Genomic DNA, 60,948 nt, shown 5'->3' on the forward strand with positions numbered 1-60,948 from the left:
TTGGAATAGTTTGCTAGAATCTTTATTTGTTTTCTGGCAATAAGGAGAAAAGAAAGAGTGAACTTTCTTTGGCAATGATAAGTAACCCTATGATGAACTTGTGTTTTCTGAGTCACAAGTGCAAGTGATATTAAATGCAGACTGTTAACAGGAAAACAAATGTAGTGACAAACTGTCTTTGAGAACTGGGCACCACTGACAAGCACTGGAATGTCTTGTGGTAAATACATCCCTTCTGAATGTATCATCATCAGTGGGGTTATTCCAGGTCTAGATCATGTTACCACAACTTTGCAATGGCTTTCAAGTGCTTAGAAAAGACATGAGCAAATGAATTGAAGGCAGTAAATAATAATAAAATACTTTACATTTCCAAAGCACTTTGATCCTAAAGCTCACAGGGAATGCAATTATAATCATATTTAGTTCATATTTAGACATGAAACAATGTCAATTAGCATCTAGCAAAACTTCCCAAAATTCTTATATAGATACCAGCCTCCTTCTGAAAATACCATTAGGTACATATACATCTGGATCTTAAGATTTTTAAAAAGCAATACAAGTACATTTAAGTTGACTTATTTGTTTCAGTTTAAAGGAAACCCTAAAACTCCATTTTGCAAAGACCCTATTGAAGTAGCAAACCAAAATCAAACCTAAGCTTTAAGTATTCTGTTTGTCTGTTTCCTGAAGCTGCTTGTCAGAAATAAAATACATTTAAAATCCTCCCCCCCCATGATATTTTAACTGAATTATCATACTTTCTAACTTTTCTCTATAAATGCAGAAAGAGATACAAAGAAACATCCTTGCAGAGCACTTTGTCTTACTTCCACAAGTACCAAAAAGTCTGTGCTGTCTAGCTCCAATATGGGAGTTCTTGCCAGTTTTGAATACCTCAGTGACCTAACATGTTCTCTGCAAAACTGTCATCCTTGGGAGTAGTGTCCATCCCAACAATATTCAGTGATGTATAGATCTCGTGTGCTGCAGCTAGAGTGAATTCTGAATTGCTGCTAAACTTCCCTTGAACTGCAGCCTGGATCCACCTCCATATTCTTGTAACTGAAGATGCCAGCAGCACTGTTTAAAACTAATAAACCGTTCTCCATTCTGTCAAACTTTCAGTGTCGGCAACTAGTCATAGTTGCTTTCTTTATGGTATTCTTTACTTCTTCTATACTGAAAACTCTCACTTTCTTCTTTAATCCAGTATTCCTTAGTTTCCATGACAGTGTCATAGATGTTTTCTAATGACCTGTCTTCAAATCTGCAGTCTTCACACAAACTACCATCTTTTTTCCTGAAGAAGTCAACGTATAGGTGTGAATTCCTGACCAGCCACTGTGCTGAGATCTTTGAAGCTGAATAAAAAACACCTCGAATCAAGATTATTTTTAAATAGAAAGAGACTGAGATTATTAAAGTGGATAAGGAAGATGTGAAAAGTACTGTCATAAGCTGGCCCTTGTTATTTAGTATTTCCTAGGGACCCACGATACACATCACAAGGACTTGCTTCTGGGTGTAGAAATGAGCTGTGGCAAGTTTTTAATGTGCTTTGTTATGCTTTAATAGTCAAGTCCATTAAACTATAAAAACGTAACGGTGCTCATAAAAACCTGACACTCCTCACTAAAGACAAGGCCACTGGAAGCTGCCTCTGCTTCAGCACAACCCTGCTGAGCCACTTTACTAGCTCTCTGACCCCCAGATCTGGGACATGGCGGCACCGCGGCTGCTTTCAGCTCCCATGGAAGGAGCCTAACCCACCAAAAACACAAAGTAGAGGCTTAGAGCTTTGTTTGACTATGAACTTTAACTGCCTGCTGCAGATCTTTCCAATTTCAGAATACATTGCTTCATTGCTTCCCAGCTGTCTCATGGAGCAGAACCACAGAGGTTAGACCTTGGTGGAGCCAGAAATCTACTATGCAATCTTTGTCCATCTCACTTGGACTACTTTAATAGAACATGCCTGTTTGTCTAGTGGGTTTCTGGGAGATACTAAGACATTGGCAACAAACGTCTAGAATATCTGTTCTAGCCTACACAGGCTGTACTACATCACGTTAGCATCAGAATGCCATCCAATGGTATCCTAAGCAACAGAGTTCAGATGTGTCTTCAGTTTCTTTTTACAAGATTCCTCAAATGAAGAAGCATGAATGAATAAATTAAATCATTTCTCTGGGCATATACATTTCTTATTTGTTTGGAGTTTATATATAAAAAAATCAACAAGTCAATAAATGTGCTCTTTTATGTAAAACAAAGTGCACTATGTCTTGGAAATGCATCTTGTATTTATAGCAGAAACTGGTGAGTGTTTCAGTAGCCCTTAGTTACTCAGAGAATTCTTTCTACTGTTTCAAATAGCCCTTCTGAAGAAACCTCCATCTTCTAAAATCCTCAGAAGGAGGTGAGCTGCCAAAAACGACACCTGGATGCTTTATTGAACTGATTTTGAACTAAGCAGTCTAGTCAGATATCCATCCGATGGGAAGGTATGAGAAAAGTCTCTGAAAGACCATCACTAATAATCAGCAGTTATCTAATATTTAAATAAAGGTACTTGATTTACTTAGAAACTGCCAATTAATTTAGCGGTTTCGAGATCCCTTTTTTCATGCAAGCCATGGGCAACTTGTTCTGCACTTCAGAATCTTTCTAAAGAAGCTCATGATGACAGATGAAGCCAGATGAACAACTGAAATCAGATTTACATTTTATTTGACCCGCAGAGCTGCTGAGATCTTTCTTAAAGTAAGATATTGATAACTCTGTCACAGAAGATACAGGTCTTACTGAAGATCTCAAGTTTACAAAGCACGCAATGTGGCACTGTTGGGCACAATCACACCACACATTTAGTGTCTACACTTGCTACTGCTACCACCTTGCTATATTCATAAAAGCTGAAATAGGAATTTACTTTGCAAATTCACTTATTTGTGCACAGCTTTGTCAAGTTTACTACCCAGCCTGGTACATATCACCCCATCACTTTATAAATACAAGCCTGGATAAGACTCATTCTTCCCATTTGCAAATGATACATAGGAAATAGGGCTGGGAAAAACACCAGAAAGTAATCCATTCCATTTTTCTGTCCCACAGCAGGTTCAATTCCACCTAACCATTCATCACAGATGAATGCCCATAAAAAGATCCAGCCTCTAAGAGTATATGTCTCTTCTAAGGCTTCAGGGTCTTTCAGTAAAAAAGTTCAGTAAGCATTCTCAATGACAGGAAATCTAGCAGATTTTATGCAGTTATTCTGCACTGCTTCTGCAAATGTTGTATTCGTGAAATTGCACAGGCATTCTTTTGAATGTAATAAAACTTGGAATATGGGACCAAAAATATAAAAACAATGCTGATCATTATTAATGCATACAAGTAGTTCCAACCTAGCTTTCCCTTCTAAAAAGTAGTGATTTCAAACAAAATAACTTGCTCCATGTGTTTCTTATTTTTTGACATTAGGGATAAAAAATAGACAGTTTTTGGTTTTATACCCATATGCGTTAGGAATGTTGAGTTTATGCCTATCTGAGAGTCAGTATGATAATTTACTGTATTCTAATCACAAGTTGGTTACCCTTCTTTCTGAAATTTCCTGTCCTACCCACCCCCGTGCAGTACAGATGGGCCAGGAAATTCATGGTAACTTGCAGAAACTCACCAGCACTGGTGCATATAGTGGAAATAGCTATTTGATGTGGAAATCAACAGCATACAATGCCATTGTGGGTGTGGAAAGGGATTGCCATGACATTAAATCAGTGGCCCTTTTAATCCAATACTGACTAACCCATCCACTACTGATGGCATATTTTTTAGTATCTGTTCCTTTTGTTCCACTGATGTGTTGATAATATAAAAAGTTGTATTAAAAGATGAGTTTTTCAGAGTAGAAATTTATTGAAATCATACACAATTACACCTCTAAGTACTGAAAAAAACCACCCTAGTGTTAGCTTCATTATTCTTCTGCTTCAATATTTGTCTACAAGCTTTTTTCATAAATATGTTATAAAGCAATTCCAAGTGAGGTTTACAGAATTTCTGGTATTTCTTCTCTCCATGGAAAAAATCCCTCTGCATAGAGCTTGGGAGAAAGAGCTGGGAAAGTGTTCATATTGAGTCATTCCTACAGATGAGGGGTGGTTTTGAATTCATAAAACAAATATGCCAGGAATAGACCGTAACTTATTTAAGTCTATGTACATCTATGATAAATGAAGGTGGAGGGCAATGAAGTTCACTACTGAAAAGATCAAAGATGACACAAGACGCCAAGAACTAGTACAATACCTCATCTAGAATCATGTTCCTATTTTTCTCCACTCAAATGCTTCAATCCATTCTGTTTTAATTGGCATCTTCCTAATAGCTTAAGAGTTATATAATGTGAATTAAAAGCTAGTGTGAGATTGAAGAACAAAGCATTTTATTTCAAAGCTTAATTTTTCAATTTACAGGGAATGCGAATTTTGGTGGAGTTTCAACTGATGATTTCTGTGGTTGCTAGTCTGGCATGATCCCTTTCTGAGCAAGCTGATATCAATCACAGCAAGAATTTAACAACTGACAGGGCCAAATTCATCTTGAGTGCAACTCCGAAGTTAATGTAGTGACATTACATTTTGGCCCACAACTTAGTATAACAGAAAACCAGAAAACATTCCCTTAGTATTCTTTTACAAGAAGCAAAATACCCATGTGGACCCAAACTACACAGCAGTAATCTGTGGAGTCAATTTACATACAATGAGTGAATTCTGCTTACTACCAGGGACTCTGCCTATAGACATCAGAATAAAAACTCCACTTCATGCTCTGGTCACTTTCTGTGTTGGTTGGTTTTTTTTAAGAATATTAAACATAATATGGGATTATAACCTGAATGACTCTTTCAAATTAGATACCTGAATAGTGAAATCCTCAGGAAAGCTAGTGTTCTGCACTCACCCACTCACACGCATTTCTGCTTAAGGCTGAAAGGTAGAATAGGATTTTCTCAGAAAGAGGTGAGAGATGTTGATATCACCCATCAAAAACATTGAGTCTGAGAAAATGAGAAAGAGACATATGAATTGAAGAAATATGGAAAAAGGGATGTATCTGGAGAAATAAATACTGCTGAATTGTTGAAACAACTGAAGTGGAAGGTAAGTGCTTACACAGAATAAGAAACAGAGGCTTCATGGATTCAGAAGCAAGGCAGACAGAGGCAATAACTGTCATTAGACCAACAAGTATGGCTGGAAAATTCAGAAAAACTTTCAGCCTCCCTATGCTACTTATCTAATAAAAAATATTTCCTCTACCCTCAAATCTTGTCTTGGCTCTGATCATCATGGCCACTATATGATTATCACTGATTCAGAGTGAAGCCACAGAAGGATTCTGTACTCCTAATAGCATTCGGATCTACCACAAAACCAATCCAAGCTGGGTATGGAATCACGGTCAAAATGCCATGTACATGTATCCACTCTTTGGCCTATGTGCTGTCCACAGAAGATAAGCTTGGAAACCTGCCAAAACCTCTCTAATCTCTTTACTTTCATCTATCCTGAAGAAGTGACCTTCACATTCAGAACACCTGCTCAGGGAAAGAATGCATCTAAAAAGTATGTATTTTTCAGTATTTACAGGGTTGAGGGAAGGATGTTAGCATGGATCCAGACAATTAAAACGGTAAGACCCTACACTCTCATATCTCTGATGGTGTAACAAAGAGCACATGCTCCAAAAAGATGACAAATAGACCTAGGCAAAAAAGTGCTTCTTGCATCTCATGCAAACTAAGAGAAGCTTAAGACGCAATATAGTTTCAGTGGATAAGAGTCAACCACAAATGCTGGATAAGTTTTACAGGGAAGAAATGCCCTAGCATATCTGCCATATTTAGTATTAAAATTATTTTTACTACTATAAATTATCACCCTTTCCATTAATAGAACTACAGAATTTTTAGGAACTAAAGGTCTCCAGGAGATCATTTCGTTCTTCACCCTACCTCAGGGCAGGATCACCTCTGCTTAAATATCTGCAGCATCTTCCGTCCCATGGTACTTAAAACACTCTGAATCTAAACTAACGTCCAGCTATGGAAGAGACACCCCTGATCTGAGTCAGGCTTCATAGTTGCCTTTATTCATGACTGCAATGCTGCCCTTTCTGGCAAGAGCATGAGAACCACTTATTCTTGCATAGAAACCTTACTGAAGTTCAAAGGAAAAAAAAGGAGCAGAATCTGCATGGGAACCAAAACCCAACAAATGTAAAATAAAAATTACACGTAAATCTTATATATTAATGAAAACACAGTTTTGTTGTGAGTTCTCCACTTGCAATTAAGCATGTATCCTTAATACAGATGCTAAAGCTCAGGGAGGAGCTGTGAGCACCAAGTGTACTCCACCAGGCCAGGTTCTCCCACAAGCACAATGCAGGAAACCAGCCAAACCTATCATAAGACTTAGAAGGCTATGAATATGCAAGCTGAAAATACTGAGGCTACCTGACGGAGCTGCTCGCTGGGCAAATGCTACAGGATCATAAACGATCCTAGCTGCCATCCTAAGGACACGACAGTGTCCCATAGACAACAGGAGAGCCCTGGGTTAGCCCTGGCTTAGTGGCACGCTTGCCACCTACTGGTCAGCAGCTCATCACGCTGCTAAAACATTTCCCTGACATTTGTCTAGTCTCGTCCACCATGTGTAGAAACTTTTCTGTACTATCAGCACCATATATCCTCCTCTCATCTGCAGCATTGCTCAAACCAAGAAAATCCTGGAGAGATCCCAGTGCAATTTGCAAGATCTTTGCAAAGCCAGCTGTGGCCATGGATGGTTCCCAGCTGCTGCTGCCTTTCCCCCACCCTCTTTCCACAGCCTTCAAATTCCACTTGTAAACAGAAATCTTAAGATGCGTATTACAGCTGGCCATCATAGTGCTGATGCAGGGTACTGGTACGCTGCAGTCTCACTAAGCCTATCTAACCCATCTTCCATTTGCACTTGCTCTCTGGAAAAGCACTAGTGTTTACTACTGGCAAGTGCTGCTCAGCAGATATCGATCTTGCCTGTTAAGTGCATCAGGCTGAGCTCGAACTTGTACTGAACACTGGCCTAGGTAAGAGTCTTTGCTGACTAGGAAACAAACTGAGTAAAAGAACAGGGAATTCAAAGCTCTATAGGTTGCTGGCTGGAACTTGAAGACTAGTGCCTAGGGCTGCTTGAAATATTTCCTTAAAATTGCTTTTGAGCAGGAAATTGGATTTAACCCCCCTCTTTCCTCCCTAAAGCTGTCTACTTTTTCTTCAGCCACAATTGGAGTGGTTTGATTGCCTTGTGCTCTCATTCTCCCACATGGTCTGTAGCTTGCCTCTCCCACAGAAGAAAAACACAGGAAGAGCAACAGCTAGGCACTCGTGATGCATCCTCTCACAATAAGGAGACATCTCTCAAACCATGACAGGAGCTATCGCAGTTCAAGTGAGTTCCAAGGCAGCATTACTAACCTGCATAAACCAGGTTTTCAATGTTATAAGTTGCCACTGGAATTTCCACTGGAAAAGTTTGCTTACCTTTCTTAATGGGAAAAAATATCAAATCTTTCTCTTCCTAAACAACTCTATCTGGTGGGGAATGGGTCACTGGAAAAAATTTGAAGTGCTTGCTGTAAAAAAAAATAAATCTATATATATATGTATAGATATATAGGTATGTATCTATATATATATGTAAAATAAAACGTGGTCTTCCGTACATGGTCTTCCTTTTCTTCCTTTTAGACCAGTGCCTAGTAACATCACAGAATTACTGCTTCTGCTAATGCCAGGTGACAACTTTGCACTTAGTAACCTAGTCATGGAGAAAATCCTCCAGTAGAGGCTGGCAGCTCCTCCGTGGCAACAAAATAGGAGATGGTTGTCTGATAATTGTCTGTGCCATCCTCATAAGAAGCATAAATGGTGAACCTCAAGGTAGAAACACAGGTCTCTGGCTCCAAATAGTCAGATCTGTCATAAACATGTTCTGAAAGTCTTCAAATATGGAAGAATAAGTCCTGAACTCTCAGTGACATAAAATTGGAAAAGCGATAGAAACTCATGACATTTTCAGCACTGATGAGGATAAGGGATTAATATGCCAATACCTGTTGCATGCAAATTGTGTCAAGAGAAACTAAAGTTAAACACAGTCTTGCAAAACACTAATCCTGAGGCTGAATAGTGCATGTGCCACCATATGTCAGTGAAACTAACAGAAGAGGAAGGTGCTCTCTACCTGACACTGCCACCACTTTAGAGTGAAATTCATCTTGTGTACATCTCAGTTAGCTGACATAGACTTCTTTTATAGCTGATGAAAAACAACAGGCACCCCTAGAGTACAGACCATATGAACAGTTTTAGGCATTTACAGTAGGTTGGGACACATTATGCTAAACTGAATGGAGTCTGTGTATCTTGGTTCCTAGTTCCTTATTTTCTGTAATTATGCGCCAGTGGTAGTATGGTAGGATGTGCACAGAGGCAATTCTTGCTTCCTAGCAAGACAGACGAAACAATATTTTGTCACTAAAGATGAAGGACAGGGAGTCTGTCAGGGAGAAGGGCTATTCTTGCCATAGACTGCAATATGAGAGAGTGTGGATCCAGAATGGAAATCCATGGCGAGAGCTAGTTCTTGAACTGATGGGATGGACTGGGACAGCAAGCACTGCTTCTGAAGTGGCAAAGCTTTCCTTGGCAACAATAGGTGCTGCCTGATATGCCCAAACTCTCCTCTCGACATTAAGAGGGCTCCAGGGCTCTGAACCAGCTCTGATCATTCTGCTTGCTGTAACACCTAAACACCACTGCGCCTCTTTGTTCTTTTTTGGGTGTTAAGATAATTTCACTATTGTTCAGAAAAACTGAACAAAACATAAAAGCCTTTTTTACTGGCCATATATCATTCTTGTCACACCATGTGATTTTGGATGGAATGTGAAAGGGGTTTTTAGAGTTCTGGCATCAGTTTCTATGAGAACCTGCAGCCCACTACATTTCATTCAATTAGTTTCTAATTAATAAGTTATATACTTAAAGAATGGTCTTGTAGGGTCCTAGCTAATTGTGTAGCGCTGTACATAGCAAAGATATTTTTGTGAATGAAAAATGAATGAGATGTCCTACAATAAGGAGTAACCAGAAATTTGGACTGAAGCCCAACCTCAGTAATAACTTATGTTTCATTAACTTCCCTGGAGTTTTAACCTTCACTATCCCTGCTACTGACTTTACTACGAAAAACAAAGAGTTGGGCAAAATTATTTTAATATAGCTAGAAATGACCCTAAAGGGAGTTAATAAGTTATTTTACCATAGAACAAAAAGAAGACGTACTCCTCCTGATGCCCCATATCCCCTCTTACATATTTCCTATATTATATTCTGCAACAAAACACAAGCACAGGTCACAAGAGTTCCTTTGTATAGATATCTCTAATTCCATAAGTAAAGATTCTTTTGTATTGGGTCTGGTGTTTGATTTGGTTTGCTTTTTGCTGGAGTTGGTTTGTTTGTTTGTGTGTGGTGGGGGCTTTTTCATTATGATCTGTTATTAAGGGTGTATAACAGTATAACACCATGATTTTAGTAGGAAGCTTAGATCTGCAGTGTAAAATCTTGAATGCATTGCTCTAACTATAGGGAGACTTTCTGCAAGTCCTGACTTGCAAAGCTTTGACTTGAGCTATTTAAGAGGAAGAAAAAAAAAAAAAAAAAAAAGACTCCACTTGGCAAGAGCTTTAATTAGCAGAAATTTCCACGCTAGGAATATTATTCTGCATGAGCAGAAATTGCATAGCTCTTGCTTCTAGATGCCTTAGAGATGCCATTGATTTGCCATATTCAGAACAGGGGAATTATGTGACCCAGTGCTAATTTGAATTCCTTCACCAAACACATTTTTATTTCATCATCTCAGCTACATAAAAGAGTCAACGTACCAGAGCTTTAAAGACTCTGAATTCCTGCTGTTCTGCAATAAAATAAGGCAAGAAATATTAGCCATCCCTGGTTGATTCTTTAATTCTTTCCCAACAGTGTCAAAGTATCAGTGTCCTACAGGTTTTAGTGCAGGTTAAAGACTGATACAAAGTGTATGCCTGAATAGGAGTTTGAAGTGAGTTAAGGAGAGAGAGAACATTTTAATGGGACATCGGTCCAAAATAGCCCAGCTTGTTCCTACCTCCTGCTGCCTCTTCCTCCTTTTCACAGGACCTTGATTGTATAGAAACAGTACAGACAAAAACCACAAACAACAAAAGGTTCACTCACACCCCCAGTGGAGGTCATGAGCATGCTACCATGGAGAAGAAACAAAAAAAAAAAAAAACACCACCAAGCATTAAAGGATGGTTTGGCTTTTTTATAAGGAAAGATTAATTAATAGCAGGTTTGATACTTTAGCAATGTACATTTGGGCAAATTCGTATCTGCAAATTATTCATTTCATACATTCATGGGGCACAGAGCAATGTGGCCTGGTGCTAATTTTAAAAATGAATCAAACCTTTCCTTGCCATGATCCAAAACCTACAAACTCGTGGTTCAGAGGTTTTCAATAGTATCTGCTCAGATTTGACACCCCAAGGTTAGAAAATCACAAAAGAGTTGTGTTATACACAGCAACAGTACCTTTTTCCAACAAGTTTTCAATTATTGCATTGTATACTCTCCAAGAAAAGTAACTGTCTTGGCTACTGGAGGACAAGCTTTAAAAAACGAAGCAGAATGAACAAATTTCCTTAAAATATACCACTCTCCTTATAGGTTGTCTTTAAAACTGCTATTCATTATAGCAGCATTTATACCCGCTGGGTGACTATAAACCGTAATTCAGAACTACCTGTATCACATGATGAATAAGTGCAACATGCACCATTCACTTTTAAATCAACCCCCTCAGACCTAAGCCATGTAAATCCTTCAGAAATTCACGCCAGTATTCTCCTCCTTCAGATCACACATAGAAAGAGCCGAATGACGAAAGTTTACCCATGCACAGCCCCTTTAACCCTTACTGCTTGGAATTATCAGTGACCTTTGTTGCACTCTTGGCTAGTTCACACTGGGTCTTCCAGAGTGTGGACCCACAGAGGACTTCTCTTTTCTCCGGGATTCCTGAAACAACCCCTATTTACAGCGTTACCTTTCCAAGGCAGCACTGTCAGCTCTGCCAATCGAAATAGAAAGCACCCTTCCACTTCTTTCTGCACGCATGTGCAGGCTCTTCTCATGCAGTTCATGCCATCCACTCACCCTCCCGTCTTTTCCCACCGCCAGCCTGCCCGCTGGTGATCTATTTGCTTCTATCTTTCAGAAACTATTTTAAAGCTCCCCTTTCACTGGCACAGGCAGCCAAGGTGCCGTCCTGCCGCAGCGCTCGCTGCCACAGCGGCAGCGGTGACATGTGTCTCCAATCAGCGGCTGTGCACCAATTCATTTAGATCTTTTTCCCCGCTGCGCTTTAAAGAGCGGGGAAGCCCCATGTTGAAGGAATGCAGCGTTCCCTCCCGCGAGTTCCCCTCGTACCCGCAGCTCCTCACCCCCGGCCCCGGGATTGGCCCTGCGGAGGCGGCATCAGCGGCGGCGGGGGGGGGCCGCCCCCACCTTCCCTCCTCCCTCCCTGGCCCCACCGCCCCCTCTCCCCGGTGCGGCAGGGCCAACCGGGAGACTCAAACGCAGGCAGCCATCGAGCGGCTCCGCGCCCGGCCGTCCAGCAGCATCCCCCCGATGGCCGGCCGCCTGACCTGCTGCCTCTTGCTCTGGGCCCTGGGCCATGGAGGCTGCCGCTCGCCTACGGGGGAGGGCGCCGGCAGCCAGCCTGCCTGCCCCGTCCAGCCGCCGGCCGCCCGGGACTCGTCCTCCCCGGGTCGGGACCCCCGTGGGGGCTCCCCGCCGCCCCCTACGCTGGGCAGTATCGCTCAAGACATGGTGACTGTCCACATGCTCAAGCTCTACGAGAAGTACAACCGAGAAGGCAGCCGCCCCGGCGACGGCAACACGGTCCGCAGCTTCAAAGCCAAGCCAGGTAAGATGGACCGTGCGCGGCGGTCACCGCCGGAGTCCCCTCACTCCTCTCTTTCTTTAAAGTGACGGGTTTGCGCCGAGGTTGTCAATGACCGCGGAGGCTGTCACGCAGGATGAATCCTGGGAGGACCTTGCTAACTATATGGATACGGTGTCTCCGCTCTGCGGGCGGCTTCCCACTTCCCCCGGCTCCGTACCCTTCCCCGAGAGGATCTGCGACAAAGTACATCCCTTCAGAAAGCCTCTGTTGCTGCGGATGCAAAACACCACATAAGAAGCGCTATTCCCAGTGCACATCGCACTGAGTCTAACGATCTTTCCAGAGATACAGCTTAGTAGCGGGTGCCGCAGGTCCTCTCCGGCTACTCTCGCAGGCTCACACGTTCCTGTTAGGAAGAGTGCCGCCTACGGGCCTGCCCAGAACTGCTCGGGATCTTAAATTTATTGCGCTGCCTACACCTGAGTAGACAGATGTCTGACCTCCCTCTCTTCGCTTTGACTTGGCTTAATTATGAGGACTGAAGAGCACATACACTGTGTTAAAACGACACTTTCATAACCCCGGTCTTACTTCAAAATAAGAAAGAAAAGACTTGTGTAGTTGATACTCTAAATTTGTTACCCTGGGCCAAGGAAGCCCAAAATATCTTTTCTGGAAAACGTCCTTATTCAGTTAACTCTTAGAGACTACAACTAGGATTTTCACTGTTAAAATAAGAATTATATCTGTTTCTATAATTCTTGTTACAGAAATACTACAGAAATACTCATTTTTATAGGCACATCTGATAGACAAATTCAAAATTTGCTTTTGCAAGTTTCAGTCTATTTCTCCTACATTTAAAAGTAACTTGTAGAATACAAGGCAGCACACAGTGTTTTAGGGAATTGTTACCACACAATAACTCATATTCTCTAGTGTACCCCAGCTTCATTTCTATCCTAGGTCAAATGTAATATTTAAAAGTAAGTATATTGAAGGAGGAGGGCCCATAGAAAGCTAAGTTGTTAATGAAAATGTCTAGAAGTCAAGGAGTTAGGATGGGCAGTAATTGTAGGCATTTGGGAGAGAAATAAATCACCATCCTCTAGATATTAGCTAGCACCTGCTCACTAACAAGCATTAGGAAGGAACTTCCACTGTTGATGGTTATTCTGTGACATCCTACTATCACTCGTATTTTCCTGTGAAGTGAGCAGCTGGTACTGGCTGCAAACCAAGGTTCTGGACCACAAGAGTGAGTTGGGAAGAATGCAAGGATTGCACTATATTCTTTTTCTTAATTTTTCAGTTAATCTGCTGAACAAGCTACTTGTACCTAAGTGGTTTTAGATTCCAGTTTAAAACACTTAAATAGCAGCATTTTCTACCCACAGACTGTAATGAACAATTACAAACTGGTATTACTTTGCTCATCTGTCAGATCACGAAATCAAGGCAGAGATACTTACAAGTAACTCATCCTTTCATGCAATGGAAGTTAGGCACAGCTATGTCCAAAACTCCTATCTCCTGTGTCCCATCTGTGTACTTTTTCTACTGGTTCCATGTCTCCCCAGCAACGTGTCATGACACCAGAAGCTCCTCTGCAACATTCCTCTGTTATGACAATAAATTTTATTTCTTAGTAACTCATTAACCTAATGATGAACAGTCTGAAATGAACCCTAGAATGACACTAGATGGGGGACGGGAGAAGAATCTTATCTGGCAGTATGCTTTTCTTTATCTCCTCCAAGAAATTCTAGTATTTTCTTCTGAAAGAAGAAATCAGCATGTTCTTCTAACAAGTCATGGAACATCTATTCTTTATAGAATACAGATTATAATTATGTTCATATTGAAATAAACAGACTACATGTATAATAATTTTATTTTCATTATCCCAAGAAGTGGACCTACTACTTTTTTAAGCAGGTACCTTTCACAAAATCTCAAATCTTCTGTTCCTATGCTGTAGCTTAAAGCTGTTTGTTAGGGGACACTCAAACATCAGTCTTAGTTACAGTTGTCAAGATGAGGGCTCCAGAGGTGCAAAATGCCAGTCCAAACTTGGTTTGCCGCTTTGTCATATGCATTATTGATGTGTTCTTAACTACCCAATTGTATCACCATCCTACATACCCCTTACAGGGTACAGATGGTGTTGACTGTGTTATTGAGTATGCAATATTACTCCATATTCAATGTGAGGCACTTGCTGTATATATGGATGTGTTATTTGCGTGAATTCCAAATATAGCTTTTTCCTGTTTCTCTAGCAGTACTTCTCACCTCAGGAAGAGTGCTTCACAAACATCTGTTCACCTCCTTTCAGCTCACCCCTACATTTGGTCACAAGAGTTCATTATTTCTCTGATAAGGAGCTGAGAGTCTATGAACTAATTTCTCTAAGTTTTGTTTTGGTTTGTTTTGTTTGTTTGTTTGTTTTTATTTAGGTGATTTCCAGTTTTCATGGAATTTTGTAACTTTCGAAAACTGCACCAATTGACTGAACTTAGTTAGACAGACAAGTCATAAGTGGTTTGTGACCAAATGTGAAATATTAAGTTATTATCCAACTTCAGCCAAGTTGCTAAAACTGGTGGGAAATTATTCTTCATGGCAGAAATCTCCTACCTAAGCCATGAAACTTCCCCATAAATTAGCTCTTGCAGCTCAGGCTCATTGTGCAAACATCATCCATCCTCTGTGCTAAATAAAGCGAAGGACGTGGTGAATAGTAGAAAATAGCAGCCATTTAATTAAGACTATATCATAATGCAAATGTGCAAGAAAAGTAAATACGCACAGAACTGTAATTCTGGCCTCTAGAGCCTTTCTTGAACATAATTTCACAGCTTAAAATATTTTTAAATTAAGTTCTCTGCATATTTCTCACAAATGTGTTATCAGAAATACCGTGTAAATCTGTTTGCTAATCTTTACTTACTGCAATACAATCTTCTCCTATGTGGATTACCTGCTAAAGGCTAATATTTTCTTTCCTTGGACACTTACGTTTTTTTCCTGTACTAATTTCTCGTGTGCATCCTCCACACATCTTGCCTGTATTCCTAACTTGAAGCTGCCTACAGTGATCAGAGGTACATATAATCAGTAAAATATTAACAGCTTTAATGTATACAGCTAGTACAGTTCAACTCAGAGTAGATCTGGAAAAATGTAACAATGCTTGGTTGACAGGTTGGTAAAAGCCTGAGCGATCTGACATAATATGATAAATATGACTATGATCAAGTCTCCTCAGTTCCTAAAAAGCCTGTACTTCCAGGTTTCTGGCTTTTCAGTAGATACAGATTCACCAATTCTTATGTCCTACAAAGAATTGTGACAGGTTTGTTTCGCTCTAGAATGCAGATTTAATTTAGATGAATTAAAATTCCCCTTCTCTGAGCTATGATTTCAAGTTACTTTCCCATCTGAAACCCTGGGACTCTTGTGTTTGAAACACGTGTTTCACAGTCGTATCTGTGATTCTGTGAATTCTCTTCTATTATAAGAAGTCCTATTACCTGCAAAGCTTGTAGTATGGTGAATATTTAAACAATAGCTGAAGACATAGCAGAAGGGCCACCACAGGAAATGCCTTCCACAACCCAATGTCTCTATCTTTTTATTATTTCAGTGACACCTATCAGAGATTTCACAGAATGGTTGAAACTAGAGTAATACTACAGTGGGGTGCAAATGCTTTGGTTTTTAACAAAAACCTTCTTTGTTTATGTATAATAATCTCTAGTAACCACATTTCCTTCTCCATTCAGGTGCCATCTCAAGGCTTATCAAGGATAAGAGGGTCATTAAGGGCAGTCAACATAGCTTCACCAAGAGAAGTCATGCTTAACCAACCTCATAGCCTTTTATGAGGGCATAACCAGGTGGACATATGATGGCAAAGCAGTGGATGTGGGCTATCTTGATTTCAGTAAAGCATTTGACACAGTCTCCCACAGCATCCTTGCTGCTAAATTGAAGAAGTGTGGTCTGGACTATCAGGTAGTGAGGTGGACTGTGAACTGGCTGAAGGAAAGAAGCCAGTGGAGTCCTTCAAGGGTCAGTACTGGGACCAGTACTATTCAATATATTCATCAATGACTTGGATGAGGGAATAGAGTGTACTATCAGCAAGTTTGCTGACGACACCAAGCTGGGAGGAGTGGCTGACACTCCAGAAGGCTGTGCTGCCATCCAGTGAGACCTGGACAGGCTGGAGAGTTGGGCGGGGAAAAATCTAATGAAATATAACAAGGGCAAGAGTAGAATCTTGCATCTGGGCAGGAGCAATCCCAGGTTCCAGTATAAGTTGAGGAACAACCTGTTAGAGCAGCGTAGGGGAAAGGGACCTGGGGTCCTGGTGGACAGCAGGATGACCATGAGCCAGCACTGTGCCCTTGTGGCCAGGAAGGCCAATGGCATCCTGGGGTGTATTAGAAGGGGCGTGGTTAGTAGGTCCAGAGAGGTTCTGCTCCCCCTCTACTCTGCCCTGGTGAGAGCACATCTGCAACATTGTGTCCAGTTCTGGGCTCCTCAGTTCAAGAAGGACAGGGAACTGCTGGAGAGAGTCCTGTGCAGAGCCACAAAGATGTTTAAGGGAGTGGAGCAAACATTAATAACAGCTTGGTGCTCTAAAGGATTACAATTATTGTCTTCCTCAGTTTGAAGGATAGGCTGGCAGCCTTGTGAAATGTCTGTGCTTCAAAGACTTGAACAGAATCTAAACTCTGAGGTTTATTCATAGTATGAGCACCTGTGCATAAGACTAGGGTTGATTAAAAGTTTACTGATAGCAATCCTGTCCTGCACTGACAGAAACAAGTAGGTTGTCATCCCAGAATATTGTTTCTGCTAGCCTCTCTGGCACCTATGAAACTGTTATGTGGGCATCAGTACAGGCTGTTCTGCTTCACTGCATCAGGAAAAAAAACCACAGATGGTGTAAGTGGAAATTGCATACTTGAACATTTGTACTTTCAGATTGTCTGTGTGGGCCTAGGATTAATGAACATCCTAACCTGCTGTGTTTTAGTCCAAATGATGGTTCTATACAGCATGAAATGGAAGACAGCATGCACCAATTTAGTGAGATGTAGCACTATTAATTTCCATCTTTCAAATGAAACTGTGCTTAAAAGGAAGAACATTCTGACAGGTGGTAATTAATGGTACTGCCTTTCTGTTGTTGTCAAAATTTCTGTGGCTTATTATCCAAAGTGCATTGCAAAAGAAACATAAACATTCCTGGGAAGACTGGCTGTTGGGTTTGTTGCTTTTTGTTGTTTTGTGCTCGTTTGTTTTTTCTCCCTGCTGCCAGAGAATTTCCAGGTATGGCTGATGGAAGGCTTGTCCACTTGTGTTAACTAAAGATGCAGACTTACCCACTGTAGTCCCATGATATATTCTAAGTACCGGTCTGAGCTCAGCAGAACTTTTTGGTTCTGCCATCACTTCCGTGAATACTCTAGAACTAGCTAGGAAAAAAAAGGCAACTTTTCACAATGATAGACTGTGAAGGTACAGTCTTTGGATTCTAGGATTACATTTTAAGACTCTAAGAGGGGCTTCTACTGTTTAAATAAACATAGTGTAAACAGTTATTAGTGCAAAATTGCTCACCTTCCTTGAGAAGAGCATTAAGATGTAACTGGAACACAAATTGTTCAGCTAGCTAAAAAGGAGCTGTATCAAATGGAGTTTGAATTTTAGAAGTCAGGTCCTATTCAACAGTAGCTGTCACTAACTTCAGGCAGATCAAAACACAACTCTTGGAAACCAAAAGGGTTTCACAGTGCTTTAAACAAAGCTTCTACATGATGTATACTGGAAAGGAGGATTGTTCGTAAGAGTAATGGTTTCAAAATATGTTTCACTATTTACTTCCAACTCCCTTGTGAAATGTCTCTTGTGCACTGTTTATGTATGAACTTCATATGCTGTTGCCCACAGAGTTAGCAACCAGAGATCTTTCAGGAATCTTTGCAGCCAGCTTTAGATTAGACCAGCTTGAATATTAACTCTAAATCTGATTTTCAGCTAGTATAGAGAAAGGTACTGCTCTACCACAGCTTCTTTGAGCTTGGCTTTGTTATAAATGAAATGGAAGCAAGGATTGCTTTTTTTTTGCCTGGAATGAAAAGCAGTCTGAAACTGGAGACCTCTGGGAAGAAATTTTTCTCTCACGTATACAAAAGATGCCCAGTGTGTTGGACCCTCCTGATGTTACTCTAATATTGCTATTAAATATTGTCAATGTTTTTCCCACCCCTTATTCACCATAGTTTTAAGCTGAAGTGATAAGCTCACTGTACTAAGTGATTGAAGTGGGTAAATGAAAAGCAAAATTTGTTAATCCACTTATACAGGAATAAGGATCTGACCACCATTTCTGGTCTCAAATAATTCTACATATTTTCCTTGCTTTCTTGCAGAATTCTTGGCCCAGAAGCCCTTGTACTGCTTCAATCTGACATCCATGCAGGATTCAGAGATGATCCTTACTGCTACTTTTCACTTCTATGCTGACAAACGCCCTCGGTACCGGGAAGTGTTTTGTAAGCGGTCCAAGAACTCCTCTTGCCGCCTCCTCCACCTGCCTTCGATCCTGCGGCTCAACCTCATTTTCCAAAGCATTGAGCAGAATTCTGCCTACAGACTAGTGAAAGGGAACTTCACCATGTTTCTGCAAAGGAGAGGGGCTTGGCATGCAAAGGACATTTCACACATCATAAAAGAATCAAAACAGGCTGGGGAGCCCATTCTCTGTGCTGAGCTTGATTCTGGGGAGAAACACCAGAGCTTCCCTGAGCAGGTTGCCAGTCATTTACCTTATATACTAGTTTATGCCAATGATCTTGCAATCTCTGAACCTAACAGTGTGGCAGTCACCTTACAGCGTTACGACCCATTCCCTTCCAATGATGGGGACCCAAATCTATCCCCTAATGCTTCTACTGATACCCGAGTGAGGAGGGATACGTACCTTTCTAGCTCTATTCAGAATAATGAGTTGCCAGAAATAGATTATAACAACAATAAATACAACAAACATGACATATGGGAGAATGCCTACAAGTCCTTGAAACCTAAAGCCTCACGCAGAGACCGAAGGAGAAAAGGGCAAGAAAATACAGAAACACTTAAAAAGTCTCAGGTGCTAAATTTTGATGAGAAAACAATGAAGAAAGCAAGGCGAAAACAATGGAATGAGCCAAGGATTTGTTCAAAAAGATACATGAAAGTTGACTTTGCTGATATTGGCTGGAATGAATGGATCATATCTCCCAAATCATTTGATGCCTACTACTGTGCAGGGGCATGTGAATTTCCAATGCCCAAGGTAGTATGCCTTTTCATTGTTATTAGCTTGCAAACAGTTGATTTACTGTTATACCTATCTAAATACTGTTAGTTACATTTTCCTTTAGGTTTTTGGTTTTTTCACTGTGTTCTGCTGTCTTGTTGAGCCAAAATAATTTTAGCAATATTGTTTCCATCGACTAATGAATCGAAGTGCAAAAAGATTTCAAGTTACCTTTAAATGTAATTTGAAGAATAAGATAAATGTCTCAGGTTTATCTTAAAATTTCTCATTTTATATCTTGAAACCATAATATGAAGACTTATGCAGCTTATTAAAATATGATAACAAACGAGTCATCAAACTACTCTGTTGTGGTAGAAGAAGTATAAAGTTTTGTATGCTAATCATAAAACAAGGTACTGAAGAGTATTTCTGAACTGCACTGGTAATACCTTAGGAGAAAAACACAGAGTAGTGACAACGAGGTATTTCTAACTTTAAGAAACTGCTTGTCACTTTGAAAATAATAATGCTGCTTAAGCTGATACTTGTGCGTCAAAATCTCTGGTGCTTTTTTAAACTTACTAAATTTTTAAATTTAAGATAATGCTTCTGGAACAAAAATGTTTATTTACCTTATGTGACTGGAAATGCCAAATAGCTGTCTGTAACACCTTAAACACCCTAAAGCTACTGTACTGAATTCCTCCTGTAGACCCAGTGTGAAATTTGCTAATAGAGAGGCAAACATGAACTCCTTCTCCAATGGAATTCTGGTTTGGCCCACTTGCTCTATAGCGAAAAGTAGAAATTTTGGCAATCCTATGTAGCACAAAAATTACCAGCATTTTTTAAGGCTTTTAAGTAAGAGGAGAGGATTTGAAGCACTGCATAACCTGAATGTTTAGAAACTAATGATTTTGCAATTCTACCTACAACTGGCCTTATTTATTCTACTGCCATTTTTGCATGTGGTCACTCAGCACATAAATAATGGATAGTGTTTTACAGCAGAAGATGTCAAAGCTCTGAGACAGGAATATGCCCTATATTACATACAGGGAGACTGATGTGTGCTTGTGGTGAAATTAGTATAATTTCAGGAAGAGTAGATACACAGCCTAGTTTGAGTCTAGGAATGGTGGAAACCCAGACATCAGGGTGGGGTGTACAAATCTGACCATGTGCTTTTGTGTGGCTGGCTGATGCTGATCCATGTATGCATAAATTAATACATAGTTTGATAAAAATTAGAGCTTGCACAGGCTCACATATAACTCCACCTTTTTTTTTTTAATATTTTTCGGTAGTATAAAGAGATTATGCAACACAATTGCCATGTAACTTACCCAAAATAAAACACAGCCTGGCAATATGGGTCTTCTGCCATAGACCCACAGTATAATACAACATTAATTAATATATACTAGAGCAAAAAAAAAAAAAAAAAAGAGGGGGAGGGGGCACCTATCACATCTGGCTTCTTGAGAGCAAAGCAGCATGACACAAAAGCCTACAGAACTAGAGGAGAGTGGATCCATTTCTAGCTGGAATAGTTAAATAAGCTCATATTGCTGACTTATTTAATGTCTTATCTGGAAATATTACTTGCTATATAATAAAGATTCCCTTGTAAACTAAAAACACTTATACTTTAGTTCTCATTTTGATACTTGTTTTCTAGATAAACTAATGTGGTTGCACCAGCACCTTGGTGCCAAAAAAAACCCAGGCAAATTTAAAACTAAGTCACAGATACATAGATTTGGGGATTTTTAGTTTGACACACTCTTTTGTTTGATTTGGGAGACATCTACTTCTTGTTAGCTTTGTATTTTTAAGGTGGGGGGAAAGGTAGATTCACAGTTGTATCTTTTTTACGTGACTGTTTCCAAATGAACAGAAATAACTAAGACATCAGCATGACTAAACGAAACTTCAGGACAGAGCATAAAAGTGGCTAAATATTATGGAGAGAGAAATAGTTTTTGATTTTTCATGTATGCCTTAAATCAGGAAAGCGCACATATGATCTTAGTACTCCAAAGTCAAAAGTCAGATTAAGGCTATTCATGAAAACTTGGTCTACACAGTCAGGCTGTGATGGACAACAGATAACTTATTTTCAAGGTACTCTTTCAGAACTGTGGTGATAGAATTACATACCTGTCATGTTGAGAATCATCACATTATATGATTTTTTTTTTTAAAGTATCAGTACATCACTCTGCATATCTACAATAATAACTGTAATTTTTGATCTAGATACAAATCAGGTCTGGTTCAGATCTTGCCATAACAAGTTCACCTGCCTTACTGTTCAAGTACTTATTTGCTGAACCGTGAGAGAGAAGGCTGCCTTATGTGGTTAATAATGGCTAGCTGCACTGCTGCATTTGCCAAATAAATGCTAGTCCTACATGTGGTGGAAGTAGGTGGGAACATAGGCTTTTCCTGATCTACAGCAATTAGAATTCTCACAATTTCATCCTTGTAAGTGTATGAGTTCATGAGTTTCATTTTGAGAATTTAATTCAAACCTGAAAACAAAACTTTCCTGAAGCTAAGAAGTGTTGCTTGTTAAGACGGGGAGCACTGTTTTTTTGAGGGGCAAATTCATCATAAAACAGACTCTAAAAGGAGTTTAAACCAGGCAGAAGGGGAGGATTTAAAGTATTTCAAACCTGCTGTATAATTGCTTTTTGGCTGCCTCGCCACCCTTCTTTTTTTCTGGGGTTTAAAATGTTTCTGAGCTAGGATTGTCCTAGAGGTTCGGTAAGAGCAGAAGCTGGCTGGCTCTGTGTAACTTAGTAGCCAGCATTTAAAACATTAGCACTTCCTCAGTGCCATCACTACTGGACATTCAACTCGCTATTTCAAGCTTTCCACTTTAGCACATTGGTACAAAGGCTAATGTGAAGCCTAGCCCAAGACCATTAAACACTCACGCCAGGTTTCCAGAGGGGCTGGAAAATTCAGAGCCTGGCTGGATGTGGGATGGGTGTGCTCTTTGGCTCTGCTGTGGATGTAGGGCTTTGGCAGCCAGATTCTCTACAAAGTAATAGTCCATAATAAGTATTTTTCTCTATAAGCATTTTTTGTGCATTACCATTTGCAGGCATTAGAAAACTAATTAGTGCTGTTGTCTTTGTAGACAGCTGCTCGCACTAGACTTTTCTCATGTATATTTGTTCTTCGCAGATATTAGAGACTGCACAGCTGGAGAAAATCCTAGTAGGATCTTCTGCAGGTTCATACCCAGGAATCCTCTAAGTTAGTAGCTGGCACTGAGGGCAATCATGGTTATCCACTCCATGGGGTGAAAAAATTCTGTTTCAGTAGCACAGTAGGATCTGTGACTGTTTCAAATAACAATATGAAATAATAAAGGTGCTAGAAACACTTCAAGAGGTTTTTTATAAAGGTTAGAGTAAGAACTTGATTCTAGAAGCTCTTGTTCTTTGAATTGTTGAACTCTGCACTTGCTTAAACACACAAAAGCTACTTCTGTCTCTCTCCTGCTGTCCACATTTGCTGATATGGCCAATGTGGGTAGAAGATCATTTCTACTTCACATAGTAGCTGTGAGACTAATTCACTACTGCTTGTTTGTCAACAGCTTTGAAATCTAAAGATGAAGGGTGGTGTGAGAAAGCAAGCTGTTGCTATTTATGCCAACATATGCCAATTATAGAAAAACACTTTTCAGGATTGGTCACTTGTTGGGACTTGGCTATTGGGATGCTGTCTTGAAACCCCGCAGGATCAAAAGTGGATTTCACAGATTCTCCTTGTAATGGCTCAAATGAAGTCACTTTAGTCAAGGAACATCCGAAAGCCTTAATAACAATTAAGGTTTGGATCTGATTTGCTAATATGTTACACTTAAAGAAAATTTATTAAAACTGAATTATCCTAAAAAACCTATGGACTACATAGCTTCTCATGTTGAAATGAAAAATCATGTTTTGCCTATACTCTATTATTTGAGAAACAGAGAAGCTATAGGGGATAATAATTTTTCTCACTTGAAGTATCTGCTTCCACATGAAGGTATGCAAAGTCCCTTTTTGTTGACCCACAGATGTAATTTTCCACCCAATATATAGATATGTACCAATAGTGATGAAAGATTTCATGTGCCGTATACCAGATCTGTGCAAGAAAACTTATGAAACTGTAGCAAAAAGTCTGATATGACTAATGCAATTTTACTACTGCTACTGTACTCATTTGCAGGAACAGTATTCAAGCATGACAACTGAATAAGAGTCACTAAAGCTTCAGCCTCAGTGGTGGGTTGCATGCCATACTATTGCCTCAGGTAACTGAAGCACATGCATTCAATGCTATGCTGAGACAATGACAGAGAAATATTGTCATTCTGTCACCAGTAATCATCACCTGTGCTTGACTGTATGTACCTCAAGCAACAGAAGTGGTGAAAACTCTTTAGTACTAGTAAGTTGCTCAGACTACACAGGTCATTATCTGGCTACTAAACAGTAAAACTGTATACTATTTACTGTTTACTTTTTTCTTTTCTTATTCTCTCTGCCGTTATGCCTATTGGTTGCCTCCTCTTCTCCTTGTGTTGTTTACTACATCCAAAAATCAGTAGTAGAAATAAAATTGTGGCTCAGTATTCTGAACAGTATATAGATGTAAGACGGCTGTGAAACCTCACTTTATACTTCTGCCCTCCCAGCCTTTTGTTTTCTTTCCTCACTTCAAGGCTAGCCCGGGGGGAAAGAAAAAGCCTGGTGAGGAAGGCAAAGAGAAGCAGATAAAAACTACAGGTATGAAGTACTTGTTTGTCAGGAGGTTATGATCAGAAAGGCTCTTTCAGGTTGACCATTCTAGACTAGCTACCCCCTGTGGACAGTACTCCTCTGCTTTTTCAAAAGAGAGTAATTATTCCAGGAACAAAGGAACTAATTCCAGGTTAGCGTACATGAGGAGAAATACTACTGAAATAACACAGAGATAGTTATTTTGGAAATACTGACAACAGCCAATATTCCAAGTCAGACAAGAGGTCAAGAAAACAAAAGATGTCATCTTATGACTGAGAAGTGTGCCTGGCCTTAGACCTTTTCTCCTTCATGCCTGCCTCCAGCATCTAGTATGTGTAGTCAGGGACATTCTTTCTTCAGGCTACTGACTGCTGGCTGTGCCACCAGTGCCCCCCTCTGGTATTTATGAGGGCAGCATTAGAAACACAAAATCTCTGTTGGATACACCCTGTGCAGGAGACCTGGAAGTGTGAGGGACTGACTATGCTGCATGGCCCTGTGACTCAACCACATATATTCACTTTTTTGAGAAACAAAACCCATTACTGTTGTAACTTTCCAAGTCCATCTGAGAAAGTGACTGCTTGTAAATGAAGCAATAACTATCTCCTTCTCTGTTCCAGATTGTCCGGCCATCAAATCATGCTACAATCCAGAGCATTGTAAAAGCAGTGGGGATCATTCCTGGCATCCCGGAACCCTGCTGCGTTCCTGACAAAATGAGCTCACTCAGTGTCCTGTTCTTAGATGAGAACAAAAACGTTGTTTTAAAGGTATATCCCAATATGTCAGTTGAAACCTGTGCCTGCCGATAAGTTGATGCAAACACATCTTTAATGAGACCTATGCATCCTGCCTGACTACACTGGGAAAGCTGTGAATGGGAAATGAATCCACTTGCTCTGATGAACGAATGCAAGCCTATAATTCCTCTACAGAAAGCACGCAGAGAGACTAAAAGGATACACATGCTCATCTGGAAGGATACCTCTTACTGTCATAATTTGTCTTTCATATTCTTCTTCCAGGAACTCAATCTTTCTATAAATATCTTCATAATCCACCTAGCTAAGACACCTGGTGTTTAGCAAGAAATTTAAGTGTAAAGTTTTCCGTAACTGAAGGACTAAAATATGTTTTTATATGCCATTTTTCTGACTATTTTATCTCTTCAGTTAAACAGGAAGATGAGAAGTGAACTTGCAAAGGCAGGCTTATTTTAGAGTATAACTTTTGTACACAAATCAAAACTTTTTGTTTAAAACACTCTTAATCTGCATATTTATACTAAAAAAATGCTGTAATAAAGGGCTTAAAATGTATATTTTCTTCAGGATGCAAGTATAGTGCACTGCATAAGCTTTCATATAAACAGTATGTTAATATAGCCATTTTTGGTTACCTTCCCTAATATATAATTTGCTCTACAAAAGACATGTAATATCCCACAGTTTTGGTTTGCTGGATAATTTCAGGTTGTTAAACATATTCTCTGAATAACACATCCTATATAGTAATATGTTGAAATACTAAAAGTAAAATAACCAAGATTTATATTTTTGTAAGTTATACTTTATATCCTCTAGATTGTTACATGCTTTTAACAAAAGTTAATAAATTAAAGGTACAGTAGTATCTAGAAACAGTTGAATTGTCTTTCTATAAATGCAGTCTGTTATGTTCTATTAATTAAATGGAAACATTTAAATATATGTTAAGCTTGTCATAATGCACCTCAGTAGATTAAAGACGGGAGAATACTATGATCATCTAGACTGACCTCCTGCATAGCACAGATCAAAGAACCTTGCCCAGTAGTTTCTACACTATGCATTATGGAACTTCTGTTTTGAGCTTGGGAATATCTTTGAAAAACATGCATAAATTTGGCTTTAAAGATTTCTTGTGGTAGAATATCTCTACTGGACTACAAGTAGTTGTTCCAAAAGTTAGTGCTCTTTGTTCAAATGCAGTGGCTTAATTCCAGTCTGAATTTGTTGAGCTTTAGCCTCAGTTCACTGGATCTTACTGTAATCTATTTTATTAGATCCCTTTTATCTATTATCCAAAACACTTTCACTGTGTATTTTTAGTATATAGAGCAGGATCAAATTACATTTTGGCTAAGATTTAAATAAGTACTTTGATTTATTATTCTAAGCCTCAAAACAATTTCTCACAGCTCTTCTTTGAACTCTTTCCAGAACTTTCATCAACTTTCTTTTCCAACAATGGACACCAAAATGGGACACGATATCTGGCAGTGTATCTGTTAGAAGTCTTTGTAGAAACAAAGTCTCTGCATCCCTCTACCTCCTGCACAATCCTCTCTTGATGCTTTCATGATAGCCCTTGTAACTGCAGTGCTCCTTTAAGAGCTGGCGTTCCACCATTCTGTCTGTCAATCCTCTTTCTCAGTGTCCCTGTGTGCCAGGACACACTTGCCACATATTCCATTTTCAGCCACCTCCAGCACAATTAGCATAGGCAGATCAGCATTGGAACAAACTTCTGAAGTCTATGAGGTAGCACAGAATGCAAGATACAGTGTGTTTCCTCCTCAACAGACACCTAATCTTCTGCACTATCTTATCCTATTAAGAGTTGTATTGTTTAGGGAAAGGATACTGCACACACTACCTTCTGATGAATGACTAACGGAAGGCTCCTATCCAGCTGAGATGCTCGATAACTTCTGCCACCAGTATTCAATATTCATGTGGTGCAGATTCCCAGACAGAGATGTGTAAATGTGGTACTTCCTGCTGACCTTCATAAAAGCAAGATTCAGCGTGTATGGGGGTGTTTACAGGCTTACTCTCACAGCAGTTCTTGCTAGTTCATCATAAACAGCTTCAAATAAAAAGTAGATAGTTCTAAGGCACCTTGGAGCGTCCACCAGTTATGACTGCCAAAAGATCATGGATCCAGCTAGGCATTTCTTCTTCTCCCAAAGTACTGCAGCGGTTTACACTGGAACTACTGGGACAAACCTTTGTATACTGTTGCTGTTGAAAGTTTGCCTTAAAAATGTAGGGTCTTGTGCTTTTATAAATCACGAGAAACTCAACTACAGTTGTCAGAGTAATGCTAATGCATAAAGAAAAATTAAAAAGTGCTCAGAAAATCATCATTTATTCCTGCAGAACAGCCATAAGCATATGCATTTTCAAAATATCTTAAGTCATTGTCATTTCTGTTCTCTATGAAAACTTACCCTTTTCTGTAGGTCTAGTCTTGCTCCCATTTAGCACCAGCTCTGAACAGAATGGCATATTAGCCTAGTGTGCTTATGTTCTCATCTATTGCATTTTGTTTTCCTCAAGGAATCTTTTCCAGATCTTGAATTAACCCTTGGGTACAAGCTGACTTTCCAAGATGTCCTGATGTAAGCAATTAGGAAAGAGATACTATGATCTGTTATAAGGTCTATAGAGCATAAGGGAAAATGCTACCCCTATATTCATTAAGGTACCTATAAAATTTTGAAAGGTTTAGTCTGCATTTAAAGGTTTGTTGGCATACCTGTGTTATTTAGCATGGGCCAAACAAAATTATACTTGTAAGTGGCATAGCTCTCAAGGCATACCCCTACTACACAAGCAATAAAATTCTCTTATTAGTAAAGTTTATGTATTTCATTTAGAGTTTAGCTGTACCAGTAAATTCTCTAGAGCAAACAATGTCTAAAACCCGTATTTGTGTAGAAGTGGCTACTACTTTCTGGGTCTTTGGTATCTGGATGTCTAATCTTCCTATAGAGAAGGAAACTACATTTGAAAATGCACAAATGCAGTCAGCTGCTGTTGGGAGACACTGATACCCTTACATTCTTGGTTCGAACAGATCTTTAGATTTGTAGAGAAAGTGACTATCAGCAAACACTTAAACTGGCAGGTCAAGATAATTCCACTAACTAGTCCTAAAATAAAGTATACATTGATATGGGATGATTTAAGACAGATAAAACAGGAAAACAGGTGATATTCACCAGCAAAGCGTTAAGGACTTTTTTTCCTAAAACAAATCAAATTTCATTTTTTGTGGCCATAGTTTAATTGCCAGAGGTAGCAGCAACAGCCAGAATGTACCTGGGTTTTCATGAAGTATTTCAATTCACTTGCACAAGGCTGCATAGTTAAAAGAATTCACTGGACAATATTAACATATTTGTGTATCGCAGGAATTAACAAATGTCTCACTGCCAAACCTCAAACAGCAGCTTTCAAAGGAATTGCCACTAAATGGAACTGTTCATTGTAAAGTTTCTGCAAAGCTGACACTTGGCCTGACACTATTTGACATCTTTATATATGAACTGGATGTCTGTATATAACAAGCCCACAACATTTGCAGAAGACAGTGAGAGTTATTTATATCGTTCATTTGATCTAGCTGCGCTTAATGTAATCAAAATTCATTTTAAGGTAGACAGATGCAGAACTTAGTACTTGGGCACATGGAATTGAGGCTGCTCCTACTGAGTAGGTGACTACAGCCTTGAAATCCATAACTCTTAAAACAATTCTGGTGGGTATCATGGGTATCACAGCATAGTATTAGCATTCATGGTGGATGCTATGTATAGAGGACTAATGCAGGCTTTGGAAAGATACACCCCTGGGTAGTGAACCACATCAGGAAAGGAGATTTTATATCTGCATGTGGCACTGGTAGACTGCCACTAGAAAACTATATATAGCCCTAGTGTTCACCTTTTTCAAAAAAACATTCAGATTCTGAAAGAGACATGAAAGAGAAACAAAGACAGTTAGAGAAAATGTCTGATAATATGACTAAAACACACAATCTGTTTATTTTATCAGAAAGCAAACTGAGAAGTAACTTGATTACACTGTATGAGTACTTTAACAGAGAGAAAATGCCAGTGCTATGGGGCTCCTTCAGCCAGCCAGAAAGTTACAGGAACTCCTGTCTAGAAATGAAGCCAAGCACAATGAAATAATAAATGAGGCACCATGATTTTTAAGTGTAAGTGATAATCTTCTAGAGAAATGCTACAAAAATTGAAGAAATCTTCAGTTCTTTGATATCTTCAGATAATTTCTGGAGACTCTTAGAAAGTTACTTTTTAAACAAACACAAGTAGTTGGGCTCTGCACACTGGTGGGAAACACAAAAGCCTTGGGTAAAACATAGCAGAATTGCTATGAAGGAGACCAAGATCAATGCCGAATAATCCTTTCTGACTTTACACCACAGGAACATAATTAACCAGGATCTTGGTTCCCAGTTGTCACTTAACAGACATGTGAGTATTTGAGAAGTCTGGGATCACTTTAAACACTGTGTATGAACTGCTAAAAAACTAGAGAAAAATAGCAAAATCTTGTCTGCTTCTTTGCAATTAGAATTTTTAAATGTAAAAGCTCATAATACTATTCAGACTTCATGGATCGTGTACAGTATGGATTGCATTGTTCTTAGAAAAAATGAGACATTAATAGTACAGCTAAAATACTAACGCATCATTAGACTAAATCATAATGCATTCATTAAGAGAGTGAGTGATATTTTTGTCTATAAATAAACTAGGTTTATCTCTTCTGTATCATGAGAAATTCTGTCACCAGTGTTGTATTTTTGCCTTGACCCATTCTTCTCATAAATAACAGTATTTTCATAGATAATCTTCTGTATCTACACAGAGAGCTTTTACTTTCTGTGTGGCCTTAGAAGGCCTAGTTCCACCTTCATTTTGAGGTCACTGAAATAATGACTGGTTATTCTTGGACTGGGTTGACAATCAAAAATCTAAGAAATATATTACATAAGATACTATAAGAACAAGACTGAATTTCTATCCACCAGAGCATTCAAACCAAAAATGGACAAGCCTGCAAACAACATGAAGCAAACTTGACACAAAACAGATATTTCACTGTGTACAAACAATAGTTCTTCACAGATAAATGAAAAGAAGTTTTAAGGTTGTTTGTGTTGTCATGAAATCACGTCTTGCAGAATCACAGGTCTCCCTCAAAAGATCAGGTATTTTCTGATGACATGAGAAGGGACTGTAATAAAGATTTCTGAGATGTTATTTACTAATAGCTAATAGAGTAACTTTGTTCTAGATCTCTGTTTTCTAGTCTTGATGACAACAGTTTAATCTTCTACGTCCCTAAGAGAGCTTCTCTTTGTTGGCAAGGAAATGACAGAGGAGTGTAATTAAGCAATGATGACCCTAAAATGAAATGTGGATTCTCTACAATATACAATGTCCTTCCCACCAGCCACATGTGTTTGTCAGATGTTTATAGAATCTTCATTAACTAAGAGCTTTGCTAGATAACAGAAGCTGAAGCATGGCATCAATGACTCTGATAAGGGCAAGTGTACAACCAATCTGCTTGACAACTGACAAGAGGCTGGGGTTTGAAGCAGACTGCAAAAAGAGCACAAGGAAGTGGTTTGCAAAGGACATTCCAGTTGTTTGCCTTCCATCTCCTTTCCTCTCTCTGTAATGAAACAAGATTTTTAATCAGCTAAAATACCCTTGTCCTCTTGTCTCTCCATCAGAAAGTAAATATAAAAGAAATGCATTATTTTGGAGTATTAGCTGCACTGTCTGTTTTCAACATCATTGCCTGTTTGACAAGAGGCAAGCCTTTGGAGGACTGGGACAAGTTATCAGCTATGGGAAAGTCTGATTCACGCTTTCATGATCCTGGGGAAGTGGAAGATGAGACTCGTTTCGACTTTAAATCTTTGCTGGAGAATATGAAGACAGATTTACTAAGGAGTTTGAATATGTCAAGAGTCCCTTCACAAGTGAAGACCAAAGAAGAACCACCACAGTTCATGATTGATTTATACAATAGATATGCTGCAGACAAGTCCTCCATCCCCTCATCCAATATTGTAAGGAGCTTCAGCACTGAAGGTAGGAGAAGTCTTAAATACGTGGACTAGAAATTTTGGAGTACATGGATGGACAGTAGGTACTCAGATTCTTTTGAAATTCAGGGGGAACCGAGTACCTAACTTCCACAGATTCTTTAGAAATGAAACAGATTAAAATTTTGGATTACAGTCTTGTTCTTTAGTTTCTTTCAGTCTTAAAAATAATACAATTACCTTTAGTTTTCTTCTTTGATATTTTTACTGTACAATATTCTTTTCTCAAAAGCATCAACTGAGGTGATGCACTGAATAATGGCTTATATGAATCATGTTTCTCAAAGCTAGAGATTTGGAACTGAGTTTTAATGTCAGAATGCAAACTTATGATCATCTATAATTGAGACACGCATGCTAGAGAGCTCTGCTTTCAAGTGGTTCTTCTAATACTTAAAAACCACAGCAGTCAACTCAGAAATGTGTTTCTGAATCCAAAGAAGGAACAGCAGTGCTCCCCCAGTATTCTAGTTGAGGTGGAAAGATTTAAATGGAAATTGGTAGCCAAGCTTGTCTCAACCAAAAATATTCAAGATCTCTGTCTGTGTAACACTACACAGACTTTTAAAAGCTCCATCATAAGAAGCAGTAAAAAAGTTAGAAGTAAATGTAATCCTTGTGATAAAAATAAGACAGGGAGAATCGAAGCTTCTATTTATAAGAAAAATAGACATACACAGCTAACATCACAATGAAGAACTCCAGATCTCCAAATTAGTGCCCCTAGTCCTGAAATGGAAAGAAACCTTAACAGTATAAACTAGATTATAGTTTCCATAACTCACTCTCCTCTCTCACTGCTTTTGTGGGTAAACACTGTGAAGAAGTGTCAACATCAGCCAATTAAAAACCTATCATGATTGAGTAATAACCTTACATTGACCAAACAGATATCAGACAGTGAGGACTTTTGAACACAGCCAATCTGATCTTCCAGTCAAATATCTGCCTCTCCTGAGGCAGAGTTGCCTTGGCAAGCTCAGTAAGTTCAGCCTGGGAAAGACTGGGACCTGGGCATGAAATGTTGTTTATCACCAAGTCTTAATTTAGACCCTGAAGCTTCAGAATTTTCAAAAGCTTTTCTATTTCCCCAAACTCTCAGTAATCCAAGCAGTTTTTGAAGTTATTTGAAGACAACAACAAAAGCCTCAGCACAGGTAGTTGTTAGAGACACTTAAATATGTAACATGCTTCTTAGTATTGGGAGGGCCGTTCATCCCATATGACGATGATAAGATAGGAAATTCATAGAGCATTTTAGGAATTATTTGTGTAAAAATCTCTTCAGGAAACTGCGAAATTTCAACACTCCTGAGATGCCTTAGTTACATACTTAATACTGACCAGCATCATTCACAACTTGTTCTAGGCAGACTTCACACACTCACCTAACCATGCAATCTTGATGAAAATGCTTGCAACACCAGGCACCTTGATTTCCACTTTTCACTCCCTGCCCTCGAAACTTGGCCTGAAGACTTTTTTTTTTTTTTTTAAGCTGGGTAACCATGTTCTTATTTTACACCCAAAATACATCTTGAGTCTTTTAAAAGCAAGTTACTTGGACAGCCAGCAGCACTGTAACCATGTGTTTTACTTTCCTGTTGCAGATGTTGTTTCTTTAGCTTCACCAGAAGAAAATCCATTTCAGAAACACATCTTGCTCTTCAACATCTCTATTCCACGATATGAGGAAATCACGAGAGCTGAACTGAGAATTTATATCTCCTGTCACAGAGAAGCCGGGTCTCTCTCTAGGCTGGAAGGCAACATGGTCATTTATGATATTCTAGATAGTGACCACTGGAAAAATCCAGAAAGTACCAAATCTTTCCTTGTCTCCCACAATATCCAGGAGTGTGGTTGGGAGATGTTTGAAGTCTCCAGAGCTGTGAAAAGATGGGTCAGAGCAGACAAACCGAAGACTAAAAACAAACTGGAGGTTGTTATAAAGAGTAAGGCTCTGGGTGGTTTCACTTGTGGGAAGCTAGATGTCAGTGTTACCCCTGACACTAAAAATCTGCCACTATTAATAGTGTTCTCCAACGACCGCAGCAATGGGACAAAAGAGACCAAAGTGGAACTCCGGGACATGATTGTTCACGAACAAGAAAGTGTGCTAAAGAAATTAGGAAAGAACGACACTTCATCTGAAGAGGAAGAACAGGGAGAGGAAAAGGCCATCCCTGGGCCCCACCAGCATTCCACCAGAAGCAAGAGAAGCATCGGTGCCAACCACTGCCGGAGAACTTCCCTCCATGTGAACTTCGAAGAGATTGGCTGGGATTCCTGGATCATTGCACCAAAAGATTATGAGGCTTTTGAATGTAAAGGAGGTTGCTTCTTCCCTCTGACAGATAACGTTACCCCAACAAAACATGCTATTGTCCAAACTCTCGTGCATCTTCAAAACCCAAAGAAAGCTTCCAAGGCCTGTTGTGTTCCAACCAAATTGGATTCAATCTCCATTCTTTACAAGGATGATGCTGGTGTGCCCACTTTGATATATAACTATGAAGGGATGAAAGTGGCAGAATGTGGCTGCAGGTAGTAGACAAGAAGCTCCAAGCATAAGAATACCCCCTTTTTCTGCTCTGTGTAAATCTGTACATTAGTGATACAAATCAAAATCCTTGCAAACAAGGTTTGGAGCAGGGTATGAGGCTGGTTGTTGTTGTTGCTGCTTGCTGTAAGGGAAAACTGTCATTTAAAGAATGGCAATCATTGTAAATAGCCTGCACTATATATCATGGCAAAGTAAATACTGGATTAAAATATTGTGAAATTGAATGAACTATGCAGTATTTGGCAACAGTGATACGATCTGAATACCTTATTTCAACTTTTCTGTTTAATCAATTCTGTTTAGGTCACAAACTAAAGGATGGGGATTTAGGATGTCCTGTAAATGTTTAATAGTATTGAAATCCAATTCTCTCAGCCAACTCTGACATTTTCAACTTCTGTAAAACTCAGTAAACAGAACTTAGTCTGCATGGTAAATTCAGCAGTCTAAATCCTGCAAGCCTTTTCTCAAATAAGTAATCTCAGAGGCTTTACAAGCAAATCATTTACTCCCATAAGTGAAGATTTTCAGTATTCAAAATAGAAGATACTCCCGGCCTTATTTCATTCCCAAGTTTCCTTCTGTGGGTAGCAGGTGCCTTGGTTTCAGCTTTCTTATCCTCAACGTCCCTATTTTTACCCCTTTATGGCACATACTTGAATGATAAGAAGTGCAGCCTTCCGCTTCTAAGACGCTGTTTCCTAGGAGGAACAGCAGCCCTTATCTCCACACAAAGATAAGGAGCCACTTTGACCTACTGCAAATTCTTAGTATTTCTTTGCAAGAACATGCAGTCAAATGATGTTCAGCCTTAGAAGCTGTAACCTGCAAACAATGGGGGTTGGCAGAGCTCAGCACTTGTGAAAAGCCCAGGCTACTTATTTAGAGGCCTAAATATGTTCTTTGGAGTCTGACATTTAGGCTCCAATCTTTTAAAGAATTCTTCTTCGGAGAAACTATTTTACATACAAAATTTTTTCACTCCTTAAAACTTTGGCAGAAATTGGAAACTTCTATCCATGTTCTATGAGACTTATACTGATATATGGGAAATACACTATCATACAATAGTTCTCATGACTTCAGTTGTATTTTCACTAAATGAGGACCCCATCTTTTGTGCGATTAATGTACACTTCCTTTGATTCTAATGAAGGTTTTACCTGTACAAGAACAAAGCATCTTCTGCTGGTTTCAGGTGACAGGTGTAAGTGCTGTACAATTCCTCATAGTCAACACACACACACAAATTCTCACTTTTGATCCAAACCCATAGCAAATTACACATTTGTTCAAAATGAAGAATGTTGATGAGGCAAAAATCCAAACAGTAGCTTAATGTATGGAAACAGCAAGATTTAAATGGGTACATATGTTTTAAATTAGGGCAGCCTCTAGGCAAGACAAATTCATTTGGCATGAACAGGTCAGCTTGAAATCCGATACACTGTTTATTTACTATTGTTAACTTAATACAGAGCAAATAGCAGGTGAGTGTGAGCAGAATGGTTGTAATTCCATCAAGAACTGCTGGTTACATGACAAACTATGAGCACAAAGCACTACTCACCAGAATCCTTGGACTGATTTATAGCCTTTTCCTTTAGAATTGGGCTGCAATTGGATCAGATCTGAGATCTGTGTCCATGCAAACTCCATCCATCCATAGCTGCCTGTCATTAACCTCTTAAGCTTCCTGTGGCAGTCCTCTCATTTTACCATTCCCCACTGCCTTCTGTCATCTTACAGTCATCATTATGCCTTTCTCCTTTCAGAACCCCCTGCTTTCTCTCCCTGTTTTGTTCATGTCTCCTAGGTTCATGACATTCTGTACAACTTCTCTTAATCAAGTAAAAGAAACCACCAAACAAGCATTTGGTGTGATCACATTAGAAAAGTTATTCACCCATGTGTAAAGGTAATTGTAGCCCATGTGCCCTTAAGTCATCTAAACAGAAGATCCTAGTTATATTTTGATTTCTCTGAATACAAGACTTTGTCCATAATTAAATTTAAAAGTAGGGAAGGGGAAAGACCAGTCCCCGCATGCCCACAGAGAGAAACTCTCAATAATCCTGTTTTGTTCTTTTTTCACATTCTGAAGTCAAATGTGGATCTTTGTTTCCCAATCTTTAATTGGGGGTGGGAAGGGGGAAGCCATTTTTGGCAGAAAAATTCGTATCCTAGCTATGCTATCAGAATTCCAGAGGAGCTCTACGGGCTACAGGATCCATACCAAAACTGTACTACAAGTCACTTTTGTATTTCAACCGAAAAAATCCTTTGCTCTTCAACAATCACATTCCCATAGGCTTAACATTTTGATCGGTACAGTAGAAGAACGAAATGTGAATCTTTCCATAGGGTGATGGTCAGGGTCAAGAATAAATGAGAACCCAGTAGTGACTACAGATGCTACCTACAGCACGGCTGAAGAGTGTGTCAAATGGATGTTTGGCTTTACACTGTAAATTTAGCAGCTTGATTTATGTAGTTTTGAACATTTGATTTTAAACAATTGCTCATGTTTCCTCACATTTCAACTGCCTTGGGACATGACAAATCAGCCAGGTGGCCAAGACATGCTAGAGAGTATACAGGTTGCAAAGAGCAGACAAAGCACCTTGCCCCCTGCATCAAGCTGGGCCCCAGCAGACACTAAGAAAAACCCTTCTAATCATTGTATTCGGAACATCAATCAGCATCTTGCTGTTGCTGAGGAGCAGGTTTGGGCTTGTCCACTGTCCAGCAGATGCACAGTTAAAATTAATTTGTTTAACATAAACATGTTGTTTAACATAAACATGTGGGCCCATTAGCTATCTGCGTAACAGCCCATAATATCAGAATCACCAACTGACTCCACAGTGAGTTTTAAGGTTACCCTGCAACACTTCAGTCTTAACAGATAAACATGGTAAGCTGGTGGAAGCTGGTCAGGAGATATAGCTGTTGTTATTTTTACATAGCTTCCTACCTTGTGTGTGTGTACACAGCAGGCACAATGTCCTCTGATCTCATCCACTCATCTGTGCCATGTCCCAACACAGAACAACAAAAAATGCAAATTAACACTTAGCAAATTAACACCACCAGCAATCACTAAAAGTCAAAAGATCTCCATTTCCACTATTTTTTTCCACAAATGGAGAGGCAATGGCCTCATGGGAATCTGAAGGTGTTCAGCTGATATTTACACAGACATCTTTATACTGGAAAGATCCTGACAATCTAGAAATGTTAAGCTAGAATTGCAAATTCCTGATATTCGAAATAACAGGGTTTAGATTGCCTCTCAAGGAGGCTTAATGTTTCAGACACAATTGTGCTCTAACACAATTAACCCTGCTCCCAGACCACAGCTGGTTCTTCTCTCCAGCCTCGTCAGAGCCCAGCCCTTACCATGTAGGTAATGCACACAGGTGCATGGCCACATACCAGGTAGCTCCACGTAGGCATATGCTGTGAGCTTCAGGAGGTATCAGTACCTTGCTGTAGCTCCTCATAGACAACACAGAATCAAAGTTTCTTACTGCAAAGAAAAGCTGAAGTGTACAGATGGGACCACAGAACAAGCTGGCAAAGGCAGCATGTAGTAAATGAACAACGCGAGGCAAGAGTCCATCTTCAAACAGCGTAACAACATCTCCTCATCCCCTCTGGCTGCTCTGAACAGTGAACAGGACACTGCTCCAGACTACTAACCACCTCCCTTCTTCCTGCGTTAACTCCCTAACATACTGTTTGGTGTGTGTTTAGTGGAGACAAAAACAGGGCAGGTCCCTCCATGGTCTCTGTAGACCAAGGGGCTCAAAGAGTTCTGCCCAACCATCTGCAAGGCAGGAGGCTCTAATTGCAGGTACCTGAGGTCCAAATCTCCTCATTGTCATCCCGGGACTGATCGAGGTCTACACACCACCCCAGAGCCGTCTTTGGCATCTCTTCACCCTCTAGTACTTTCTCTGAACCCTGTCTCCATGCTGCCTGGGCGCCGCCCTGGGCTGAGGGGCCTCCGTGCTGCCTCGGCGCCATCTTCAGGCTGCGTGGTGCTTCTGCACCAGTGCTGTTCCTTACTCCTCAGCTGTCTTCACCCATTTTCATGCTCTCTCTCACATGCTACCTTAAAATCTCTCAGCTTAAAGGTGCCTCCTTCCATTTCCCTGCCAGCTGCCCACAGCCTCTTTTGCCCTCTCCATGTCTCTGAGCTGCCCCACTGCCACATCTGTGCTGGCTGCTGTCTCAGGAGCACATCGTAACCTTCAAGCTGCCTCAGAGCTGCTCATTTCATTTTTGTCCTCCCCCTTAAAGCTTCTACTGGACCATCAGTCATAATTCAGGTAAAGCCTCACAGAATAATGGCTTCAGTGTAGCCCTGGGAGATGGGACACCCTGAGTCAGTCCCTGTACCAAGGTGTGTGGTTTGGCTGGAGCCGGGCAGACCCGCTGGTAGCCCTCACAAAAGCCTTGACACTGGCCTTGACACCGAAAGAACCAAGCGAGCAATGTCCCAGCAGCCTGGGCCTTGGGACTGGCCCAGCAACTGAAACTTCTGATCCAGAAATGGCGGGAAACCTAGCTCTTTACTACAAAATATATAGCTCAAGATGCCAACAGCTGGTCTGCCAGGATGTGCTGGGCACTTCCATCCTACATCAGCATGGCAGACAACAGTGCCAAGGCATGTTTGGCCAGTCATCAGAGTTGTCAGGCCCTCAGCAGCACAGTCTCCAGGAGCCGGATCACTTTGGAGGCAGCCATTTGCAGTACCCGGCCACTAAACAAAGGCTCCCTTGGATGCCCAGACCTCTCACTGTTTCAAATAACCTGAGGATAGGCTCTTGATGCAGTATTTAATATTCACTATTTATTATCAGCTAGCTCTGGTGCACCATGCTGAACCAACACGTACATATGTAGAATCTAGAGGATACGTAATCATGCAAATACATGGTATACCAGTTCTCCAAGGACTGCACATCAGTTTCCCCTTGTTGAAAAACTACTTACCAAAATGCAAAATGATGTTCCTGAATTAGTTCAGGTTGGCTAGCTGCAATGCATTCTCCTTAAGCCTTCCTGATCCTTCTGCTTACATAGAGCATGGCAGTTCATCTGCTCGGCAGAGCTGGTCAATGTGAGTTTATCACAGCTGCACTCTACGAGATGTGATGAGTATCCACCTGCCCCTGACAGAAATTAGAGAGGCCTCAAGATCAGAATATACAATTTCTACACCTACCCAAACTTTCAGTAAAAATATAAATTCTGTTCTCATTCTTTTTTTTTTTCTTGGTCACTGTAAAAAAAGGAAGAGAATGGGAATAGTAACAGAAGAAAATAGAAATCCAACACATTTTGCATTGAAGTTATTTTATTACAAATGCAATCATTAAAGAACTCACTTGAATTCCACTTTCAGAAAATTGAAAGCTTTCAATATTAAAACAAAATGTGGAAGAAAACTATTTTATATAGGTTTGTACAGCATAAGAAACGAAAGACCTAGAGACAAACCCCTAACATTACTTCTTCTGGCATGGGGATTGTAACGGAATCTAAGGCTGATATTATTCATTCTTTGTATTAACAAGGGACCTAGAAAGCCTACTCAGGGACAAGGTTCCCTTTGTACCAAACAGTACAAGAACAGAACAGAAAAGACAGTCTTAGACCATACCTATGCAATCCAGTCATGCCTGTCGCAGACAGCCATGGAGTAGCAATGACCCAGACTTGTACATCTATAAAAAGCAATGGAGGTTTGTCTAGAAATACTTACTAAAGTCCTGGAAGCATTAAATACTTAATTAGCGTAGTCCTGTGCTTGAGCTATAAACCCTGCCTCTCATTATTTAGGAGCCAAATATCACCTTTATGTTAATTCTGATTCTTATATAGAATTTAAAATATGTCTGTACTAGAAAGCTTACTAACCCAAAAAGTAGTTTATTTCCAAAGTTAATTTTTATCCTGTTGGTATAGGATCTAGGCTCAAAAAATCATTTATTCCAGTGAAAAACTGCTCTTACTGCCACCTTCAGATGAGCCTCCTGCTACTGCATTTCATCACTGACCAAATAGTTTACACAGACCTGCTGAGAGAATGGTGAGATCAGCTGCGAATGAGAACCAGGGAGTATTGGAGCAAAATATATGTAAAGCAAAAAAATATATCAACCAGACAAACACATAGCAAAACATTTTATCTTGCTCTCATGGAAGCCTTTTAGCATGTGATTGGAGTGATGCAGACCCTGCATGCAGACTAGTCTAGGGCAGATAAAAGAAAATGCCTCTCCTCAGAGTATGTAGGAAGTTCATACCCACAGGAAGTCAGAAAATGAAATACTTGTGGACAGATTTTAGAGGATCGTAAAATTTTATGAGTTATAAAAGCTAGAGTTAAGTCTGAGCTATTGAGTTCAGCTCAAAATTAAAATCAAAATAGGAATTTGGCTTGGGTTATATTGTTAGAATTGGTGATAGATTTACATTTGGATTTAGGTACTCAGCGTTTAATGAGCAGACTTGCATTAAACAACATGTTTGATAAAAATTTAAGCTATATGTATCAAGAAATGAGTAAGTAGTCACTCTCCAAAGCTTGCAGTATCCACACCACTTAAGGAAGAACTCTTATCTTCGAACACCATCTATAAATAATTACCAAGGTAGCAATGAGTGATACATATCACATTGACTTCAGGGCAAAACCAACAGATTAGTGAACAGATCTGGTATGGAAAAGTAATTTTTTCCACTATCCTAGCTCTTAAGTCATGCATGTTGGGAAAAGCATTTGTTTTACATTTACACTGTGAAGCTAGTTTTGATTCTGTGTGCTAGTGATAAAGTGCCTGAGGAAGAATATGCATCTGAACTTGAGGAATAAATTTAGCTGTGGAGTGTTGCCATACCTTGGCTTTTACTGAGTAAAACTGATCACAAACCTGTATATATTTCTCAAAACCCTAGCTTCATAAAAATCTCAGCTACAGTTTCCAGCCATTCTGGTATGAAAATCTTTAAAACTTGATACAATGCACAATAAATATTAGAAAAGCACAGCATTTTATCTTTTGTTTTACAATTTTACAAAAATCACAGGGAGGAAGGGGCCATTTCTTTATTTTTAACCTCTAGATAAGGCCTCGCTGGAGAAAAATCTAATGGATCTGTGCAAATGCTTCTTTAAATGCCAGCAAAAAAAGAAGTCGTAATGAGTTTAGCAGTGGATATATAGAACTCAAGTAGATATGGAAGGTAATTATCTGACATATATCCTGATTAAAAATGCTTGGTTAGTGTCTGTTACACTCTCTTTTCTGTGTTCTTAATGGCAATTCATCTATGTCTGTTACTTTCAGAGTAAGATAAGGTGTCTGTTAACACCTCATAGATAACATCTGTAACAGCTTGTAGCACCCTTTGCACAGCATGTTGGAACTCAGGTAATTTAAGTAATGCTTTGTCATTTCAAGTGATATTGATTTCTATTCTAAAAGCAGAAAGTGGCACAGAAGAATACAGTGAAAAAATAAGGCCCTTCTAAAAAAATTAAGATTTTTTTTTTTTAAGTTTGCTATGATGTAAACATCAGAATTAAAATACTTTCAAGAAATCCAGAAAACATTAATTTCTCTCATTTTTATAGTAAAGAATTTAACCTCGTTTCCACCATTATCCCATACTTGGTAAATAGTTTTATGTAGATACGTGTCCATTATGTACTAGGAACCGATAGATTAAAAAAGAAAGTACTCTGTATACTCCATAAACGTGCCGTGTCATTTTTTTTTCTGGGATAGAAAACTGCATGCTGAAAGCTACTGTACAGACAGACAGAAATAGAGATCCATCCTGACATATTCTTAGGGACATAGATTATTGTACTCTTTTTCCCAATTCCTGTCAAAATGGATCCATTTTGTAAGTCTGCTCTATGGCTCCTGGGCATGCCCTCCTCCAGCACCCAGCAGGAGTATAAGAAAGAAACAAATAAGAAACAAAAAGAGGACCCATGGGACAATGGAACAAACCAACCCCGTAGCCCAGCAGGCAAAATATCTAACCCTTCCATGTTTACACATTTTTACTTCATTGTTTTAGATCAGACATGTATTTTCTTTCTTGTTATGCTTTGTTTCCATCATAACAAAATGAGTTAGTTTATATCTTCCCTTTCAAGCTAATTGAAAGATGTTGGAACACAAAAACATTGCTAACAGTAAAGTAACATTAAAATATTAAGCACTCCAAAGTGGCAAATGTCAGAATTAAGATTATCTATGCAACATCCCCCTCGTGGTCATATGCATTAATTACAGTATTACAGCTCATTTTTTGTTTCAGACATCCCTTGCTTTAATCAGTGCAAAGAGCACATGGTGCTTAAGAATTAAGTTAGACAATTATGAAGTACAATATCTTGTCTATTGAAATAGTTATCTTAACATACATGATAGGGTGTGCAATTATTCCTGTGGTAATGGCATTTAGAGAAACTATCAGAGATTGGGAGTGAAGGTGGGGTATGTGGTAGACATTAATGTAGCAAAAGAGATCCCTTGCCCCAAAAACTTTCCAAGCTAGACAGACAGAAGAGCCATGGGTTAGAAAAGCAATAGAAATCAATTCGCCCAAGGTCCTGTCCACTGTATTGGCCACACAAGGAATTAATGCAGCTCTGGCAATAAATCCTGTAGCTCAAAAGTCAGTTTCTGAGCAAGAGGTGGTTATGCTGGAGAGTTTCTCTTCCAACTACCTTTGCCCTAGAGTGCTGGATTGTTCTCTGCAGGGAGAATGCAAGAAGAGCAATTCAAATTGGTGATAATGCCCTGGAGTTAGGTCTGTAATGAATGCCACAGATTACCACAATACAGAACAGCCCCCCAAAATTAAGAAGGAAAAGCAGATCTGAATCTACCAATGAGGCACACAGATGTTACTGTGGCACATTTGAAGCTTAATTACCTATTTATACATTATCGACAACAATTTCAACTATATCTTAGGCCTCTCTTTTGACAAGGGAATTGGTGACATTTTTAAACCAGGGTTTAATTTTTAAAGATGATAGCACAGCCTGGTTGCCAGGGATAGTCTGACTATAACATAAAGTTTTATAGCTTTTGCCATGGAGCAGTCCTGCCTCTAGTGGACTCGTAGAGCAATTTAATTGTTCCCTTTGATGGATTTACATTTGTACATTTACGTATTCACAGATACAAACCAACCATGAGCTGAAATAACACCTGCATATATAGACAAGGCTATACCTACACAGAAATGTTGAAGGAAGGAACTTCACAAAACTCCTTTATTACTACAACCAAATGAGCACTTATTTGCTCATGTGAATGGCAGGTTTTACTCATGACACACAACACCAGAAGAGCGCACCCAGCCGGGGTAAACCAGCTTTATACTCTTCCTTCCACTTGCATTCATATGTAGCAGCAAGTGGCATTTTGAAAGCAATAAAAAACCATGATTCCCTAGTCTATTCTTGCTGCTATCTCCGGCAAGCAGAATGGCTGGGGTAGCTAGTCATTTCAGACTTAAAGCCAAGAATCTATTCTTGTATGTCTTTGGCATGTCATACTGGAGCTCTGAATGTTGACAACTCACATGGGTACAGCCTGCAGCTGCATCTCACATATTCTGATCCTCTTTCAAACTCTTAATACAATAGGGTTTTGAATACATTGTAAGCAGAGGAAAACAACCCCCCACATTCTATTTTGGTATGTTGAGCCTAAAGTCTATTGGCTGGGAGCTGTCATCAGACATGGCCATATGTTACTCAATAGTATTACAAGTAAATCCTAATTGAGTGCAAATTATGAAGATTAAAGTCACCTCAGATTTAGCTGTATTGTGTTGAGGCAAATGTATTTCAAAGTCCTGTTTAAAATGCTGGCAATTCTCAGCACAGAAATTAGCAGGCTGTCATTACCTTGGATTTTATGAGCTATTCCAAATGTCTGGAGTCCCTTGTTTGGAATCCTTAGTCACAGAATGTAAGAACAGTCCTTTGCAGCTCAGACTGAAAAACACCAAAGACAATGTATTGTCAACAACTACTGAAAAAAATACTGAATATTGATACAACTAAGTCACTGAAGAATCTCCTGGTATAATCTGTTCATAAATAATGGTAAAAGACTGATGACTACTGTTCTAATTGTGGTTAAAATCGAAGTTTTGCATTTAGGCAATCCACTGTCAGGATAAGCCAGGACCAGTTTATAACAGGCTATGTATTTACCTTTTGAAAACAATTAACTGCCAGAAAGATCTTCCTGGACAATTGAAGTTTATTGCTTTTTCATAAGGGGTCTGTGAAGCAGTAAGGAGTTGAACTTCATCTATTGGTGCACTTCAGATGATGCACTCCATTTTAATGAGATTAAAGGTTTAATGCTGTTAAAAGATTTTTGTCTGTTCAGTGCACCTGGATTCAACACAGGGATTTCAGTATGATTCACAAACAGGGAGTCAGCGGAGAGCTATGTTCATCTTGATCGATAAGAGCTTCTGACTTCTCTCCTAAGTACAATTTATTTTCTATTCCATACAAAGACAAAATGATCAGGACATATTCCTTTCTATTTTCAGCACTGATCATGTGCAGCACAACTTCTGAGGAAATCTTTCAACCAACTCTAGTGCTGGACATGGCTAAAGTCCTTCTGGATAACTACTGCTATCCTGAAAACCTAGTGGGAATGCAAGAAGCCATTGAACAAGCAATTAAGAGTGGGGAGATCCTGGACATCTCCGATCCAAAAATGCTGGCCAGTGTCTTGACAGCTGGAGTGCAGGGTGCTCTGAATGACCCAAGACTGGTGATTTCCTATGAGCCATCACCACATGCAGCTCCCAGACAAGAAGCTGAGACTTCACCCACTCGTGAACAACTCCTGAGTCTTATTGAACATGTGGTTATGTATGACAAGCTGGAGGGTAATGTTGGCTACCTGAGGATTGATTATATTATAGGACAGGAAGCTGTGGAGAAAGTTGGAGCTTTTCTGGTCGACAAGGTGTGGAAGACGCTGATAGAGACATCTGCCCTGGTGATAGATCTTCGTCACAGCACTGGGGGACAGATTTCTGGCCTTCCTTTCATAATTTCATATTTACATGAAGGAGACAAGATGCTGCATGTTGAGACTGTATACAATCGGCCCTCCAACACCACCACAGAGATATGGACACTGCCAAAGGTATTGGGAGAGAGATATAGCAAAGACAAGGATGTCATTGTTTTGATCAGCCGCCACACCACAGGAGTGGCTGAAGATGTGGCTTACATCCTCAAACACATGAACAGGGCTATCACTGTTGGGGAGAAGACAGCAGGGGGCTCATTGGACATCCAGAAGCTACGTATTGGCCCCTCCAACTTCTATATGAGGGTTCCTGTATCACGATCTGTGAGCCGCTTGAGTGGGGGTGGACAGAGCTGGGAGGTGAGTGGAGTGACGCCATGTGTAGCTATTGAGGCAGAGCAAGCCTTGCAGAAATCACTGGACATCCTGGCAGTGCGCAGAGCAGTACCTGGCACCATGAGCCGCCTCACCAACTTATTAAAGGACTACTACAGCTTAGTGGAGCGGGTGCCAACGTTGCTGCGGCACCTCGTCACCTCTGACTTCTCTTCTGTGCAGTCAGCAGAGGACCTGGCCACCAAGCTCAACACTGAGATGCAGATGTCATCTGAAGACCCCCGTCTGCTGGTCCGAGTCATGATGGCAGGTGAAGCTGCTGACCCCCCTGCTGAGAAGCCAATTGCAGTGGCAGCCAACTTACCTGACAATGAGCAACTGCTGCATGCCTTGGTGGATACTGTCTTCAAGGTGTCAGTGTTGCCGGGCAATGTTGGCTACATGCGCTTTGACGAGTTTGCTGATGCCTCTGTGCTTGCTAAGCTTGGACCTTACATTGTCCACAAAGTGTGGGAACCCCTTCAAAATACAGAGAACTTGATCATGGACTTGCGTTACAATCCTGGAGGCCCTTCCTCCTCTGGTGTGCCTGTGCTACTCTCCTATTTCCAAGATCCTGCTGCTGGCCCTGTCCATTTCTTCACAACCTATGACAGGCGCACCAACCATACACAGGAGCACAATAGCCAAGCAGAACTGCTGGGCGAGCCCTATGGGGCTCAGCGTGGCATCTACCTGCTCACCAGCCACCACACTGCTACAGCAGCTGAGGAGTTTGCTTACCTCATGCAGTCCCTGGGCCGTGCCACACTGATTGGTGAGATCACAGCAGGAAGCCTCTCACACACACGTACCTTCCCCCTGCTGCAGCCTGAACAGGGAATAACCCATGGCCTAACTATCACAGTTCCTGTTATCACCTTCATTGACAACCATGGGGAAAGCTGGATGGGTGGAGGAGTTGTGCCTGATGCCATAGTGTTGGCTGAGGATGCACTGGAGAAGGCTGAAGAAGTGCTGGCTTTCCACAAGAACATGGGAGTACTTTTGGAGGGTACTGGGCAACTCCTGGAGGCTCACTATGCCATCCCAGAAGTGGCTGCTAAGGCCAGTGCTATGCTCAGCACCAAACGGGCCCAAGGAGGTTATCGATCAGCTGTAGATTTTGAGACATTGGCTTCCCAGCTTACCAGTGACTTGCAGGAGGCATCTGGGGATCATCGACTTCATGTCTTCCACAGCCATGTGGAACCAACATCAGAAGAACAGCTTCCCAACGTGATTCCCAGCCCAGAGGAGCTGAGCTACATCATTGAGGCACTCTTCAAAATTGAGGTATTGCCAGGCAACCTGGGCTACCTTCGCTTTGATATGGTGGCTGAGGCAGAAACAGTGAAGGCCATTGGACCCCAGTTGGTACAGATGGTATGGAACAAGCTGGTCGACACGGATGCCATGATTATTGACATGAGGTACAACACAGGTGGCTACTCCACTGCCATCCCAATACTTTGTTCCTACTTCTTTGAACCTGACCCTCGGCAACACCTCTACACTGTCTTCGATCGCAGTACCTCCCACAGCACAGAGGTGTGGACTCTCCCACAAGTCACTGGCAAGAGATACGGCTCCCTCAAGGACATCTACATCCTAACAAGTCATATGAGTGGCTCAGCAGCTGAAGCTTTCACTCGCTCAATGAAGGATCTACACCGAGCCACAGTTATTGGTGAGCCCACAGTAGGTGGTTCCCTCTCAGTGGGCATTTATCGTGTTGGTAACAGTTCCCTATACGCCTCCATCCCCAGCCAAGTAGTGCTCAGCCCAGTCACTGGCAAAGTATGGAGTGTGTCTGGGGTGGAGCCACACATCACCATCCAGGCCAGTGAAGCCATGGCTGTAGCTCAGCACATTGCCAACCTGCGTGCCCAGGTACCACAGACACTGCAAACTGTAGGCAAGCTTGTGGCAGATAATTATGCCTTTGTGGACACTGGGACTGTTATAGCATCCAACCTCACGAAGAACATCAGCAAAGACAATTATAAAAGGATTAATACAGAAGAGGAGCTGGCCAGGAAGGTGACTGCCACTTTGCAGGGTCTTTCTGATGATGAGCACCTGAAATTACTCTACATCCCTGAACATGCCAAGGACAGCATCCCGGGGATCATGCCAAAACAGGTACCATTTTCTTGTACCCAGCTATACTGATGCCAGATAGAATGGGAAAACTGAGTCAAATATCCTATCTTATTTCTAGTACATATCACAAAGCCACCAGAATTTGCCTGCATCCAGAAGAGAAGCCAGTGTCTGAGTAGGTTTTGGAGGCCGAGCTCTCTCTCATGCTAAGGCAAAGCAGGGTAGCAGCTTGTGGTAGTAGGTGGTAATTCTGGATGCATGCATTTTGGGAGCAACCTTCAGGCTGTGAATCTCTCTCCGTTGCCATCTGCCACAAGCAAATGTGCAGGGTTTCACAGTTAGAGGGAAAATATCTCATTGTCTCTGTGATCCCCTCCCTTTCAGTGGCTACAGCTTTTCAAGCTGTAATAAATTAATGCAGAAACGCACTGATTACAAACTGTGCTTGCAATTTAAAAAAAGTTTGCTTGGACCACAGTAAATGCATACACTCACAAAACATGTAGCCAGATAGTTTTTAATGCACATTTTGTATAAAATTGCTGTACCTGACTTCTGTCACACCAGAATAATAAGCAACTCCTTTGATAGTGGCAGTGGAAAGTTGTTCTGATAGTATCTCATGCTCAGCATCGGAAAGTTACCTAGTGACCTAGAAATGCTTTGGAAGAAGTATCTGGATAGAAGTTAGATGACCCCAGGGAGATATTGATTTTTAATAATCTACTTTTGCTTTTGCTGTGTGGTTTGCGTAACAGTCTGTGCTTTGTTCTGAGCTCGGGTATTTATACACTGGTCTGTCTTGGCAATCTTTCTTGTTCATTGTTGTGCTGGAGGGAGCTCCCAGGAGCACTTGTTAAAATTCCATCTTCATATTAAAGGGATGGTTAGGATAACCTGATCCCTTTCTTGGATGGAATTAGCTCCTTTATGGCTACTGCTCTAGCATGGCTATCAGAGACATCTTTTCTCCAGAGACTCATAAAATTACTTTTTGAAGAGAATGCATTTGCCTTTGCAATGAACCAGATTATGCCAAGTGTCAGGTAACTATTAAATGCTTCCTGGGGGAGGAAGTCTGTGGGATTCCACCCTCTGAAGTTTTTGGCATGCATGACTTAAAATGGGCATGATCTTTGTGGTATTATCTGCAACACCAAGGTCGAAGTCTAAGCATTGCCAGGGGAGGACATTTTTTTTCAAGCTCGTTAACCAAGAGATGCTTGGCCCATTCCTGGTTCTAAGTTTAAAAGGTAATAATAACTAAGGGATTTTTCTATTCCATCGCTCTCTTTCCCTCCTGCGTTTGTTGGGTGTAAAATACTTCACCCTAAAGATGTTTCTGACAGAGCTCCTTACTAAATTATTAGCAACATATCAGTACTGATTTATCATAATTTTCCCCCATTCTACGAAGTGTGCCCATCTTGCAAATTAGTTGCTGTTTTCACTAGAAGGCTGTTAACAGATATTGTGGACTACTTTTGCTTATTCAAACCTTACTTACTTTATTCAGACCTTGAATGCTGAGAACAAGATATACAAGATAAACATCTGATTTGTCATATGATGTGAAATTCTAATCCTGATAGAACCAGTGAGTAAATGCCATTATACTAATGAATGCCTCTGTTTACCTCGGTTCTTTGTCAAGCAAAATTACTGGAAAAGGTCAGGGATACATCCATAAGACGGAAATCACATCAGGACAAACGCAAGATTTCTTCAAGGGGAAATAATGTATAAATAGCGGAGGAAACACACAGGTCTCTTATGAGGCTAAAATAATTTGCAAAGGTCTATGTATTCCCTCATAGTGCTTGAGGAAATTGGGAGGCAGAGAGACAAGAGAGTGCAGTTCAGACATTTTAAGGCGAAGGAGGGTGACTGAACAAAGACACTGAAGTCATTGAAATAAAGGCTTTTCCTTGTGACAGAGGTAAAAGAAAAGTCACGTATTCCACAGAACATTGGGCAGCAAGAGTACCTTCATTTGCCGCCCTCCTTTTGCAGGCCCAAGAGGAATGCTTTCTGTGGAACATTTCAAGAACACCCCATACCAACACCCCTTAAAATGACAGTGAAGCTTACATGATGGTACTAATTGCATTTGTAATTTTTTTGACAGTTCTATACACGGACATAGTGGCTCTTTTAATCTGTGTCACATTTATTCCTCAAAAACCTAGGAGCTAGTTTTTCTTTCGTGCTACCTACCTTCCAGGCCACCTTTTCCCTTGACAGTGGGATTTTCTTGATTATGACCTTGACAGTGAAACAGATCCAACACAATTAAGTGAAAGTGATGATGAATAACAGGAAGGATGGGATGGGACATAGGAGACAGATGAGTGAAATGCATGTAGACCTTTGCATCGGCTACACTAGAACAGCTGCTGAAGCATAGTACAGGGTAGTTAATATGTCTCCTTTATGACAGCAGCAAGGTCAGTGTTAGCCGGAACTGTCTGCTGCATGAATGCCACGTTCCAAAGCCAGACTTCCCAACAGAAAATGTTGTATATATTGTTTGTGATTCAGAAAATAACATTTTGCTTGTTTTAGATAAGCAGCTGAAAATTATGATCATAGTAAAAAAAAATCATTTATGAAAAAAATAGTTCCTGTGTTTGAAATCCTCCTTTTCCCAAATAAATAATATGTATCTATAGCAGAGCATTGTGCATTCTGAAGCAGACAATAATTACAGATGTTACACCAGAAGGGAGTAAAGTTTGCAGATGTCCCTTCATTGATGAGTGAAATCAAAATGCTCAGCCTCAAAGTGTCAAGATGGATGACCAATTGTTACATCTACTGCTAACAGGTGGAAAAAGTTGTGGGCTCATATGATGCTGATTTATATCAACATAACCACAGTAAAATCAGTGGAACTATACAAGTGTATGCAAGCTAAAAAGAAGCCTTGTGCTTAACTTCCTTTGACTCTACCTTTTGCAATTCATGCTTGCTTCTTGTATTTAGTGCAGAAAAGAATATGACACTGTGTTAATCACTTTTGTTCTTTTTCTAGTACTTTTTATCTTCTGATACTAGTACTCAAGCTCAATGCAGCTTGCAGTTACAATACCATCAAAGAGGTCCGTTTGTGCTCATTTTTTCCCATTTTCTTTAACGTTACAGTAGATTTGACCATGAGTTTTAAGGATTTTAAATGGGTTTTGGATGAAAATTAAAATTTAGCCATGAATCATATTTTCAAATTTTCCTTTCCAATGTAAATGTCCAGGGCATTGACTAGAAAATAACTGCTCACTAGCTTGCAGTGAGTCTATTTCAAGCTGTGTATCACCAGAGCAGGCTTACACACTGCTGTGCAGTGCTGCCACTTGCAGGGTGAAAATACAGCTTCTCACACTGCCCCACACTCCCTCAATGGGGACTGAGCGCCTTAAATAACCTCCCTTAATCCTCTCCAGAGCACTGTTCCAGATGGTTTCAGCTTTTGCTTGTGGTAACGCCCCCATCCTGGCTGTCTTGGTGCAATGGAGGACAGGATTAAGATTCAAAGTACAGTTCTGTAAAAACTGGAGAAATTATATGTGAAAAGCAGGATGGTGTTAAATAAGAACACATGCAGGGTTCTTACATAGTTTCTAGGGTTATATTAATTGACTGCACAACTCTTGGAGGAAAACAGCTTGTTTAGGAGGAGTCCTGTAAAAAAGTACACGGGTTCTTCAGAGTTCATATGCTGAATACAAGTCAATAGAGTTAAGTTGTTGCAGTGAAAAATAATAATCATCAGACTGGATAAGGAGGAATATAATCAGTAAAACATGTGAAGTCTTCTGCTACATTCAGCTCTAAAGAAAATTCAGCTAGATTATACTATTCACAGTGTTGGGCAATGCTTTTCTGGAAAGATGTGGCTCAAGTGGGAAAATAGCAGGAAAGAGGAACAGGAGTAAAGAGAAGACTGAATAAGAGTCATCTTGAAAAAGTTTAAAAGATTTGAGTTGTTTATTCCAGAGAGAAGAAAACTGAGAGGAGACATGAAAACAGTCTCCAGATATGTAATAGTCTGTTTCAAGCATGAAGAGAATAATCTGTTCTCTTGTTCATGGTAAAAAAGCCAAGAAGTAATGCACTTGAACTGTAGAAAGTAGTGAACTTAGATTGTTTACACGAGATGTTCAAAACATCTTTGTAATAATAAGGCTGATGACATAGTAGACTGAATTGCCTGGAAATCACTCAGTGATATGGGTGATTTTAAGAGCAAGGGAGAATCAGCTGTCAGGGATAGAGCTGCTCAGACCTTGAGCTGGGGGACATACTAGCATGGGTGGTTCTATTCCAGTCTGTGAAGGTACACAAGGAACCCAAATGTTATTCTAAGAAAGAAAAGCACAACCCCACTACCCAGCCCTCAAGATCTCGTGGTTCTTAAACCCATTTTAGGATTTGCAATGGTACAAGAGTGGTGGTTGATGATATTTTAACAGCTGGTGATTGACAGCACTAGCAACCTTAATGGAAATCAGAGTTGCATTACAATGGTCAGCACAGAACTAGCTATGAAGATGCGGTTTCCATCTAAATAGACAAAACAACTTAGGGGGAGAGGTGAAAGGAGAGAAAAGAAGCAAGAAAGGCAGAGTTGGGAAAGTACTTTGCCCATGGTTTGGGTATGTGTCAGTGGCAGAATCAAGAATGAAACTCCATGCATGAGTCCCCAGGCAGAATTCTAGGTCCTATTTTGTGTTACATCACTTGTTCCAGTTAGGCCACTCAGTTGTGGAAGGAGACTGCAGAATAGGGCAGGACACCCTATATAGCTAAGGAAAAAACATTCTTCCTTGGCTTGAGCGGTGTTAGCTTGGAGGTCCTATAGTCTAGCCACATTGCTTATGATGTTCGTACTAAGGCACCTGAGGGTTTATATTTGACATCAAGTAATTTGTGTGTAAACATTGCCTGACTGAGCAGCAGGATCTTACTTTCAGCTGCATCCTGTCCCAGCTTGTCCTCACTCTGCAAACAGAGCTCTGCCTTCCAAAGGAGAGCATGCTGTTGCTCTCTGCAGCTAGACTTACCCCCTTAGTACCAGCAGCACGTGGCCCATGTGCCAGTGTCATGACCCTGCAGTTTTTCAGGACAGTGACTCTCTCCTGCCAGTCTCAGCCTCCTCCCTTCTTTTACTTAGAAGTTTTGCCAGCCAGAAGTGTGATATGATGGGTGATTTTCTTCCTGTGTCGAATACAGTTGCATTCACACACCTTGGAAACCCTCTTTCTGTTGTGTCAGACCTGCTTTTGACAGGAGTGCAACCCCAGGCAAGGGTTCTACATGTAAGGCAGGAGATTGCCTGACTCCTCTACAGCTGCAGAAAGCTTGAATGCCTCCCAAGTTCTGTGGCATGTTGCAGTTTGGGAGAGCACCTTTTAGCACACAACTCACTGCTGAGTCCTTGTTCTTTTGGCCGTAAAAGTATGGATTATCTGAGGTTGGGCTATAACAGACAGCAAGTGATGAAAAAGCAAGTATAAAATTATTTTAACAATAACCATGAGGAGAAAAGGTCACGTAAGTTATCTATATCCCAAAGCCTAATCTCCTTAAGATGAAGGAGAGTCTTCTGTATTCAAACACATGCATGTGAAGTGTAAGTTTGGCAATAGGAGCAGGCTAGCTAGCTAGTCATGTCTCCAATTCATATAGGGGTTACAAGGATAACTTTATTAGTTGGCTACACTTTGCTATTTAAAATAAAAAAAAAAAAAATCTGCTGTTTAATAACATAAGCTAAACAAAATTAAATTAATTAGAACACGTGAGGATCCATGCACATGGCCACCATGTAAGAGATTTAACAGGCCTGCCTCATGAGTATCCTACCACATGTCCAACACATCAGGTTCCTCACTGTCACAGGGACTGACTGGTTCATTAAGAGGGGCTGGGGACAACATCACCTCTAGTCAGCAGCTGTTTGTCAGCTGAGGCCAATCAAGAAATTACGAAAGTCCCAAGTACCTTTTCTAGAAAGAACTGCTAAAGGAAACAAGGGAGCTCGGGTGTCAAGTCCGCGATAGTGGTCTATGCTGCAGGCTGGGGTATGGTTCTTGTAGCCTGCTCAGTTTCTTTGGTCCAAGGAAATTTCTGTATTTTTGAAAAATAAACTGAGCACCTGACGAATAGGTGCATGATCCAGATTCTGGGCATACAACTGATACACCCTATGCTAGGCAAACAGTGCAGCAGTCAATGCTAACCTATGTTTAATATGTAAAAATCTTAATATCATTCATTATGTTTTTCAGACTTGGTCACATTCCTCACATGTCCCACCTGGAGTAAACTTGACCTACATAATTATTTTTAATTCTTGTGCCAAGATACCAGTGCCAGCAAATTATTTGTTTTGTTTTTCTAAACTCTTTCAGATCCCGTCCCCAGAAGTATTTGAAGATCTGATTAAATTTTCATTCCACACAAATGTATTTGAAAACAACATCGGCTATCTGAGATTTGATATGTTTGGAGACTGTGAACTTCTAAACCAGGTGTCCAACTTACTGCTAGAGCATGTTTGGAAGAAAATCGTTCACACAAATGCATTAATCATAGACATGAGGTAAACCTTTGAATGGCAAATAACCAAAGCTCTTTCAAAATAGCATTTTATTTGTAATAGTGAATTAGCTTTACATGGCTTACTGTCCTGTTTACAGACTAACATTGCTGGGATTAAATGAGAAAAGGAAAACAGTCAGGGAAAACAAAAACAGTCTGGAAGTATCTCTCAAGATAAGTTGTACCATCACTTGAGATGTTTAGAACTAAACAGGCAGATTTAGGGAACATGATGCAGAATGCAGACTTGGATTCTTTCTCTGTTTTCTTTCTCTGATTTCTTTCTAATCTAACTCTCCATATGCCTTTTATTGACTGAGTATATCTAGCTTAATTAAATCTTTTACTGCAGGCAGTGGTCAAGTGATTGAACAGTCAAAAAAACAGACCATGCATAAGGTTGTGTTACAACATCTAGTCTGACATATCTGCAGTGCTAAACTATCCTGGGCAATCAGCCCTATACAGAATGACGCTTGTGTGCAGAGCACAAAGGTGGCTTAAAGGTACTGTAGCACTCCAAGACCCTGCTGCAGCAAGCTGCAGTGTCATATGCCTGCTCTCAATTTAGGATTCTGTTTGACAGTCCCGTGTGTCAACACTGCTCCATACCCTGTGAGCCAGAAGATGACATCCATTTGTTGTCAGCTATCTATGCAGATGAATATCACAAATGCACATTTCCCATAAAATATTTTGGTAAGTCATTTTTTGTTTTGGTCCAGACCTAATTTTTGTGAGCTCAGAACCTTATAAATATCAACTAAAGAAAAAAAGGCCTTTGTAAGAAATCGTTTTTAATGCTAGAACCACTTACATCCATTGCCATCATGGGGCTCTCGGTATTTGGTAATATTAATATTCTTGCGGCGTGGCATGTGCGGGAAAATGTGAGCACAATTATGAGACCAGAGAGAGAGATCTTGCTCTGAGCACAGAGGAGGCAGGGCAGCAACCAACAAAACACACATGATTGAGTTCAAAGTCAGCAAAGGCACCACCATCTTCCAGTAGATTTGAGACAGGACTGGAACATTCCTCTTTCTTGCCCTGGTTTTCTGCAAAGCTAAGGTTCACATCAAGACCAGGAGCAAAAAAAAAAAAAACAGCAAAGGTGAAATTATGTCCCAGGCACCAAATAGTGTAATTATAGTTCTTTTCTTGGGTTGCTTTAATGTATTTCCAGTCCCCCGAGTGCACACCCAGTCTCTGAAGGCATATAAAAGACAACATCAAACATTTTACCTTTTGAAAATCTCCCTAAACCAATCTTATGATTTTAAGACCAGGCTGATATTTTCAATTTTGCATGGGATTAACCATAATGCATAATGTCTTTCACACTTTGTGGAACAGCTGTGCCACTCCTGAACTACATATTTTTAACCTTCACAGAACTGAGAAGATACACTGATAAACTAAAGAGTTTCCCTAATGTCACCCAAGAAAGTCTGTAAGGAAGGAAGCCCTTGCTTCCAAGAGTTAAGCTAAAATTCGAGCAAATGCTCAGTCATTATTACTTACTAAAATTTCTTTAGTTTCACTGTCTGCAACAGTCCCAGGAAGAGCTCTCCAGCATTGCCCCACCTCACCTCAGTGACCTGCTGGCCACTCAATGGCAGCTGCAGGAAGCCAAGCTCTGCGGGGTCCAGCTGCCTCCTGGGCTGTGCAGCAGCAGTAGGACCTCCTGGCAGCACAACACTATTCAGAACACACTAAAGAGTCTAATTTCATTTCTAGCCAGTCACAACGTGAATCCAGCATACAGCTCCAAAATGCTGCAGAATAAAGAGGTAGCTTCACTCTTTGGGGCAGAGACCTCTTGGATTGCCTAATCCTTTTTCTGGAGGTGAAAAAAACTGGACTGGACTGAACAAAACTCACTTTCTAGCAGATTTTTGCTGTATTGTCTGTTGCCAGGCACTCCTAACATCAATATCAGGAAAGCATTGTATCGATCTCCTACTAGTGAGCAAAGTACAAACATTTCCAGTGCTCTATCTATGTGCTCTAGTATTAGTGAAAAGTGACAGACAAAAAATAATATGATACTCCACTTTGTGTATCCATAGCAGGGATTCTTCAATAACACCTAGGCTTTTCATTGAATTTCATCTTCAAAGACTGGTAAAATTAAACTACAACCAAAGTTTTCAAACATGACTGTCACCAATGAAGCAGCTAACGCAATCTTTAGACACAAAAATAAAAGGTCTGATTTTATAAGGTGTGAAACACCAAGTATTCTCATTGCGTGCAGAAGGAAATAACATGATGGTTCTACAAATATATGTTGCTTCAATTGGGATCTACATTTATATACTAGGGTTTAGGTATTTTCTCATGCTGCCTATGTCAGTAACAGCACGGGTTATTCAGAGCAGAAGAATAAAAAGAATCTGATGTTTCTCTGCAGATTTTTTTTCTTTGCTCACTTTCTGAATTTTTCCAGGTTCAACCAAGAAAAAATAAACAGTTCAATTTTATGTTTGCTTTTGAAGTCAGTTGTGGGCAACAACAGTCCAAGACTCTTAGACAGGATTTTGTTTCTCTGATAAATGTGCAAATGCTGATAGAGGAGAATAAATGTAAAAGTATCAAAATATAGCCATAAGGTCTTTCAGTGCTGATGTTAAGGAACAACATTTGGAAGGGAGATTTACTGTCTGCTGCATATTTTTAACTGTTTCCTTCATATTTTTAATTTTTGAAAAGGTACAATCTTGGAGGCTCCACAACTTCTATAGCAATCCTATGCTCATACTTCTTTGATGAAGGACACCAAATTCTCTTGGATAAAGTTTACGACAGACCCAGTGACTCAGTAAAGGAAATATGGACCCAGCCAGAGCTCAAAGGTAAAATGATGATTTCTTTTTAGAGTAGCTTTTAATTTCAGATGTCTCTCTTTATGTATTTTAAAGTGATCCATTAGACAACGTAACTCAGTTGATGAAAGCGTCTGCCATGATTCGCTCAAGATGTGCAGAGAACTCAAAAACAAAAATGTGCATTTCAGCCATGTCTCTCAATGCCATCTATAAATAACAGTTTATTGCTCCTAGGAATGTGGTATGTTAGGCACAGAAGTTTGTAAACAGGTCCCCAGAAGTTTAGCTGAATATTGTGTACAGCAATTGCGACCTGTTGCTTTTAAAAGCTGTGAAAATTAAAAATCAATCCTATGCTGTCTAGACCTCTAGCAATATCTCTTACAATGCTCATACATAGTGTTACTTGTAGCTCCTCACTTCCTACCTGTGTAATCCACTATTTCAGTAGATGAAAACACCCACAATATCCCAGTTTGCCCAGAGAATGCAAGAGAGAATGAAAAGCACTGAATTTTTTCACATCTGAGTGAGTTTATAGCGTTTGGCAATGTGCTGCATACACACCCTCACACACACCCTGCCCCACTCTTTGTTGAAGTTGAAAAGATGCTGCAACATGCAGAAGCAGAACTCTTCAGTGCTCCTAAAGTTAGAGTGCTAAGAAGCCCTAAACATTGGTTTTATTTTTTTTCCCCTCTAAAGCTAAGACAGTAACAAAAAAGTGTCAAAATGATGCCTGCAATTATTGGCTTGGAGCATGCTTGAAAAGGTTAAACTTTGTCACAAACTGCAAAGTCCATCTATTTTCCCAGGCAGTCAGAGGTGGGCTGTACTAAGAGATATGATTACTATGGACACATTCCAGTTCCCATCAAAGAGAACAGATAGACCCATACCCACTTCAAAGAAGCTGAGTCTGGCCCTGTATTATATACATGTACTGTGAAAAGGGTCTTCCAATGGATAGTGAAATGAGAAGAGCAAAAATGGTGTGAAAATTATCATGCTATTGGCCCCTCTCTTACAGTTTAGTACAAGAATTATACGTCAAGCTGTAACTTACTTAAAGAATGACATTTTTAGAACAGTTCAGAGTAATTTTGAAGTTATCAGGTCCCAGTTAAGATGCACTGGCTACTTTTTCAAAGGAACTAAGCTCTCAAAAAATATCTAGAGTGTTCATATATATTTAAAATAAGGTGCAAAAAACCTCCTACTCCTGTCAGCTGGTTTATGTAAAAAAATGAGATAATTTGCCTCAGATTCTAATAATAAAGGGGTATGTGTTAACAGGCTTGGGACAAAGGCCATGCAACAGCTTCCATTTATAGACTATAAAAAGCCTCTGGGAAACCACTATAATTAAAATTTCACAAAATGTTGCCTCCGTAGTTTGCAGGCCAAGCTCTGTGACAGCCACGTTCCTAGAGCAGGGGTGAGAGTGAAACTGAAGATGCTGCTGGGTGAGCTTGGAGTATTCCTGTTGCAGCAGGGGAAAATGTTGCTTTCCTTACCTGCCTATCCCACTCCTCTGATGGGATCTGTAAAAGTCAAAGCCACAGAAGAGCCAGCAGCAGTGAGCCTGAGTGGGCTTCCCAGCTGCTGGAGCTCATAACCAGAAACTGACAGCACAAGAGCACCACATAGTGTAACAGTCTTTTTTACAGTATAGAGGCTGGACTAGTGTAAAAAATCTTGTAATACCATCATGGGTACAAAGTAAATTTCCAAACTTCTTTGGTTGTTAAGAGCACATAGGGAATGACATATGTTGTATCTTGGCTTTTCTTACTCCGTTATGCAAGGAAACCTCTGAAAACTGACTCATTTTCTGACGCTTTTTTGTCCTTCCTGGCAGGGGAGAGATATGGCTCTCAGAAAGGGCTAATAATCCTCACCAGTGCTGTGACAGCTGGGGCTGCTGAAGAGTTTGTATACATAATGAAGAGACTGGGCAGAGCTCTCATCATTGGGGAACAGACCAGTGGTGGCTGCCATTCCCCACAGACATATCAAGTAAATGATACCAACTTCTACATCATCATCCCCACCTCCAGATCAGTCACCTCTACAGAGGGCACTTCTTGGGAAGGGAAAGGGGTGCCTCCTCACATGGAAACACCAGCTGAAGCAGCACTCATCAAAGCAAAGGAGATGCTCAGCGCCCACCTGCACAGCTCTAGATAGCCCAGTGGGGGAACATGCCCCTAGGAAAAAAGGTAGACTGTAATTTTCTAAAAAGCCCAAGGGACCTACACTCTTGGGAGCTGAACCAATAATGGGTTTAGGAACCGATAGCAGGATTTAGCTATAATGTATGTAGCTAATGCAAAATTGAGAGCCCAAAAATCTCAATGTGTGTATGTGCATATGTGCATGAGTGCATATGTACATGTGAGGGGATGAGTAGGCCACAGATGCTCCTCCTTGTGTTATCTGTCTGACTCAATGAACCATGGGTTGTTTACTGCACAAGAGCCCATTTCCAACAGAAGAACTTGCAAGGCCCTTCTCCTACTCCGAATAATTCACAAGCATTGGCAATGGTGCTGTTGTGGGTAGCAAAAGTGGATTTGAGTTCCTGTCAGCTGGGAGAGGCTTCACAATGGAGTCTCATTTTTTGCGTGAATTTTCTAGTAACCAGATTCTCAGGGAAAGCAAGCTACCTCCCCAAATGTAAACCCTGGAAAGGAGTGGGCACTTCATTTCAATCTCTGATTGGTTCCCTATATGTAGCTCAAAGTTACCCCTCTTTCAATGTGCTGACTTTTCTATCCTGTTTTGTGGAACCCAACTCTTTTCTCAGCATGTTTGAGATACTGGGATAATTCACTGGGGTTTCTGGATTCCTCTCCCATAGTCAAATGTAAATGTTAGTTGTTGCAGTGTCTGTTTTTTAAGATGTAACTCCAAATCACAGAGATTTCCTCTGATCCCTAGAAAATCCCAACTGTCAGTATTGAAGGCATGTGAACCACCTCAGAACATTCATGCAAAGATAGAAAAAGCACCCCTGCTTCTTTGGAAATTGTGTACCTTCCTATTTATACATCTTAAAGAATTAACAGGAGTTGGGAGAATCTGTTTTCCAAACTGCAAGAGCTAGATGAAGTCTCTTCTCAATTTCATCATTTAGATATATCAAAATAACCATTCCCGGTCTGTCAGGGTTGCCTGTGCTCCTGGTATGTCTGAGGTGCGTGCCTATCTCTCCCCTAATATCTGGAAAAGGGATGGGGAGTGAGCAGGAGAAAGGTGGTACATTGACTCTTTCACCCAGTGTTTAGATCAGCTGGGTCAGTGTAAAGAATCATATGCTTCTGTTTAAGGCTAAAACCAGATGGCTGTGTCTCCTGCCCCAAAGACAAGAAGAAAGCAGAGAAATAACTTTTGCATCCTGCTAACAAGCTACTTATCAAGTAATGTTGTGTTTCAGTGCACCTAACAGTATTATTGACATCAGCTTAATCGATGAATGACATTCCTTGTCTTTCTTACAGTTCTTATCTAAACATCTATCCTTGCAATGATTTAGAAATACCTATAGTTCTAATGTGGATCTCAATATTTCTTATCTCTACAAAATGTCAGGTGTAAGGCAATTAAGTTAGGAAGATAGTTCCCTCAAGTTTAGTCAGAGTCTGTAGTTGTTACACATAGCTGTTTGCTTGCTTATTTGTACGTTCCTGCCAGGATTTTTTTATAAATCATGTTTAAACTTCTGACTGCAGAGAATCTCTCTTGGTGTTTACAGGAAAACAATTTTAACAACCAGATAGACTTTCCATCTTTTTTAATACTTGTTTGTCTTATTAGCTACACTCAGTGTGATCACTAACTTGTACTCTTTTGAGTCATTTTCATATTCTAATTTTTATGCACTAGCTAATTGTTGAACATCCCAGTGTTGTGGAAAATATTTAAACGAATCAAAACTCCTACAAAAATTTTGTGTGAAGTGGTATATGTATGGATAATATTAAAGATACTTAATATGGAAAAGACTGGAGTAGTCAATGAAAACCTAAACAACACTAATGTACTTCTTCTAGTGTCTTTTAAGCCTCTTTAATATCTAAATGGTGCTATTTTGTTTTCCAAAACACAATCAATTGTGCTGTCATGTACAAACAGTAGTGGTTCAACCCAACATTTCAAAACTTTAGCCATCCGTTCAAGGACCAAAAGCTATAGTATATGGGCACAAATAGCACATAATTGCTTCC

At 40.2% G+C, this 60,948-nt stretch overlaps 3 protein-coding genes across 4 annotated transcripts; all 3 read left to right on the plus strand.

The window, feature by feature from the left end:
- The first annotated feature begins 11,534 nt into the window (after positions 1-11,534).
- On the plus strand, positions 11,535-25,835 carry GDF10 (growth differentiation factor 10). Of its 2 annotated transcripts, XM_071811965.1 has the most exons (4): positions 11,535-12,107; positions 18,536-19,443; positions 24,143-24,206; positions 24,827-25,835. In XM_071811965.1, exons 1-4 carry the CDS (start codon positions 11,564-11,566, stop codon positions 24,916-24,918), a joined length of 1,608 nt encoding a protein of 535 aa, XP_071668066.1. In that variant the 5' UTR covers positions 11,535-11,563; the 3' UTR covers positions 24,919-25,835. The 2 variants fall into 2 exon arrangements, with proteins under 2 accessions (XP_071668066.1, XP_065699568.2); XM_065843496.2 differs by lacking the exon at positions 24,143-24,206.
- Positions 25,836-30,298: 4,463 nt separating this feature from the next.
- Positions 30,299-33,914, plus strand: GDF2 (growth differentiation factor 2). Its single transcript, XM_065843744.2, has 2 exons — positions 30,299-31,110; positions 32,735-33,914. The coding sequence occupies exons 1-2, from the start codon at positions 30,765-30,767 to the stop codon at positions 33,673-33,675; spliced, it is 1,287 nt and encodes a 428-aa protein (XP_065699816.1). The 5' UTR covers positions 30,299-30,764; the 3' UTR covers positions 33,676-33,914.
- A 10,239-nt stretch (positions 33,915-44,153) lies between these two features.
- Positions 44,154-60,724, plus strand: RBP3 (retinol binding protein 3). The gene is made up of 4 exons (XM_065844042.2): positions 44,154-47,327; positions 53,699-53,889; positions 56,604-56,746; positions 58,581-60,724. Exons 1-4 carry the CDS (start codon positions 44,280-44,282, stop codon positions 58,907-58,909), a joined length of 3,711 nt encoding a protein of 1,236 aa, XP_065700114.1. The 5' UTR covers positions 44,154-44,279; the 3' UTR covers positions 58,910-60,724.
- Positions 60,725-60,948: the final 224 nt, after the last annotated feature.

This window comes from Patagioenas fasciata, chromosome 8 (genome assembly GCF_037038585.1).
Source record: "Patagioenas fasciata isolate bPatFas1 chromosome 8, bPatFas1.hap1, whole genome shotgun sequence".
NCBI classification, from domain to species: Eukaryota; Metazoa; Chordata; class Aves; order Columbiformes; family Columbidae; genus Patagioenas; species Patagioenas fasciata.

Coding starts and splice junctions, on each gene's coding strand:
- GDF10 (XM_065843496.2), top strand. CDS start 11,564: ATGTTGAAGGAATGCAGCGTTCCCTCCCGCGAGTTCCCCTCGTACCCG. Junction 12,108..18,535: donor CAGCTTCAAAGCCAAGCCAG/GTAAGATGGACC, acceptor GCTTTCTTGCAG/AATTCTTGGCCCAGAAGCCC. Junction 19,444..24,826: donor GTGAATTTCCAATGCCCAAG/GTAGTATGCCTT, acceptor TCTCTGTTCCAG/ATTGTCCGGCCATCAAATCA.
- GDF2 (XM_065843744.2), top strand. CDS start 30,765: ATGCATTATTTTGGAGTATTAGCTGCACTGTCTGTTTTCAACATCATT. Junction 31,111..32,734: donor AAGGAGCTTCAGCACTGAAG/GTAGGAGAAGTC, acceptor TTCCTGTTGCAG/ATGTTGTTTCTTTAGCTTCA.
- RBP3 (XM_065844042.2), top strand. CDS start 44,280: ATGATCAGGACATATTCCTTTCTATTTTCAGCACTGATCATGTGCAGC. Junction 47,328..53,698: donor CGGGGATCATGCCAAAACAG/GTACCATTTTCT, acceptor AAACTCTTTCAG/ATCCCGTCCCCAGAAGTATT. Junction 53,890..56,603: donor GCATTAATCATAGACATGAG/GTAAACCTTTGA, acceptor ATTTTTGAAAAG/GTACAATCTTGGAGGCTCCA.